The 55823-nt window shown below is 40.7% G+C and overlaps 4 protein-coding genes across 8 annotated transcripts; all 4 read right to left on the reverse strand.

Moving 5' to 3' along the window:
• Positions 1–9044: 9044 nt before the first annotated feature.
• LOC131132560 (ependymin-like) lies at positions 9045–13426 on the reverse strand. The gene is made up of 6 exons (XM_058078307.2): positions 13277–13426; positions 12862–12896; positions 11216–11350; positions 10797–10980; positions 10180–10267; positions 9045–9228 (listed from the first exon to the last, which is right to left on the reverse strand). The coding sequence occupies exons 1-6, from the start codon at positions 13350–13352 to the stop codon at positions 9078–9080; spliced, it is 669 nt and encodes a 222-aa protein (XP_057934290.2). The 5' UTR covers positions 13353–13426; the 3' UTR covers positions 9045–9077.
• Positions 13427–14880: 1454 nt separating this feature from the next.
• pnpla6 (patatin-like phospholipase domain containing 6) lies at positions 14881–37300 on the reverse strand. Of its 5 annotated transcripts, none has more exons than XM_058078889.2 (36): positions 37161–37300; positions 33754–33842; positions 32948–33001; positions 32774–32861; positions 32620–32702; positions 32443–32534; positions 32221–32361; positions 31912–32071; positions 31766–31846; positions 31019–31147; positions 30761–30841; positions 30521–30656; positions 30374–30436; positions 29743–29843; positions 29485–29664; positions 29051–29128; positions 28711–28916; positions 28488–28619; positions 28241–28364; positions 27866–27979; positions 27727–27802; positions 27459–27608; positions 27319–27382; positions 27053–27221; positions 26797–26979; positions 26599–26717; positions 26352–26508; positions 25895–26011; positions 25743–25812; positions 21881–21997; positions 19233–19381; positions 18955–19107; positions 18196–18312; positions 17677–17764; positions 17324–17478; positions 14881–16157 (listed from the first exon to the last, which is right to left on the reverse strand). In XM_058078889.2, the coding sequence occupies exons 2-36, from the start codon at positions 33799–33801 to the stop codon at positions 16089–16091; spliced, it is 4044 nt and encodes a 1347-aa protein (XP_057934872.2). In that variant the 5' UTR covers positions 33802–33842; positions 37161–37300; the 3' UTR covers positions 14881–16088. The 5 variants fall into 5 exon arrangements, with proteins under 5 accessions (XP_057934872.2, XP_057934858.2, XP_057934849.2 ...); XM_058078875.2 differs by having other exon boundaries at positions 17671–17764; XM_058078866.2 differs by lacking the exon at positions 21881–21997 and adding an exon at positions 23873–23989 and having other exon boundaries at positions 17671–17764.
• A 469-nt stretch (positions 37301–37769) lies between these two features.
• atp5pd (ATP synthase peripheral stalk subunit d) lies at positions 37770–39803 on the reverse strand. Its single transcript, XM_058078665.2, has 6 exons — positions 39681–39803; positions 38914–39044; positions 38489–38585; positions 38335–38406; positions 38054–38116; positions 37770–37952 (listed from the first exon to the last, which is right to left on the reverse strand). Exons 2-6 carry the CDS (start codon positions 39033–39035, stop codon positions 37821–37823), a joined length of 486 nt encoding a protein of 161 aa, XP_057934648.2. The 5' UTR covers positions 39036–39044; positions 39681–39803; the 3' UTR covers positions 37770–37820.
• Positions 39804–40482: 679 nt separating this feature from the next.
• LOC131133928 (homeobox protein MSX-2-like) lies at positions 40483–42091 on the reverse strand. Its single transcript, XM_058078973.2, has 2 exons — positions 41622–42091; positions 40483–41386 (listed from the first exon to the last, which is right to left on the reverse strand). Exons 1-2 carry the CDS (start codon positions 41992–41994, stop codon positions 40971–40973), a joined length of 789 nt encoding a protein of 262 aa, XP_057934956.2. The 5' UTR covers positions 41995–42091; the 3' UTR covers positions 40483–40970.
• Positions 42092–55823: the final 13732 nt, after the last annotated feature.

Raw genomic sequence — 55823 nt, forward strand, 5'->3', positions numbered from 1 at the left:
TTATTGTGTTGAAATATGGGGTAATAACTATAAAAGCAATCGTCACTCGCTAAATGTACTGCAAAAAAAAGGTCAGTAAGGATAATTCATAATGCCGCCTACAGAGAACATACTAACTCCTTATTTCTAAAATCACAAATACTTAAACTTGCTGATATAGTTCATCTTCAAACAGCTAAAATAATGCATAAGGCTAAAAAATAACCAATTACCTAAAAATGTCATCCAATACTTCTCTACAAGAGAGGAGAAATATGATCTCAGGGAAGAACTACATTTGAAACACTTATATGCTAGGACTACGTTAAAAAGCCATAACATTTCAGTATGTGGAATCAAACTATGGAATGGATTGAGTAAGGAACTCAAACAATGCACAACGATGAGCCAATTCAAGAAACAATACAAGCAGTTGATGTTTGCTAAATACAAGGATGAAGAGTCTTGAACCAGTCATGATGTGCTATATATATCACTATATTGACACTTACTATGGTACCCATTATGTCATTGGATGGTCATATCATCTTGTACTTTGGTACGAGGTGCATTATTTAAAAAAAAAAAAAATTATGGAAAGCAGGAAGTGAACAAATGTAACAGTTACTGATTGTAAAAGTACCAGATGGAGGGGTAGGATTTAATAAGCTTTGCTTCTTCCTACTCCTTTTGGACATGTGGAACTGTGAACTGATTATGGGATGCATTCAATTGTAATCTGATGCATGTTCAAATAAAATTACCATTACCATAATCATATTTCAACTTTTGCTAACAGTCACTTTCTCTAAGAAGGCAGTTGTTGGACCCGTACTAAGGGATCCTCATGAATGAACAATAAAGAGTCTTGTTCTCTGAAAGTGTCTGGACCTTTTGTTGTTTTTGTTCCAGTAAGAGAAGAAAAAAAATCACAGTCCCACAAAGACAAATCATAGGTTTCCTATTTTTACAGTCTTGCAATTTCCACCTGCAGCTTTCACACCTCCTTTCCACTCGTGGTTTCTATTGTAGTAATGTACAAATACATGCCATGTATACAGCCATACCGTTCATATGTCCTGCATCTTCTTGTTAAAAGTGACACAATGTATGAGCGATATTCCACAGAGAATGTAGCGACTGCACAGCAAGATAAAATTTGCATTATTTTCTGTCCACCTGCTGTCGGATAGTCACTTTCATTTTAACTCAGGATTGGCTCTCCTGACATTGACACTTGAGCTGCTAAATCCTCAGCTGTGGACCACAGCTGCAGTCTGTCACTGGAGATGATGAGCAGGTAGTTAACGGGGCATTTTCACCCAAGCTGAGAAAAATTGTCTACGTGTGTTGACTTTGCTAATGAGATACGATCGAAGTAAAGTCGCCGGATGGTCAGCTGTCAAAAATTGCGCTGAAGAATAAAATATAGCCTCCTGGGGGCCTGAGGTGAGCTGCTGAGTTTTTATATGGAAAAACTTTCCCTTGACATACGATTGTGATGATTTACTGCTGAGCAACATTAACACAAAATAAATGACATCGTCTACATTTTTTAAGCTTTTTTTGCTAATTAAGTTTATTGATCTCACTAAATTGACACTTTGGATGTCGGTGGACCTTGCGGACACGGAAATTAACACCAGACATCAATTTTCTAGATCAGTGGTCTCAAACACGCGGCCCGCGGGCCAAATGTGGCCCGCAGGACCACTAGTTTGAGGCCCCCGCCTTGATATGAAAGTTTAATGTCAGTGCGGCCCGCGCAAGTTTGATATGGATGCTGTATGGTATCATGTACCCAGAAAAAATTATTACGTTTGATTAATGTTCATGTTAAAGGTTAAATAACTGTTAATAGTTATCCTCCCTATCCGTGTGGAAGTGGTAGGTTTTTGGCTGTCCGCTAGTAATGCATTCTTATTGATACATTTGTCTAACCTGTAAGCTTTTCAATCATTTTTGAAAATTGTGGTAAAAGGGTAATTGGTTCATACTTAGTGAATGAATGTTTGTTTTCCATTTTTAAATATTGGAACTACTTTGACTGTTTTCTTTTTGGAGGGAATTGTATTCATTGCAAATGTATTTTGCAATGAAAGCATTGCTGATGTGAGGGGGGAGTAAGAAGTCTTGTGGATGCTGAGTGGCAGCGAGTACTTTCAGTAGTTTCTCAATAGTATTTCAAATCGGGGGACGTGAATACATTTCGGTCCTGACTGCCAAGATGGAGGATTATATGCCCAAATTCACCAGAAGGTGATCAGACTTTTACAACCAAGTATCAGAACTTTTCCTGGAGAAGGGTGGAAATAAAAATAAGAACATAAATATAATATTTTTTAAAGTAATCATAGTCTTCTATTTTTCATTCAATAAGAACATTTCTCATTGTTGTTTTTGCTGCTTCTCCTATCTTAAATCCAGAATGCAACAGACGAAAACCCTGAACGATACATTGTCAGTCCGCCTCCCATGCTCAAAATGGATGAACACATTTCACAAAGGCGAGAGAAACAAGAAGACAATGAGAGGAGGAGGAGGACCATAAAGAGGAGGGACAGCTTCTCTCATTAGTGTAAAGAGGATAATTGTCACCCGACCCCTGACGTCTGACATCCTCTGCACGACAGCATGTGATGCTGACTAATACTGGTCCAGCACATATGAAAAAAAAAAAAAAAAAGCATCACGTGCATGCATACACAAGCACTCATGTAACCACACAATTTCTGCCCGCTTTTCACACATATTAAAATATAATATTAAATACTATCTTATGTGTGGCACATATTCAGGAGTTGTCACACATTAATGTGTTCAGTCAGGGTGCTGGCACTCTCGGCCATTTGCCGTGTGTGTTATGGTGGAAGAACAGATTTGAATACGCATTAGGTGCACCTGAACTTTCTGGCAAATACTCTGTCAGTACTCACTTTTGAATACGCAATAAATTGTACTGTAAAGAAAGAATTTTACTTAGATTTTGCTTGAAATTCTCAAGTCCGGGCGGCACGGCGGTCGAGTGGTTAGCGCGCAGACCTCACAGCTAGGAGACCAGGGTTCAATTTCACCCTCAGCCATCTCTGTGTGGAGTTTGCATGTTCTCCCCGTGCATGTGTGTTTTTTTTCCGGGTACTCCGTTTTCCTCCCACATTCCAAAAACATGCTAGGTTAATTGGCGACTCCAAATTGTCCATAGGTATGAATGTGAGTGTGAATGGTTGTTTGTCTATATGTGCCCTGTGATTGGCTGGTGACCGGTCCAGGGTGTACCCCGCCTCTCGCCCGAAGACAGCTGGGATAGGCTCCAGCACCCCCTGCGACCCTTGTGAGGAAAAAGCGGTAGAAAATGAATGAATGATTCTCAAGTCCTGTTCTGGGCATATGGAGGAGGTCTGATTATAGGGAACGTTTTTGTTTTGAGGATTGAGAAATTCTCTGAGGAAGTGGGTGACATGTTCATGGAAACACTGATGTGTGAGGAGGGAAAACTTGTACTTTGTAATAATCCTGCGGAAACCGGAAGCCCGGTGGAGTGATGGGGGCGATGTACTCATGTTTGCACATTCCCATCAGGATCCTAACTGCAGACTTTTGGATGTATTTGAGCCTCTGCAAGCTTTTGCTAGAGATCCCGATGAGCAGTGCATTACAATAATCCAGCCTGGGGGGGTGAGGGTGGGGGGGTGGAGATAAAGGAAAGGAACAGCTTTTCAGCATCTGAGAAGGAGATAATAAGGCAGAGTTTGGAAATGTAACACAGGCAATAGAAGGCCTTGCAGAGGTCCTTGATGGGATTCAAAAGAAAGTTGTGGGGTCCATTGTTATGCCAAGGTTTGTGACGACAAATGAGAGAGGGATGTTGGAGCTTAAAGAAGATGTTTTGGTCTGGTGACGGGTGGCAACAGGATGGCTTCAGTTTTGGAGCTGTTGAATTGGAGAAAGTTGTGCTCCATTCATACGTTTATCTCCTCCAGACAGGTGGTGAGTTTTGACGTGAAAGTGAGGCCCCTCGCCATGTATTGACATATACGTAATAATGTGACTGGAATGAAAGTTCATGGTTGTTGATGGTCGGACCAAGTAGGATGAAGTTGAGGAATTCCCTCTTGTGGGACTAATAAAGACATTCATTCATTCATTCATTCATTTTCTACCACTTTTCCTCACAAGGGTCGCAGGGGGTGCTGGAGCCTATCCCAGCTGTCTTCGGGTGAGAGGCGGGGTACACCCTGGACTGGTCGCCAGCCAATCACAGGGCACATATAGACAAACAACCATTCACACTCACATTCATACCTATGGACAATTTGGAGTCGCCAATTAACCTAGCATGTTTTTTTTGGAATGTGGGAGGAAACCGGAATACCCGGAGAAAACCCACGCATGCACGGGGAGAACATGCAAACTCCACACAGAGATGGCCGAGGGTGGAATTGAACCCTGGTCTCCTAGCTGCACTAACCACTCGACCGCCGTGCCGCCCTAATAAAGACGTATCTTATCATAAAAAGGATGGGGCTAAGGACTAATCCAGGGGGGACATTGCAAGTGTTTGACTCCAAATTGTCCATAGGTATGAATGTGAGTGTGAATGGTTGTTTGTCTATATGTGCCCTGTGATTGGCTGGCGACCAGTCAGCTGGGATAGGCTCCAGCACGCCTGCGACCCTCGTGAGGATAGGCGGTAGAAAATTAATGAATGAATGATGAAGGGGAGATTGGAGATGGGTCTGTAGTTGGGTAGGACTTTTGGGTCAAGGGTGTGTTTTTTGAGTAGTGTTGTGATTATGGCTTTCTTTATGGGGGGTGGGGGGTGTGACGGGTTTGGAGAGAGTGATTTATAACAGAGATGATCAGGGGACCGGGGTTGCATTTTAAGCATGCGTTGGTGACTCCAATAAGCAAGAGAACTATGACTTCCTGTAGCATTACTATGCAACCTTCACACCACCTTGCCACTGCTGGCTTGGAAGGCCATGTTTTATAGACCTGATTATGGGGGGGTCAGCTAGGGCAACTCCCATCTCCCATCAGAGACGTCTGTCACTGATTTAGACACCCCAACCCCAAATCCAACTGTCATGGGCTCGTCCATCTGAAAGATGTCCACAAAGGTGGACTCTGGGAATTACTCCCCAAGGTGAGGACTGGGTTTGCACACTTTGGGTTTGCCCCAACTTGCAGGGCTCAACCAACCCAGGCTTTGTGCTCAACATGCAGCTCAACCAAACCTAAGTTCCCCTTAAATACTAAAGCATTGGTTACTTATATTATTCTACATTGTTGATGTGTTTTGTGGTCAACTTTTAGTTATCATAAAGAAGTGTTTTCATCCAGTTGATTGATGCCTCAGAGGGTTTATTACTCCAGCAAGATAAGATAAGATATGCCTTTATTCATCCCTCAGTGGGGAAATGTGCAAATTGCAAATGATGTATTATACGAAGACTAACAGGCTGAGCACTCATGCAAGAACTACAGTAAAGTCTCGTTATATCGATATTCTCGGGAGTTGGAAAAAATACCGATATAACCGGACTATCCATATATCCGATCCTGCGCCGAACTGCATTAAAAGTGGGCGGATCTTTGATATGGCATGTAATTTTCTCCTTGAGTTCATGGATTGCGTATCTAGCATGCTTTTGTACTACAATAAATTTTGTGAAAAATTGTGTGAAAAGTGTGAAAAATAAAGTTGACTGGAAGCAGCCGTTCGCCGTGTTCTTTTTTGGTATTGAAATCCTTAAGCAAAGATTGATTTAAGCTGCTTTTGTATCGATATAAGCAGACCAAATTGGCTGGCGGGAGATGAAAAGGGCATCCTAGTAACCGGATTATCATAATAACCGTGTATCGTACTAACGGAGCTAATTATATCATAAAAGACTAGAAATTTGCCGGGAAATGAAAATAGTATCGTAATAAGTAGTAATTCGTTATAACCGATATCGATATAACGAGACTTTACTGTATGTATAGAAAGAGTAGATGCCCACCAAGTGACTAAACTTCATCAGATAATAGCAGGCACTTGGCACAAACAGCATGCAAATGTTCATTTGTGGTGAAGCATCTACCACGGATGAGGAATCCCCGAATCACCACAACAGATTGCATTTCCAATCACACACTACGCCAACACAAGAACATGGCTGGTCGACTAATGTATTACTGAATTGTAAAAATTGTGTGTGTGTGTGAGACGCAGAGACTTCTTGCTGATATTTACAGTATTTGCATAAATACATACTGTACTGTTGTTGTGATCTACTCGAAACACGCCTGCAGGGAATGTGCCTGCTGTTTTTCTATCAAATTAAGAGTACACATGCAAATACGTCTCTCCGCGACTGAAGACCGTAAACAGGTTCAAACATGTGCAGCTTGGTTTTTGCTCTTGTGTTTTCAATTATTTCCATCAAGTGAGCTTCATTTTAGCCACATTCCCACGACACCATGGACAAATTTAAGACGTCAGAGTTTTAAATTGCTTCGTCTCTCTGCTGACTTTGTCACTGACGTGCAATCGAGCACAAAATGAACAAATCTGCATGCAGCTTCTCTTAACAGTTCAGCTCAGTGGCGTGTCGAAGTGAGTGTAGGGATGTAATTTCTTTGTCACAGCTGTATAAGCCAAGACTATTCCTGTGAAGACGTAAGCATGCTTTCATTAGGCTGACTAACAAGGCTGTGATTGCTGCTAATGCAGGCACGGCAGACATACTGTACCATATCACAATGGCGAAGAGGAATTCACAAGTGAATGCATTTCTAGGAATCAAACCCGGGTCTCCTAGCTGTGTGGCACGCTTATCCTCACAAGGGTTGCGGGGCATGCTGGAGCCTATCCCAGCTTAGTCTTAGGGCGAGAGGCTGGGTACACACTGAACTGGTCGCCAGCCAATCACAGGGCACATATAGACAAACAACCATTCACACTCACATTCATACCTTTTGGAGATCAATTAACCTAGCATGTTTTTGGAATGTGGGAGGAAACCGGAGTACCCGGAGAAAACCCACGCATGCACGGGGAGAACATGCAAACTCCACACAGAGGTGGCCGAGGAATTGAACTCGGGTCTTCTAGCTGTGTGGCCTGCTCACTAACGACCATCATGCAGCCTTAATTATACATTCAGTCATTCATTCATTTTCTACCGCTTTTCCTCACAGGGGTCGCGGGGGTGCTGGAGCCTATCCCGACTGTCTTCAGGCAAGAGGGCGGGGTACACCCTGGATTGGTCACCAGCCAATCACAGGGCACATATAGACAAACAACCATTCACACTCACATTCATACCTATGCACAATTTGGAGTCACCAATTAACCTAGCATGTTTTTGGAATGTGGGAGGAAACCGGAGTACCCGGAGAAAACCCACGCATGCACAGGGAGAACATGCAAACTCCACACAGAGATGCCCGAGGGGGGACTCGAACCCCAGTCTGGTCTGGCCCGGGGTTCGCGCTAACCACTTTTCCCACAGCCTACTTAATTTCTTATTTTCAGACAATTGTATGTAAATATGTATAAAAAATGGCTCTTTGAGCCATTATAACATGTTTTTCCGATGCACTGACTTACTGTATTTTTGTATTATTCATAATGTGTCATTTTACAATATACATCAGTATTCCTAATGTTCCAAATCAGCATTTAAATGAGATTCAATAACATTTCCTTATGTAAGAAGTCTTTTGACATCAAGTGGCAGGAAACTTATTTACAGGAAGAAGAAAAAAAACATCAATAATGCTCATCATTATGTGCTGAAAAAAGAAAGCTGCTTCCCTCTGCTGGAAGACAGTGGGAACTGCAGTTTTATATACACACTACAGTATATACTGGCACATCTGAATGAATTAGAATTATTAGTTATTTCAGTTCATTTCAAAAGGTTAGATAGTTATGAGTATTGTTATGAGTATTATTTTAACTGGTCCGATTACTTTATGCATGTTTGCTGCATTGCTCCACTTGTGATAGTTTTATTTTATTTCTGCAGTGACACCATGTTCCACCAATGGCTCCTGCACCACACTTTGCACACCACTGGTTAATTTCACCAGAAAGGTCAGGTGTTGCTAGGCGATGGAGGGGTATGTTCAAGTTCTATCTTCTTGTCACTTCTTGTTATCAATATATCTCAATTGTAACACATTGTGATACGTATATGGTATTTTAATTTGGTTTCTATTTCCACATTGGTAAATTGTACATGTTGAATACAGGAAGTGCACAAACAAATGTATTAGCAATTGATGTGAAACGGAAAGTGGGTGGGATTATAACTAACCATCTTCAGTTTTTATGTCAGACATACAGGATGAATGATTTTCATTATGTCCGCCATGTCATAATAATTTTTTTTTCTAAATAATTTTGCAGAATTTGATATTTTGAACACAAAACATATTCAAGAATACCGTATAGTTGGTTGTTTAGCAAGGTGTATACTGTTTCATATATATATATATATATATATATATATATATATGTAACATAACAGTAACAAACATATTATTGTGATGTACAATAAGTGACATCATGTGTTATATATATTGCGTTATATAAACACTAGAAAATGTAGAACCGATTCGTCTCATATATATATATATTTTTTCTAGTGTTTATACTATAGTGTTGATTAAAATGTTCTAGATTACACTAGAATGTGTCAAATATTGCCTACCCTGAAAATTGCCATCCATGTCTCTCATCACGTCCTATACAATCACATACCAGTTATATAGCATCTCCAGATAAAAGAGTATATTTTTTGTGTGTTTTATTGTGAAAGAACATCCTTGAAACAACAACTGTCTATGTGGGTTCCCACTTTTATGAGGAGTGGTCATGCATTTTATTTAAAAGCTCCATGTTTGCGGCCCTTTAAAGATGCTTCTGCTTATCCCATCTGATTAAAGACATGTCATGAATGAAATATCAATTCTTGTGATGAAGCAACTCTGCATATAAAGTGTTTTTTCCCGGCATAAAAGCACGCTGATGTGAAAGAAAGGCTTGTATTTTTGTGTGTTGTTTTCCACTCAAATGAGGAGCTGATTGAAAACAAGCCTGATGTTTACTCCATGTTCTTGGTCTTTCTGGCCAGAGACTCCAAGGCAGTAAACATGGTGTCAGGTGTTTCAGACTCCTCCAGCTCGGACTTGGCACAAATGACAGGTGGGAAAAAGTCCATGGGATTGGTGAGGCCAAGTACCCAGTTGAAGGTGCTGGAAAATAAAGATGTTTCTTTAAACTCAAATCAGATACCGTACCTTACAGGGTTTTATGTTTTCTCCCCATTCCATCTCGTAGGGTTGTGGGTGAGCTGGAGCCTATCCTAGTTAACTTTCATTCATTCATTCATTTTCTACCGCTTTTCCTCACTAGGGTCGCGGGGGTGCTGGAGCCTATCCCTGTCTTTGGGCGAGAGGCAGGGTACACCCTGGACTGGTCGCCAGCCAATCACAGGGCCCATATAGACAAACAACCATTCACACTCACATTCATACCTATGGACAATTTGGAGTCACCAATTAACCTAGCATGTTTTTGGAATGTGGGAGGAAACCGGAGTACCCGGAGAAAACCCACGCATGCACAGGGAGAACATGCAAACTCCACACAGAGATGGCCGAGGGTGGAATTGAACCCTGGTCTCCTAGCTGTGAGGTCTGCGCGCTAACCACTAGACCGCCGTGCCGCCCCCAGTTAACTTTGGGGATTCTAATTCATTTACATGCTGATACACAAATTAAAGTCTCAGAAAATGGGTGGCATGGTGGTCTAGTGGTTAGCGCGCAGACCTCACAGCTAGGAGACCAGGGTTCAATTCCACCCTCGGCCATCTCTGTGTGGAGTTTGCATGTTCTCCCCGTGCATGTGTGGGTTTTCTCCGGGTACTCCGGTTTCCTCCCACATTCCAAAAACATGCTAGGTTAATTGGTGACTCCAAATTGTCCATAGGTATGAATGTGAGTGTGAATGGTTGTTTGTCTATATGTGCCCTGTGATTGGCTGGCCACCAGTCCAGGGTGTACCCCGCCTCTCGCCCAAAGACAGCTGGGATAGGCTCCAGCTCCCCACCGCGACCCTCATGAGGAAAAGCGATAGAAAATAAATGAATGCACCACCCTTGAGGTGCTAACCATGTTAGTTCATTTTGTCATCTCAGGTCCTACCTGACCAGGGTCCATCCTGATGATGGTGTGTAGCCAGCGAAGGTCATGGGGATGCAGCCAATCTCTGTGAAGACGCTCATGTAGAAACCTGCGGTCATGAAAGTACACGTGAAGGAACAGGCCAGACAGTAACTATAACTTGTCATAAAGGCAGCCATCACCTTCTATGTATATTAGCAGACAATAAGGAAGTATTTATTGATTTATAGCGACTCATTTTTCCAGACCCCATTCACTGTGCAATATCTGATCAACCTCCATGTGCAATATTAAGGGCTCTAAATGCAATATACTAAGTTCTATGGGAAGTATTTCCATAATGCCTCATATTAACTCACTAGCAAGATCTCAGTGTATAGACTGGTCATATATCTCATCGCGTTTCATATTATCTACATACTGTATTGTATATAACTCTGGGAAAAACTGTTGATTTTGTTAATACTTGGGTTGTTTATATTGTTTATTTTTCTATATTGTGTATTTTGTACTGCTTAACTGATTCTGTATTTCCCCACTGAGGGACGAATAAAGGCATATCTTATCTTATCTCTTATGTTACATAACATTTGCCTTTGTTAAGCTTCATCACAGCTCTATTAAGTGATCATTCTCACCGTTGTTTGGAAGAGTTCCCTGCCAGTTGTTGACCAGCACACCCATTCCCCAAGAAGAGGAGGAGCCCAAAATAACCTGACCTGCCATTTCAGCGTTTTTGGGCACTTGCATGGGAACGAAATCTGTATTTAGACGCTTCTTCTTGCAAGTATAATTTTTCCAGTCAATCTCATAGTAGATTTTCTAGGAGAAAAAAAATAAACATGCAGAATTGTCGTCTATGAATGTATGTAGAAATTGTACAGAAAGATATTTGCTCAAAAATGGGGAAAAAGCATCTAATACAAGAGTCATAATGATTTTCGATACCACATGTACTCGTTATGGGTGAGCTGATTGGTTACCAGTCAATCACAGGACATAGAGACTATTACCCACCCCAAATTATTCAAATGAGACGTGCCCACACATACTGTACCTTGTTGAAGAGCATCAGCTGGTCAATAGAAAAGGTTTCATTTCCAGCAACGGCGTAGTTTTTGAAGCGAATCTTCTCTCCAAAAGCATCATAGCTGATTGTTCCCGAAGACATAAAGACTCCATTAGGTCCCACCTGGAAGATACGTAGTTACACAAAGTGACATATACCGTGGAACCTCACTTAGCGTTTTTTTTTCTTCCATTAACGTCATTAATGTATGCCAAAATGTTGCCTCAGACCAGGGGTGGGCAAATATTTTGACTCGTGGGCCACATTGAGTTAACAAAATTGCCCGGGGGGCCAGAACATATATTTAACACACACACACACACTATTTTATGCTTATAATTTTCCTTGAATTATTTGTCTAATTTTATGTGTAAAAGTGTTATACTATCAGCTGTATGTTCTCATATCCCTTTTTTCAGGAGCACTTTAAACATCAGACCACATCAAACTATGTCATTTCATTTGACAGTTTTGTTTAGTTTTTTTGTTGTTTTTTTTAACTAAATAAGACATTCCACTTGCAAGTCATGTGGCCAGTTTTTATGTTAAAAGTTGAAATACTTAGAAAGCAACTGGCGGGCCGGATTCAAACACTTGGTGGGCCGCATGTGGCCCCCGGGCCGCAGTTTGCCCACCCCTGCCTCAGACCATGTATATTTTCCAGTCTTGTCATGTTATTAATACACTGCATGAGTCCAACTATGTTCTTAATATATAATGATCACAAAATGTCCTCAGCATCTAACAAAGACTACCAGACATCAGCTACAAAGCCCATTTATGATGTCATCAGAGGTTGAAGCTCAAAACACGTTTTTATAGTTGCATAAAATAAATCTAAATATGACGAAAAGGACGAACGAAAGGGCTAAATAAACATTTAAGGTTACTTTAATCTTCGCTAAAGACGTGATTGTTGATGTGAGTGTTCCTTAAAGACACGTTGTAGAGAAAAATAATGTTTTTCAGCTTCCTTATCAAAATACGATATCAAAATATGATCCCGATGGACACGCAAAAGGAACGGATTAATTGGATTTACATTATTTCTTATTTAGCATTCATTTCGGTTAGAGTCCTTCTGGACCGAATTAATGACGCTAACAAAGGTTCTGCTGTACACAACAAAAATATAAGCACAACTCAATGATCTAAAACATCTTTCCCAGATGTTCATTCATTTTTCTACCGCTTATCCTCATAAGAGTCGCTATCCCAGCTGTCTTAGGGCGAGAGGCGGGGTACACCCTGGACTGGTCGCCAGCCAATCACAGGGCACATATAGACAAACAACCATTCACACTCACATTCATACCTATGGACAATTTGGGGTCGCCAATTAACCTAGCATGTTTTTGGAATGTGGGAGGAAACCGGAGTACTCGGAGAAAATCCATGGGAAAACATGCAAACGCCACACAGAGATGTCCGAGGGTGGAATTAAACTCGGGTCTCCTAGCTGAGTGGCCTGCACGCTAACCACTCATCCTCTTTCAAATTAGTCTAAATCTGTGTTAGTTCACGTTCATAATTCATCCAACTCACAAGTGTGGCAAATATGCTAATTTTGTACACAAATGGAAAACAACTAATCAAAGTAATTGATTATTAGAAACGATAAATTGCTGACTCACCATACTGACACCTCCAGTCATCAAGGGAGGAGATTCTGTCACACAGGAAATATAGAAAAATAAATCAATTAATCAAGTCTAAGCTCAAATATTGTTAGAAATGATGTAAAAACAGATTCATTGTGTGAGGAGTATAAAATGCATACAGACAACATTGGGTGTTCTTCCACTTCCTCCTTGCCGTCATCATGTAGTTATTTCTTACATTGAATCTCACATGCCAAGCTTTTATCAAATGCACTTCTGCCACCTTGTGGCCATTTTCATGGCTTCAAATTTCTCTAAAAGTGCCATCCATTAGTGTGACGTGACATCATCTCTTTTTGCCTCTCTTGCAGAAAACATAAAAGTTTTTTTGTATATTCCTCACACAATAAATGAGATACACAAAAGTCACTAAGTTATGAGCACTCACCACATTGTTTAGGTTTCTGGGCACTAGCAGCTGCAAGCAGCAGGCCGAGGACGGACAAAGCGCTGATGATGTTCATGTTGAGAGGTTGCAAACACCTTCACTTCAGGGGACTAAACAAGCCCCTCCTTAAATATACCTGCACACAGCTGCACAAATCACACCGTGGTTCCACTCCCACAGTTTACTTTTAGCTCACATGAAGAGGAAAATATTAACTGAAAGGTAGAATGGCGTATGTAAAAATATACCAATGATAGCATTACAGGAAGTTGGGTAATGATTAAAAAGGTACGGTATATTTAAAATAAATAATTGACTGAGTCGGGAGGGTGGCGGATAATCACGCACCGCTGATACTCAACTCTTTTATCAGGAATAGTTTTCTTGCAACACGGTATTGTTGGATGTTTATCCCAACCCAAAAAATGATCGACTTTAAATGGGTTTTAACTCAACTCATAAGTATGAATGTGAGTGTGAATGGTTGTTTGTCGATATGTGTCCTATGATTGGCTGGCGACCAGTCCGGCGTGTGACCCTAGTGAGGACAAGCGGCATAGATAATGGACGGATGGATGGATAAAAGTGATGTAATATGAACCGGAGTGAGAGCCCAGTTAAGTTTTACATTCTAGCACTAGTAATGCAATTTAATGGACACATGATCAATCACAAGTTCTTTAAATCACAAAATCAATACTTGGATATTTTAATTTATATTACTACTTAGTCGTTGCTTGATGTTCCAATATTTTTTTTCTCCTCGAATAGAAGGAATTGACAGATATTGTTGTTAAGACGTTTTCTTTGCACTTACAAAAATTGACCGATGAGTGTCAAGAGTATGGCACAACACACTAGTGTCCACTGTCGTGACTGATGCACAACCGTGACATTAAGACTCGTTCATGTAGGAGAATACAGCTTTTAAATAGCTGTCCACTGTAGTGACCACTGTCCCTGAAAGGGTTAATTAATATCTCCATGATTTGTGTGACGCCACTACTTTTTACTGAATATAGATGAATACGTGACAGCGTTTAGTAAAGAGTTCACGAGTAGAGACGATAAAAGTGGTCATTGCAGATGACAGAACTCCCACATTGTTTTGACCTCCGCCACCACCTGTTATTTTCTCACTCTGTTGTTTTTGGCAAAATGTCTTACATTATCTGATCCAAATGATTAGCACTCAGCATATTCAACTTTTCACCAGTCCATTAAAAAAAACAAGTTTGTCTTTTCTTTTGTTTCCATCTATTTTCTATGCCCCTTATCCTCACAAGGGTCGCGGGTATGCAACAATTTGGAGTCGCCAATTAACCTAGCATGTTTTTTGGAATGTGGGAGGAAACCGGAGAGGTTTGGTGTTTGTGCCAAGCCCAGATTAAGTATGGAGGTCCTTAAATGTATATTTTTGTTTTAATTATAAGTCATTTGTGCAGACATTTTTTTAAAATATTGAGTAAAATGTTTGAGTAAAATTGCTGATGACAGAGCTTCTTATGTTCGTATGTAAATAAAAGTACGATATCTCTGCAGCTGACTAAGTAACTTCTAATTCCAACATAATTTAACATTTCAAAAACAATAAGAGGTTAAAATTCATTGTGGCATGATGCATATATTTATTAGTGTGCATATTAAATTAATGATCTTATTGTGTTCTTTCATTATAAATTAGCTTTTTATGAGCAAGTAGTACTTGCAATATTTCCGTACAGACCAGATTTAAGTAAAATAAACAAAAATAAACACCACAAATTAAGAAAATATACATGCACATAAAAATTAATAAAAAAAATAAGTAGTGAAAAATGTAAGACCTGGCAAAAAAAAAAAAAAAAAAGAAAACAGTACAATTAAAGTTAAAGACCACTTTTGTTTTCGATGAAGATTCCTTTGTTGTGTACCACGTCGTATAAAAAGGTCCATATATTCATTCGGGTACTTAAAGTGACCTTTACTCAGGGTGTTTGTGAGTCTGTGAGCTCATAACGTTAACATGTGGCTGTGTTACTGTACAACATGAGCATCTCCATGTGAAGGAATCTTTCTCATCTTCTTGTACCGTCAGGAAACCCTGTGTACCGGCTCTTCAGTGTAGCAAAGGGGGATGGAATCAAACACTGGCCACAGTTTGACACCAACATGGATCACTAGAACCAGCTCATTCTTTCCAAAAGTCCATCCCACATTCACTCCGTCTGCCTATCATTACTGACTCCCTACAGTATCACAATCTGCTATTGTGCGTTACTTTGAATTAAATTAAATTAAAATGACAACTTCCTGGTCCATTTCCTCTCTTTTAACTCATTTAAAAACATTCTAAAGTCCCTTTCCCAACGTCTAATAGCTCCGCATTTTGATGAGTCATCCTGATTTCCAAAACAGCTTCTTGATGTGCCTTCCATTAGCATTCATTCCTCCTCAAGCCTCAATCTTGCAGTGTCCTGGCTGCTATATTTCAACATTCAGTCATTATAGAGGCACGCACACATACACACACATACACACACACACAGTGTTTCTTAGGAGGCATGCATTGAAGTGTCTGCAAAGCCAAAAACTGCAGTGACATGCAAGTTCCTCCTCTGATGAGTAAATGAGGTGAGAGGGCACAGGATGGGAATCCACCGTGTGGGAGAGAAAGCCACTTCCTGTTTACTCACAGATGTTGAGACAGCTTAGATGATGGATTCAATTTTTTTAAAAAAAACAGCATTTCCAGAAACATCTGGAATGGAACATGTTGTCCATGTTGTTCTTTTTTTTTGGGCCCTTAATGATCCACTTGAAAATCTTGCTGTCAGCAGTCAGAGACTTCAGAAGTGTCACTGGTGAGCTTTCGACGTTGCCTCACAGATTTCTCCTCGTCCTGCAGAGTAAAAAACCACGTTTAATGTCAAAGCCAAGGACAGAGGCTGAAGTGTAGTACTTTGCCACAACCAGCAGAGGCACTGATGATTCAGTCTTAAGGAGTTGGGGATATAGGGAGTTGCTGTATATCTCTACTAGGGGTGTCCAAAGTGTGGCTCAGTGACCATTTGCAGCATTCAAGTGTTTTTTTTTATTGGCCCGCAATACATTGGATAAATAAAATTTTAGAAGAAAATTAGGAAAAAAACAACAAACAAGAGCAAAAACTGAAAAATGTGCATAGATTTACACAGATAAAGTCAAAATATCAAGAGTTGTAATCTGAGAAAAAAGTCATAATTTCACAATAATCATAGAATTAAGAAAAAAAATAACAATCTTAGTACCATAAACTTGAAATATTAAACAAAAAGGATCTTTTTTATTTAAAAAAAAAAAGTTGTAATATGAAAGACAAAATAACATTTTGTAATCTTTTGAACATTACACTCGGTTGGGGGAAAAATTATAATCTTATGGTAGTATGGTCATAACATTATGAGAAGACATTTTACAAAAAGAAAGAAAGCAGCTGAAATTTTACACGATTGAACGTCAAAATATAAAGAGAAAATATGTCTCAATTCTATGAGAATAAACTTGTGATATGAGGAAAAACAGGCAAGAGTTGAAATATTGAAGACAAGAAATACATATTTTTTTGAAGTTGTAATATTATGAAAAACCGACACAACAAATTACGTTGTATTTTTTTTTTTTTTTTTAATTAGGTTTGGACAAACTGAATGAATTTACTAGAAAATACTATTTTCTCAGTACTGGACAAAAGAAATGAAGTTCTCTAAATCATGCACACAGGGAGCAACTGCGGTACTTAGTATGATCATAAATGGTAACTTTTTTTGGTGAGGTCAAACTGGCAATAATTCCTAATAATAATATTCTAACTATTCCATGTCAACATTTTGAGGTGCTTTGTTTTTTTACGTTGAGTATATATTTTTTCTTACACACAGTCTATAGGGGTCACTATTAGTAAACAATTTACTGACTTGACTTCCAGACAAAAAATAAAATAAATATATGATAACATGTTCTTTCAGTTTTTGAAAACATGACGTGTTTAATTCATTTTTCTCAAGGCAGACCCAAAATGATACTCACAGTCTGGAAGACTCCATTCTGCCCCCACTCTCCAGGGGAATGGTCGTCTGGGTCGTCTGGGTCCTCTGGCTCTTCTTCCTCCTCCTGTCCTTCCTCCTCTCTCACAGTGTCCATCCCATCCTCTTCGTACTCCGTCAGACAGTCTGACTCTTCCGCTAAAGGGGAAAGAGATATTACAAAGAGAATTTATGAGTTCGCTGAACCCAGCAACATCCATCAACTACCAAGGATATGTGGCTGCTTTATTCCAATTAAACTGGTGTGGGCTTTACTATAGGAAATCGGTTACCAGTGTAGTACTGTCCAAAACACATTTTAATAAGGAAAAACTGCAATAAAGAATGGAACTTCACCCTCAGCAGAAACGTAGTTTTGGACTGGCTCTATCCTCGATACAATCTCTGCAAGGTCGGTGAAATCAGCTCCTTGACATGTGCATGACTGAGAAGAAATTATTAATTAGGCATTAATACAAGAGTTTCGACATTGAATATTGATGCAGCTTGATGTAACATAACTATTCCAATGTTAGGTATTTCAATTTGTTTTTCTGATGTAAAAATGTAAATATTGTCTGATTTAGCCACTCAAGTGTGATTGATGAAGGCACACATATTATCTTTGTGTTTAAGGCAAAACAAGTTATTATACATATCATCTTTGACTTAAAACAACAGTGATCGACATTTTAGCCTCTTTTCTGACCAAATCACAAACTGTTTGAAGTTCATATTGATTTGGTCCGTCTGGGGCCTAGCTGATTAGTTGATTAATCAAAACAACAAGCTTCAGATTAAACGACTAGGTAAATAATCATAGTTGCAGTTCTATACTACAGTTTAATAGTAGTTTGGTAAGTGTGTGGCTCTCACATCAACTCTTTTGCTGTCGTTGTAGTCAGCCGATCTGTGGTCCTTCAGCATGTTATCGATGATGTCACCTCGAGCCCAGCCAGTGAACAAAAGCTTGCCGTGCTGGAAGCCCACATCCTGCAACAGCATAGTGCATAGTGCAGCACGCATGGCCTGTGTTGCTCATAATGCTAGTAATTAGGGATGTCCAATAATTATTAGAACCGACAATTATCAATATACATTTTTTATTCCTCCCCCAGGTCATGAAAACCATCGGTGGTTGAGTGGTTAGCACGCAGGTCACATAGCTAGCAGGATCGGGTTCGATTCCCCCATCCCTGTGTGGAGTTTGCATGTTCTCCCCGTGCATGCGTGTGTTTTCTCCGGGTACTCCGGTTTCCTCCCACATTCCAAAAACATGCTAGGTTAATTGGTGACTCCAAATTGTCCATAGGTATGAATGTGAGTGTGAATGGTTGTTTGTCTATATGTGCGACCAGTCCAGGGTGTACCCCGCCTCTTGATCAAAGACAGCTGGAATAGGCTCCAGCATGCCTGCGACCCTCGTGAGGATAAGTAAAGAAAGAAAATGAATATTCGTTCCACCGCAGGAGATATGTCATATTACAGATATAGGTATCGGCTGATATCGGTATCAGAAATTGAGAGTTGGACAATATCGGACATCCTTAAAAGTAACCGAAGCCTTTTGTAAACATACAAAATGGCCAGGACAAGTGTCTATACATCACATATATATGTCATGAAGTAACTCACATAAATTTCGTCAAACTTGCCGAAGTCCATGGTCTTGAAACGATCAATGGGTGGTCGAATGTACTCGCAATAAGCACTCTTCTTGACCACCTCTAATTGCCGCACGCAAGACACGTAAGCCAGTCGAGACTGGATCTCCGCCATATCTGGCACCTGGAAAAAGGGGAAACAATGAATAATGTACTGCCTCTGTGAGAATGCACCTTGAACAATGGTCATCCCAGCGACAGGGTGGAGAGAAAGTACATTTATCATGGAGGTGTCAAAGTTGGACGCACCTTGACTTTTTCCGCCCAGGGATTGATTCGTTTCCACAGCAACCACCAGCCAGACAGGCAGTCGCCATAGTTACAGAGGTCTGTTTCATCCTGGCTGCCCACGTCAATGGCAATGACCGTTTTGGCGCCCATGTTCCTTGCAATGTCCGCTGTGGTAGATATTAAGCACATAGCACAAACGAGCAGTGGGTGTGGTAAGAAAATGACTCTTCAATATTTGCGACGTTATCAAGTTCATTACACAGCAACATTTTAAACAGACTGACACCACCATATTATTTGTACAGTGACTGATAATGTAGCTTTGGGACAGAGCGCTAATTTGGGAGCTAGTACTGTGGTGGTGTTGAGTCTATTTAAAGTCAAATAGAAATATGACCAAAGTCCAAAGCTCTGATCTGGAGTGTCAAAAGGGCCATAAATGAAGTTTTTAGACATAAGGCATCTGAAAAAAGTTAATCACTACAAGTGGGCATATTTTATAAGTCCCCTGGCAAGTCTCATTAGCGTCAACCGGGATAGGCTTCAGCTCACACGTAATTTGAAACTAGGTAGAAATGATTTTTCAAGGCACTATCAGATCAATCTTTGGACCCAAAGAACGTCATATTTCACCAGATTTTGAGATGAGAATCGACGGAAGATGAGACCCAATCCAAACATAGAAATGCAGTGTGTAGCTTTGTGAAATGCGGCTACTCTGTTTGAATCATTACAGTAACATCATAGAAGTATAATCGCTCTACCACGTTACACATCACAAACATCTGACGCACATGTTTACAATATGGGGAACTCCTTATCAGATTCAACCTAAGATTTCTTTGGTTGGAATGGGGCTCATTTTTGAGTAGAGCAAGACAAGCAGAACAAGTAGAGCTGGGTAATGATTTACAAACATAAACATGTGAGGTTCCAATGAAGCAGTTTTATAAATGAAGGGCACACTACCCATGTTGCTCTGTTCTAAAGACAACAGATTGTTTTTGATGTGTCTAAATACCAAAGCTAGAAAAATGTACCATATAAATCCTCCCAACCTTTACCTGCAAGTCTACAGTCGTGGGCAAATGTTTTGAGAAAGACAAGTTTTGGTTTTCACAAAGTCTACTGCTTCAGTGTTTTTAGATATTGTCAAATATCTTATTGGTATAGACACTTGTGGGCCACAGCCTCACTTATGACAGCCCATTATTGCATAATAATGATTGGATTTTGTCAGAATTTGCAGGTTTTGTTTTGTCCACCAGGATTGACCACAAGTTCTCAAAGGGAGTGAAGTTTGCAGAGTTGTGTGTATGTTTTTTTCTGGAACCCCCCCAAAAAAAGAAAAATTACAAAAGAGATTCATTAAAAAAGGTTTGACCCCAGTCTTCAGGATTCCAATACCTGTAGGTTTTTCCTGCAGAAAAGTGGCTTCGTAGTGCCTTCTTCACAACAACTGAACCTCTTGAACTTCTTGATGATGCAATAAATGGTTGATTGAGGTGCAATCACACTAGCAGCAATATCCTTGCCTGTGAAACCCTTTCTCTGCTAAGCAATGATGACAACATGCGCTTCCTTAACAGAGGAATAACAAAGATACCAAACACTAGTCTCCCTTTAAAAGGTACCTGTCTGTTATTGTCACTCAATCAGGACTGCAAAGTCCTCTCCAGCTTTTGTCCATGTAAACACTCCCCTGTGTTAACCTGAGAATCACTACTGTGTCAGGTGGTCATTTTGTGGCAGGGCTTTGGGAGGAAGGAATTATAAGTTCATATTCATGAGAAAAGGGGACAATGAATTGCCATTCATCTTATCACTGTTTCTAACATTCTGGATTATATGCAAATTTCCATCACAAACACCGAAGAAGACGCTGTGAAAATTAACATTTGTGCCAATCTCAAAACTTTTGGCCAGGACTGTACAGGTCTGAAAACGAGTCCATTGTAATGTAGTACTTTTACATTGGACTGGCTGTCAGTCTTACCACGATACAACTTATTTCAATCAGTTTGTACAGTGCATACTTACCGTTCTCATTTAGCAGGTGTGACAAAGGCCTTTTCTGATTCTTTCTTAAATTGAGATCATAAAAGGGTGCATTCAATCACAGCAGCCTTGCATCATCTACTGGAAATTCGGTTTGATTAACTCTTAATTGATCCTGGAAATAGGATAATTAAAGATAGGGTAAGGAGCTCGGTCAGCCGGGAGCCACTGCTCCTTCACATGGAGAGGAGCCAGTTGAGGTGGCTCAGGCATCTAGTCTGGATGCCTCCCTGGTGAGGTGTTATGGGTATGCCCAGCTGGGAGAAGGCCCACGGGCAGACCAAAGACACGCTGGAGGAATAATGTCTCAGAACAAGTACAAGTACCAAGTACCAATAGAAGTTTGGAATGAAAAAAACAACAACTTTTTAGGTTAATAAAACAGGTCTGTAAATGTGAATGCACCCTTATACTCTCATTGGGATCAAATAACCAAAGTAATCTAAGCTGTTAATGGTTCCTTACATAAGGGAATATTACTCACCAATACTGCATACATTATTGATTTCATCAAACCACCAAACTAGCTTCCGTCAAAGTCCACTTTAACCCCCTTTTTGGGATCAGGACATTGGTGGAGACTGGGAGAAGGCACCACCTTTACTTGCCTGGCAGGTTGTTGATGTAGCCACCATCCATAAGCAAGTTCCCATCTTTAGGGTCGCAGAGAGGCGGCAGGTACCCGGATAGGGTCATGCTCGCCCGCACATAGCGCCATAGAGAGCCTGGCACACCGGGGGCGGAAGGAGGAAGGGAGGGGGGGGATAACATCTCAATGTTTGCTAAGTGATTTATGTTAGTGTTGGTGCAGACCACAATCCCAAACACCAGACACAGATTACCCCAGGATGGGGAGCCGATCCCTGCCAAGTGTGGGACTGTAGTTCTGCCCGCCTTTACACTCTGCTGTACACCAAAGCAAACCTTGCATTACCTTGCAGAGATCCAATGGGAGTTGTGCAGCAGGTAAAAGGCAAAAGGCAGCCATCGCAGAGCACCAAGGCTGTGCAAATTTCCAAATTCTGTCTCAACAACAGCACGTTTTTGTCACAGTTTATGGGTAATAAATTGAGCTCAAGTGAATTTAATGTGCTGCATGGCAAAGAAGCAGCTGCTGTTGAGACAAGTTTGAGTTAAGAAGCAACCAGCCTGCTCGATTCTGCAGTACATATGAATGCCAGCAGAGGCAGATGCAGACAGAGAGCTGCATGGGTTGGAAGGACAAGTAGCACCACAGAAAAACATGGGGGTGTACTGGTGCATGGAGTATTTGAGAATTGAGACTAGTGGTCTTTGCAGGGACCTTTTCTTCTGATTTAATGGTTCTTTTCAGCTTGTACATGGATATAAATTGGCAGAATCCAGAACACTTATTCCCAAACACTTAAGTAAACAGCAAAAGAGAAAGAAGCAAGCCACAAATGTGTATTGCATATTTGTTGTATCAATGTGTCCAACAACTGGCATGCACACAGAAGCATGCAAGCAAAGCCGGGGGAAGGAGACAGGTGTGCTGGAAGAGAGACTCAACATCTTTCTTTAGGTGAGGATGAACCGAGGGGTGGATTAAAATGAAACAGTGATATATTTCTTAATAACTAATCAATAAAAACTTCCTTAAGAGAGAAAAGGTGAATACGCTGCACTCATGTCCCAAGGACAAGTGCTATGACAAGCACAACTTTGTACACTAAAAGAAATGTGTGATGCCTACAGGAAAGCATGTTTCCTTTAGGACAGGGGTGTCTGAAGGGCGGGCAATTGCCACTTTTTGGGGGGTTGTTTGTTTTGGTCCGCTGCATTTTGTTAAACTAAAATTAAGCTAAAAAAAAAAAAAAAGCAAAAATGGAGAAAATGGGACAAAAAGGCATAATGTAAACAGAAAATGTTGAAATATTGATAGTAGTAACACATTACTTTGTATTTAATTTTTTTTTGCTACATTAAAAAATAAAATAAATAATAAACTAAAATAAATAATATTCCTTTGAATCTAGACAAATGGTTGATGACAATGGTATTCAGTGTGATGAAGAAAAGCTTCCAACTCTATTTAATGAAATAATTGTATTGTAAGACAACATTACATTATTGTATAGCCATTACGATATTGGTGTTGTACTATTGTATGCAGTTGTGTCCACTGAAACAAAAAAGACTCCCGTGCAGTCCTCTGGCGCCCCCATGGGGAGGAATACTATGTGACACTGGGCTGGATAACTAATGTATCAAAGTATCACTAACAAGTGAATTCCAGGAATTATATTTTTAAGAGGCCAGAATCAGCCATAAGATCATGCAACTCAGTAACCCACACATGCAGGAGTATTTAGCCAAAAGACTAATTGCAATTCTGAAAGCAAATTGAAAAGGACGAGATGTTCGTTTTTGCTATTAGAGATGCTCTATCAAAATGATTGGTGGCCCCGATCGAGAAAACATAATAAACTTTGTCTTTCCTTCCAAACCATGGGCTCCCCAAGTCTAGCTGGTCGGGGCGGGGTTAGTTAGGAACGGGAGGGAGACGATAGCCGAGTGACTGATTGCGGACTTTGAGGATGAGGGAAGAGGTTTCGTACGCGGCCGCGTTAAAATCTGACCTGGGACATTGTTAACATAGCAACCATCCACAAGCAAGTGGCCATCCTTGGGGTCACACAGGGGAGGTAAATAGGGGGTGTAGGAGGCGCTGGCTCTAACATACCGCCAGACGCAACCTGTCAGGAAATTGAGATGGAGAAGGAGGATCACATTAAATATGGGCTGGACTTTAAGTCACAGGTGGAAAAGAGAAGGAGAGAAGGAGAGAGAGTGCAGGAAGACAGAGAAAGATGACAACAACAGAGAGGGAGACCACAAGAAGTTGCCGCTGGAATGAATGAGATGTCAAAAGAACCACAATATTTGCAAAAGTATCACCCTAATAAAAATGCAAATGGTGTTTCAAAGTCAATCGAATGTATCTACGTTTACCTAAATTAAAAAAAAGTAAAGTTTTCCTCTGAGAGCACATACACATGAACAGGAATACATTCAGCAACTACTAAAATGGAATTAAAACATGGCCAAGACAGCCAGTCCGTTATATAGCTGGCAACAAATATTAGCACTGTTAGATAACAAGCAAGGAAAGAGGAAGTCAAGTAGTAGGTGAGAGAGAAACCCGGAAGAATTAAGATAAAAGTAAAGAAACAGGAAGTCCACCGCTTCAAAAAAATACACTGTTAGACCTCAAACTACAACCTGCAAGTTCTAAAATGTGGAGCAAACTTTGTTGGTGTTTCTATCTGCATAGGAACATACAAAGAAACATATATCCATTTAAATTTAAATGTACAACTACTAGAAAAATACTCGAACTTAGAGGAAGCAGAGAATGGAGGTGAATGAAACATGATGATGTCATTTTAAAGCAAGGAAGGAAACAGCGGGATGGAGTGTTCTGGATCCTACATGTTGACATGGACATGGGAACGTTAAAAGCGTTTAGACGGATCATTTTGTCTGCTCCAGAACTCCGATGAGCATCTCTATTATGTCTCTTTGTTCTGACTTCAGCACACATGGCTGTTTGTTGACAAAGTAGCAGCTTTTGATATTTTAGTAGATGAAATGTCAGTAAATAAGGAGGAAAATTAAGATGTAAAAAAGAATGTGGAAAAAGTGAGCACTGGTCAAGTCAACGTAACAGGAAAGAGTGAGAGACAGAAAGGAAGGCTTTGCTCCAGCTGTTAAAAAACATGCCACGATGCAAACATCTATATTCAAGATTTTTCAGCAGAACTGAAAAACCCTCAAATCCAGCATTTTTAAATACAAACGAGTTTTGCAAATCACCAATTTGTTATGTGATGTAGCAGAATGTAACTACATCAATCAGGGAATACTGTACTGGATTTGTGGGGTGCAGAGGACTGGTATCTACTTTAGCTCATGTTAGTCATGATGCAGATTAGCAAAAACACAAGCATATAAAATACATCCAAACATTGAAATTACAGTGCATTGATTCCGAAATCGTTGGTTGTGGCATCCTCCAAACTAGCACTGTCATTACTGTATTTTGTTGGCACGCCACAGAAAGAGAATTTCTGCTTTATTTTTATTATAATATTTTACACCTTATCTCAATTTCCACATTGAAGTGTCATTTTAGATTGGAGTGTGCCACAATAAACCATTTATCTGAAAGCATGCCAAAAGCCACACCATGATTTGTCATAAAAAGAATATCAGGTGTTACAGTATAATGTGTCTGACTAAGTACACCACAATTATAGTCTATGTTATTTTCTTTCTGACAGACCAAGCATTAATCACTATTTATTGCAAGTTGTGTTAGTGTAGATTTATTTATTGTATTAAACACTGACCAGATCTAGTATACTGTATGTGTATGTTGTCTTAAGCTTAATGACAAAATATAATAAAAGGTAGGTTGTCCCTCCCATCAAATTAGTTGTCACTTACCATCCTGGTGAACACGCATGGCTGACGCTGTGATGTCAGTAGTGACGTTGAAGTACGGCAACCACAGGTCCTGAGGACACATTTGGTACCATGATCATTATCCCCTGTTCTTATATGAAAGTGGGCATATTACACACACTGCAACATTTCACCTCAGCTTGTTTGTCCTGAAAGACTTTGTAGATGCTTGTGTTGAAGGCAGAACCAGAGAACATGGAGGTGATGGGATAGGTCAGGTCAAGGACAGTTTTGAATACGGAGTTCATTGCCTATTAAACAACGAAACACACATTTTCCGACATTAGAAGACCTAGTCAATAAATGATAAATAAAAATTGAAGAATGTACAATGTGGATGACCACAGCATATGTGAGTCCAATTCATCAGCCATTCTTTTATTGCACTATGAATAAAAAATATCAAAAATTGTGCATAATGGATGGCAAAACCGATGTAATAAAATAATCAAATCAAATGTATCCCAGAGAGCTACAATTTCGGAATGCCCTTTGGCACGAGTCTAAAGTTTAAACACACCTTCTCAATGAAAAGCATGAGGAAGTGTGCCCAAACGTTTGATTGGTATTGTATTAACACGAGTGCTGCACCTTGGACCACTCTCTGGCTCTCTGCTTGGTTCTGACGGCACTTCTCTCTTCAGCATACAGTGCCCCAATGAATGAACCAATGGAGGTTCCGCCTACAATGTCAATGGGAATCCCCGCTTCCTCCATCGCCTTAATTACACCCACATGAGAACAACCTCTGTAGAGGACAAACACATGGACATCAGCATGTTACACATTCACAGATGGTATCAACATTATTTGATCAAATTGGATCAAAGCAGCTCACCTCGCGCCACCTCCTCCCAACACCAGAGCTATACTGTTTCCAGTCAACACTCGCGCCAGCCGAGAGAAGTCACTGTGCCTATCTGCGGTTTTCTCAAAAACCTTTTCATAAACTTCCCTCTACAAAACATTGAAGATAAGTGCAAAACCTGCAAAGCTCACACTTGAGCTATATAAGAGTCTATATAGCTCCTCATACCAGTTTGCTGGGGCTGCGTCTGGAGAAGACCCTGCGAGGACACTTTAGGTGGAGATGCCCTGAGCACCAGCTACGCATGTTGAGCCACTCTACAGTCCTGGAAGGGCCTGGACCATCTTCTCTGTGTAGAAGGATCAGCTGTTTCAGTGCCCGGACTGCTGTGTTCTCCAGCATCTGCTCCAACTGGTGGCACAGATCAGAAGATATTAGTATTATCACCTTGCCTTTCACTTCTTTGTCGACAAATGACACAAACCTCTCCCAAGGTAGGTTCCTGGTCTCCCAGGCCAACGATAAGAATGCAATCTGCCTGACGAATACAGCGCTGAGTCCATGGAGTCATGCTGTTGTCAGTCTGGTACAAGACTATTCGATTTATATCCTCTTGCTGTGCCAACCAGCCTGACAGACGGTACTCATGGATGCTGGTGAATATAAGTAGAGTGTCCAAAGCTACAAAACCATACACAGTACATGCAATATAAAATAACAATAATGAGATAACAACGGGAAGACGCTGACCTGTCCAAAGCAGATGCACCAAGTCGCTCTCTGATGATGTCACTGGTCAGTAACAGGGTGGGCCCTTGATGTTAAACAAAAGACATAATAAACCATACAAAGCAAGGAAGAATAACAATTATGACACCAATGAGGCTTACCAATGGCACTGAGTGCATGGCTGAGCTCCAGGTTGAATGCATTGATTGGCACCTCATCACATACGGGTAACACAGCCACAGTAGAGAGGTTGCTGGCGGGGTTTGTTACATCAGCACTGGTGGTCATATTCGGCAGACTGAGAGTTGAACCTGCAAGGCAGGTGTGTGATATTAAGATGAACAAACACTTGAGATTAGACATGATTTAACTGTTGAATTATGCACTCCAATTTGCATCGTGACTGGTTTCTGATCATGAACACTTTACCTGAGAATGGCCCTCGACCCTGCTGGAGGTTGCCCAGAATTTTCTGGCCCAATAAGTGGATCAACCTCGTCACCACCTGAACACACACAACAGTTAGTCTGTGCACCACCCGAGTCTGCAGAAAGAACTCTATTTTTACCTGAGGATATCTTCTCTTGATGTTGTTGAGTGTCCCCTCAGGCAACTTCACCAGTTCAGTGTCTCTTACAGCATGCACAGTGGTGGCTCTCGGCTGTTTGGTCAGTGCCTCCACCTTAATTACATTGGCCAATGTCAAATATCAAAAATATAAAGCTAACATTCTGTCATTATGTGAAAACTCATTATATAGTGTCACGCTTTTTGTCAAGCTATTAAGTTATATTCTATTTGGTTTCAATTTATCTGCCTAAATTCCATTTAGATATTTGACTGAGTGAAAAGAAAGTAACAAAACTGTATTATGACACAGCACAGTCTAAGCAATTAAAAGGAACATCTTGTTTGTTTTATTTAGACATTCACAATGTCTCACCACTCCAATGAGATCGCCTCGTCCATATTCCCCGACGAGTTCTTTCTTGCCATTGGCCTTGCGAATGACTGAGCGCAGACGTCCGTTCAGGACAATGTAGGTGCAGTCTGACTGGTCATCTTGTCTGTATAAGTGTGGAGAGAAGACACAGATGGTACATTGTATCTACTAATAATAATATTTCACTGTAATTTAATACACAATGAGTAACAAGTACAAGTACACCAGTAGATGGACTGACGTATACCTGTACAGGGCTCTCCCTGCCTCTACAGCCATCCAGTCAATAGCAAAGTCCATCTGCCGAACAAATGGTGACATCCTGATGGCCACAGTGTGAGCTGCACTCAACACCACGCTGGGCTGTTCTCTCATAATCCTGCACAGTACAGTAAAATATTGGATTTTTTTTATTTACAGTGATGGCAAATGAAATAAAAGCCCAAGTGAATTCATTCCAAAATACTCACTCATAGAAATCAGATTTTGATATCTTGAGGTAAGTGCAGTCTCGTATGGCCTTGATGGTGAAAATGAGGGGTTCTCCTGTGAGCACAGCGAGCTGTCCAACCATCTCCCCTGGGTGGGTCACAAACAGGCAAACGGCTTCTTGCTTGTTTATCATCCGCTGGTACACATGCAGGCAACCCGACAGCACAAAGTGCAGACTCACGTCCTTGAAGACAGAAAGCGGGGTCACGTAATTGATTTTGTACGAGTCATCATTTTACCATATTATCATTTTTAAAATAAAGAGACAATATTTGGTCTCTTATCCATTTATAAATATATTTCTTCTATTATCATTACCTGGTCTCCTTGCCTTGCCAGGACTGCCCCGGCTTTGGCATGATGTAAAGTAACTCTTCCATTTAATAGAGAAGGGTCCTGCAATTAAGAAGACAGTCGGAGAGAATGAGTCAACCAGGAAATGCTATGTTCCACCTTTAGATGAACAATCTACAATACTGATAGGTGACGAGGGGTTAGTATGTAGGCCACACAGTCAGGAGATCAGGAAGACCTGGGTTCGATTCTCCGCTTTGGCATCCATGTGTGGAGTTTGCATGTTCTCCCTGTGCATGCATAGGTTTTCTCCCAGGTACTTTGGTTCCCTCCCACATTCCAAACAAACATGCATGTTGGCTGGCGACCACTCCAGGGTGTACCCCACCTCTTGCCCAAAGACAGCTGGGATAGGCTCCAGCATACCCGAGCGATGGCTAGATAATATTGATACTTACCTCAATTTTCATGAGCTTTAGGACCTCTTTCTGAGCTTCCTCAAACAATGCTGAACTAGAGCGACAGGATACAGTTGTGAAAATATTATCCACTCCCGCCTCTTCCTCTGGATACAGGTAAATCCCTGAGGGAACCTCATCCACTGTCACCTTCCGCTCCCTTTGATCCTGGGAAACAGACTAACGATGTAGACGAATAAAATATGAATATAGTCAGTGCTATACCACCGGTCATCAAACAGTATGCCCTGAACTGACCCGAGTAAAGGTAGGTGGAGTGCTGCCGTCTTCTGCAGAAACAGAGATCCGTCCCCTTTCATATGCCATGTCGAAGTCTGATTTCAGACTTTTCTGCATACCTGCAAAGAAATAAATAAAAATTTTGATTATGATTATGAACTACAGTATGATGTTGATGGAGATAGCTGCTGATCATCAGGTCGTTACACCATTTAAAATTGCATGGCATGTCCACTCAAAACATTTTCACAATATACGTATACAGGGCAGTACTTTAAGTCTCACAATGGCGTGAGCTGAAACATGAGCGCTGAGGGAACACTCAACACTCACGGCACAAATATGCGCTGCCAAGCATGCAGATCAGCTAGCTGACATAGAGGCAGCACTGAAACGGAGTTTGAGGGCATCAGGGAAGGGTCAGCATGAGATGTGTAATGCATTGGACATTTACTCAGCAGGGAAGGGGTGCAGAGTGCTGTGTTGCCTTCTGGGGCTTGTGCATGAAAATATGGTTGGCATGGTTACAGCCAATGATTATTGTTTATTTCTCATATCCATGTCATATCCAAATCAGTGTACGTAAATTAACCCCCAAACCTGTTTTGTCATATGTCTTTCTACTTAGGCATTCCGTGTTCGGCCTCACCAGCAATATCCACAGGCATGGAGATGGTCCTACTGAGAGTTGCTCCATCTTTCCCTTGATCTCCTGAATGGAATTTGAAATTCAAGAACTGTCTCCATATTTCACATTCTGATATACTTCAAAGCTTCAAGTCATTTTTTTCCTTACCTGCCATATCACCTTTTATGGCAGCTTCTCGATGCTCCTCAGGCACTGTCAGGCTGCCAAAGCGCTTGCCGTGGCGGATGGGACTGGTGCGCGTTGGGTGGGGAGAAGGAGGCGGCTGACGTGAGGGATGCAATTCCTGTCCAAAAGTGAAGTGTGTATGACAAAAAGATTTAATACATACAGGAAGTTCGTACCTACATTTCATGTGTACACTGCCACTGTGTGTGTTTGTCAACTCACATGACTGAAGAGCTCATTTGTAAGGCCCAGGTAGTTATGCAGGGCTAAGACTGTTACTCTTTGGAGACGAACCATAATAATCTGGAAGGCAGAAGTTTGACAGATGATTTTATCCAAACCACATCTGCTCTATGAAGTCATACAAAAGATCTCAAATGGGATCCATAACAAACCTGCATAAAATATGTGAATTAAGCACAGCTAAAAAAAAACAGGAACTCGAACCAAAAGAAATGACAACGACAGAACAAAACTAACCTGTACTACCCGCACCAGGCTCTCAGGGTACTTTTCAAATATAGAGAGGAAGGCCTCTACTGGCAAACGCAGAACAGTAGAAACCTCAGCAGCTCGTGCTGACACTGTTCTATAAGGCTTCTGGTGGCCCTGGACACACAAACATGGAAAGGAAATTAAGAAAAAGAAAAATATAATTAACAACCCTATTTCATAATGAAGGCGGCACGGCGGCCGAGTGGTTTGCGCGCAGACCTCAAAGCTAGGAGACCAGGGTTCAATTCCACCCTCGGCCATCTACGTGAGAAGTTTGCATGTTCTCCCCGTGAATGCGTGGGTTTTCTCCGGGTACTCCGGTTTCCTCCCACATTCCAAAAACATGCTAGGTTAATTGGTGACTCCAAATTGTCCATAGGTATGAATGTGAGTGTGAATGGTTGTTTGTCTATATGTGCCCTGTGATTGGCTGGCGACCAGTCCAGGGTGTACCCCACCTCTCGCCCGAAGACAGCTGGGATAGGCTCCAGCACCCCCAAGACCCTCATTAAGAGAAGCGGTAGAAAATGAATGAATTTCATGATGAATCCATACAGGATGTCAAGAAGGATTTCATTACAACTGCTGAAAAAAATGACTAACAGAGAATCATTTAGCAAATGATGCAATTTGAAAGGAATTCCAAGCAGGAAGATGGTGAAACCTTTATGGATGATTGCATCTGTGTGCATGCCTCTACACGTGCATGTCAGACAAATGTGAACAACTTACTGTGATGACATCCAGGATGCTGAGGAGGCTGTGGACACTGTCCCCTGGGAAAACCTCCTTCACCACACTTTCTTTGCCATCCTGAGGGACAAACATGAGCAACAGACTTAGAGACTCACCACGGATGAAAGACAAACATTTCTTACCGCTCCTGTAAGGCACAATTCTAGTTTTCCATCTTGAACTACGTAGATGCTGCTGTCCGGCAGGCCTGGCCTGAAGACGTACTCCCCTTGTTGGAACTGCACAAACACCATGTGCTTGCACAACTCCAGGAAGAGGGGCTTCTCAAAGTGGCCCAGCACTCTGCAATGAATGACAGAGTTCACTTACATCCAAATACATTTCTTCTGCGAAGCTACAACGGCTTTAGATCAATCCATTCAAAAAGACATGACTCTCAAAGCTTAAGCATAATAATGCAGAGGAGACATAACTTCTTGTGTGCAACCTACCGGACATTTTTGAGCATGTAGAGCACCTCAGATGGAAGGTGAGAGTTGGCCACATCAAACTCTGTAAGGTCTGCCTCCAGTACAGAGGGAGGGGGTTCTTTAGCCTGCAGAGTAGGCACTTCCTTCTTAAAGCGCAGAATCCTGCAAAGAGGACATTACAGGTTGAGAAGATGAGAAGATGAGCGGTGTAGGGGCTGCTGAGACTGATCTTTATTGATATACTTTTTGGCAATGTTGAGCATCTTCTGCTTCTTTTTCAGGCGTGGCCTTGAAGAGGAGGATGTACCCACCAGGGAAGAGGTAGACTGGGAGACCTGTAGAGAAAAATTCATGTGACAAAGACAAAGGGGAAGCAAAAACTTTTCAACAGTGGCTTGAATTCCTGAGAGCTATGCTTACTTTGCGCATGATCTTTCGCCCGTAGAACATGACTTTGTCCCTCTTACGAAAGCGGTACTTGGGAGCCTCCTGTGCTTCTAGCTCTGTCAACAACAAAACAACAATTTTAAAACAACAGAAACACCTACGAGTTTGCGAAGACCAAATCACTGACTTCGAAGTTGGATCCTTCGCAGGACGAAGAAGATGAGAATGGCAATGAGGACTATGGCGACACCAGCACCAATTAAAATCCCCATCATCTACAGAAATAGAAACACTTGAGAATTAAAGTCTGCTACATATATGTCATTTATAACATACCAAGCGCTGAGATGTCATAACTTACCATGCTGGTCTGAAGTTCCTCCTCCACAAATGTCTTGATGTCATCAAACTTGACCTCAAGTAATAAATAAAATGAGGAATATTACTAAAAATAACACAGGAGTCACACATATTAGTTTTATAATGAATGATGTGCCATTTTTATGAAATAAGTGCCCAAAAAGCTAGAATTTTGATCAAAGAGGACGTCTGGGAAACTTAACTATGAATAAAGTAGTATCATCCTTGCTGCCAGACTTCTGCTCTGAAGAGTATGAATATTGTCTACATTCCATTCAAAGGGAATATATTCACACCAACATATATTCTTAATACGTTAAGCTTGACTTTTGGTGCCACATCAACAGAAGAGCTTAAATGAAGCCTACTATATTTGAAAGCATTATTTTCTCTCTCTTAAGAGATAAATGTATCCTTAAAAGTATGCCATATCAAACAAAGCACATCTTAATTGAAAAAGCAGCAGCACAGGGAGTTGGCACATCTAGCTGCTGAGATAGACTTGTTTGTTTTGGGATTTGCTATCAGATCCTTGGAAGGAGGAATAATTGGTTTTTCGTATTCCAGTCAATGAGTCTACATGTTATCAGAGAATATCGATAAGTGTGTGACAAGCACAGGAGCAGCAAATGCTGGACTCGGGGGATATATTGAGAGTGGTGTGGGCAGATGGTGAGAGTACAAAGGCAGCATGCGCACCCTAAAAATATATTTGGCATGGAGAGAATAGTCTTCCGTTCAATAGCTCTGCAGTTCCCCGGACAAAAGTAACGGTAACTCTGTCTATTATCCAAATGACAAACCCACCTCGGGGCCATCTGTTTGGACCTCTTGTTCCGAGGTACTCTGTCCCATTGTAACCTTGTTTCTTCATAGGGATGGTCCATAAACGGCCACTGGGGAAAAAAACATAAGAACAAACAGTTTCAGTGCATGTAAACTGTACTGCTACCATATTGTGGAAACTCAAAATTCAACTTAAAAGAAAGGCCATATGATTTTCAAGTAATTTGCCTAGCTCATACTTGTGGATGAACTCTGGTTAAGTGTGTTTTGCTTTATCTTTGGCTTTTTATGACACAGAATGGTACCAGGGAAGGCAAAGCGGATGATGATAAATAGAAACATGAAAGTGTCACACACGCTTTTGTGCTTGTTGCTTGGTACAGCATGGACAGAGGGGTAACAAACAATACAAGTAAAAGAAAACAGGGATGCACAGATTACAAATTTCTGGCCGATCACTGATCCCATTTTTTAAAATAACTGACAGCATACATCTTCAATGTTCAAATCTTAGTTTCATGAAAAACATTGAACAATACTGTGAAACAATACAAACTTGTTTAACTCCACAGGAGGTAGTTCTCACAAATATAAATGAAAGGTTTAGAAAATTGCTGTCCAAACTACTAAGGCTCAATTTCTAGCTGCCAGTCTGGCAGAGCAAAAGGAGACAGTGTCTTTCGGACCTATGCAGAGGCAGATTAGGTTTCATATGTAAGGATCGGCCAATCGCTGATATGCCAAAATTTCAGAAATTGCGGCCAATCGTTGCTTAATTGCCCCCCAGCTCCAATTCCCCACTATGTCATCAACAGTTGACTATGGAGTTCATTGCTAACAAACACACCTTGTTACACCACAAGTCTCTGCTTTTTGAGCGAGTGTGGCTGCAAAATAACCCATCACAGGGGCCAAAGAAAGTTGCAAGTGCCAGCACTTTGATAAAGAAAATGAGAAACCATGTGGCTCTCTCCTCCTCATTCTCCAGTCCTCCCCACAGGCTTCAATCACAACAAAAGTGACATTAAATGTTTATTTATCCCTTTAATTCATGGAGTATTTTGTATTATTTTCTGGAAACCATGCTATGGACAATCAAGAGAAGGAAAAGTGTTTCAGAGCTGTTGACAAGACTGTATTCCTATCAAGATGCTATAAAAAAACAAGTTAATCCCTGGTTCAAATCCGTTCAATGAGAGCAAGGAACATAGAAGAGTCAAATGATTGCGTCCTGCAGCACCAGCATGAGCAAGAGGACCCTGAGCCAGTCTTTTGTCCCACACATTACACACAGACACCATTTTAGATAACAGATGATAAACCCGTCCAGATGGTAGCCAACTCTATTCACTTCCCTATGGCATGATCTACTTACTCACCAGAATAAAGGTACTCTATTAATCATAATGGCTTGATTCTTTGATGGCAACAAAAACGTAAATAAGACACTGGTGTCTGTGTTTAGAAATAACCTTTCCCCCTTTGTACTGCAATGGACCTTTCCTGGGAATAGCCAATAAACTCTGTTACTGTTCATGTAAGCAATTATTATAGCAGTTATTATTCCAGCCTGCTACATACTGTACCAACACCCTGAGTAATCTGATGCAGGCATATGTGGTATGTGTGAGACAATAAGCTTGTGTCTGTGGACAAATAAAAGCTAAATTGCTATCTTAGGTCAGAGTCATATCGAATTGACATTGCTTCCCACTGGAACAATGTTGCAGCTCAAATGCAGCCCAGGGTTAGGCTTGTCAACACTGACGTCAGATACATGATGGCTACTTGATCTTTATCATCAGCGGATGGCTGACATGTCACTGAACGGCTGTATACAGATGAAATTGAATTAACAGGCTGCAAGGGAAGTCATGTTGCATGAAGTAAGACGCCGTGACAAAACAACAGAACAGGATGCTGCTGCAATAGAGAGAGCAAGAAGGGAGAGGCTTCATCTGCCATTATATCTAATTATCTGTCAGCTTTAAAGCAAATGTCTACGATATCCATACGGTAATTGACCCTTCCTGTCATTAGTATACTTATTGTGCTATATCTGTATGTGATATAAGCTGACTTGTTTGGTCGAGAAATCTAAGTGAGCTTTTGCTGGATGCAAATGACAACAAAGGTCAGTCAGTGAAAGTCAACAATCCCCATTTTGTGGAAATTGATCCGGCATGATCCAGAGAGACTTTCTATTTTATTTTAAAAAGATGTTTACTTTTGGCTTTAGTCTTCTCTTCTGACTCTGGTGCTCTACAACTGTGAGCATCCGGATAACAGTACTAGTTATGCTTTGCAGTGTATTGTATGTACTAACAGCATTGCAAGAAAGACATGGGTGTATTGCCCCCAAGTGATGAGGTAAGAGCCAGCCTCTGGCCTCCAAGCAATGCCTCCCTCCACAAAGGCCAACATCTATTGTTCTCTGTGAACAACAAACTGTGTGTTGAGAAGACCCCAACACAAACAGTGCTGTATAATATGATACAAGCTCAGGGAAATGAGATTGGTAATGTTGTGTTAGTAGGTTGGATGAAGTGTTTGAATCACCTGTATGTGATTGGGCCTCATCTGGGACACTGCCTGGTGCAAACTTGTAAAAACAGATACATACCACCATGTCTACATGTCACGACACGTTACAGGTAAATTGTCTTATGGCGTGATCAGATGGAAGCAAAAGGTGAATACACTCAGTGTGCGCTAGACGAGCAAAGATCACAAGAAAAGGTGTTAGCTCATATTTCCTCACGCCAAAATACTTTTGAATAATTTGCATCCCCGCTCTTACTCGCCGTTGTTTTTTTAGGAAAAGCAGAACTAATACAACAAATGCACTCCACAGAAATTGCTAGTATGACAAAAACAAGTCATGCTATATTTAGCAACTGCAAATTAGCAATGTTAGCTTCTTGCTAACATCTCAAAAATACGTTAGTGACACCGAATGTGCTCAGGTCAGAAGGTTGAGACACAAAGTGTCAGTGCTTCGATCGTTCTCTTGTGATATTCGTGCGTTTGAAAAATCCAAACACCGGTCAACACCTTGCTACATTTAGGGCAGAGGGCACCTGACTGTTCCATTTATAAGGGCAGCTGACAACATACTGTAAGCTAGCGGTCGATGCTACCGATAGCGGTCCTCTGTTGATATAAGGCTTCCATAGACAGGACGTATATAGAACGCCGCATATAGATGCTACCACGTTATTGCAAAACAGTATCGCATTTCCTTTCAACACGCATTAGGTATTCAGGTATAACACCACCGTTATTCACACTTAGCGGTGTGAGTTACTTTGCACCGTTCCTTTCTCGTTAACACTCGTGGAAAACTCTACGTCATTTGTATGCCTCTGATTAAAAATGTCAATTCGAAATGGATTTAGAACGTTATGTTATTAACACAGTGTGTTTACCTGAGCTGATGGACTCCGGTTTTCCTTCAATGACTGTCAAACAACCCAACGCACATTTGACGAAACTCCTCCCTTAGTCTTCCGCAAAACGTTAAGCCAATCAACAATCGAGAGGCAAGACTAATAGGACCAGTCACAACGCGTGGATAGGGAAGGGGTAGGACATCGCAACCTTAACTATGTAAATATAACCTTATTGTCCAATCACGTTTGAGGGATAAGTTCTGTCGTTTGGCAAATGGGTAAAAAAAAAGAGCATAATTGACAGCTACTTTGGCCTATTACACGAGAGAACGCTTCCTGCAGTGTTACAGTAGTTCGATAAAACCTGACGTTTTGGGTTTTTATCAATCATGACATGAATGGCTTGTTACTTTAGCATAACTCCAATTGGGAAATCGAAACTATTAATTGAATTAGGAAATGTATTCACATCATCATCATTTAACCAAAAATGGGATAACATTATTACAAAAGGTATCTTTAAGACATCAGACAACACCGTTTTAATACTGCCAACTATGAAAGTCAAGGTCACATCTTTACTCTATTTGACTTATATTTCCTATATACAAATTATACACAAGCACACACAAACAATAATACTCATTTTGTTTCATTTAAAATATGTTTTTAATGTGAGGTGAGTATCTTATAGAATTACAGGTCAGCAATGGGCTTGTGGGGCCAATATGGATATTTGACCATGTCCAACTTAGTCTCAGGGAAGACTTTATTGAGATCTTCAATCGTCATCTGGTCGAAGGGGATCATATTGTTAAACTTTTCCAACTGTGAGCACATGAGAGACATGAAGAATAGTTGGATTAGATCCGAAGGATTTATTCATGACACTATTTATGGATTTTGGCAGGAAAGCCAACTATTCTCACCTCTTTCTCATACTCAGCGACACGGGCCTTTGAGCTTTCCACATATGCTGTGGCATCTGCATTCTGGCAGAGTCAAATAATTGGAAATGATGAGAAAACAAGAGCATGTCACATAACTTGGAACAATCTTGGAACATTAATCAAACTCGATGCTTTTAGTTGTACAGTTTTCTCAATTGTAGGAACCCGCAACTCACACTTTTATCGTAATTACTAAAAACACCTTTTCTAATAGAGTAAGTAGATTTTTAGTGCATGCATCTTTTGATGTAAAAACTTACAGCTTTGACCTCCTGGGCATTGATAGCGCTTGTCTCTGTATCAACAGGTGCAGGGATCTGCAAAGCTTTGAACTGTTTAAAAAATAGCACAATGAACTGTTATAATAACACAGCTAGGTTCAATGGTTGCAGACAAGAAAACAAGTCCTTGTACCTTCTTTTCAAACTCATCAACCAGCCCCGCTTTGGCCACAGTGCTCCTGTAGTAGCTCCAGTCAACGGCAGGTGGAGACTCTGGCAGTGAGGACAGTCTGGGAATAAATTCAAATGACAATATCAATGTGGGCATTTTTACAAACATATGTGTTTGTTGTCAAGGAGAGGCATGGGAATTAGTCATAAGATTCATGGTAAAAATATTTGTGAGGAGTGTTTGCACAAACATAAAAACTATCTATGCTTAGAAGTAATGCAAACAATCATTGTGTGTATGCATCACATACAGTCCAAGTTACCCGATTAGTTAGTTAACAACATTTACATAAGTTGTAATTTAAACCTTTACAAGAAACGAAAGCCATGTTCATCTGCCTATCATGATGAGGTGTATGCCAAGGTTTTTGTTGGTGTATAGCTAACTTTGCTGCAATGGCATCACTGCGGGTCTTCAAGGCATTGAACATGCCCCTCTGGTTGGGTGGGATACGCTCAGCAAATGCCGCCCAGTCAAGGGCCTTCACAGCAAAACGGCGGCTTGCCATCCTGAAAATCTGAAAAGATACAAGAAATGTCAAAAGCCTTTCAGGCCAGTTACAGTGAATGTACATATATGTACATATAATTGTGTGATGTACATTGTGGGATTTCTTTTGAGGGGGGTTGCTTGCCTTTGTTCATTGCTGTGTTTTTTTCTTTCAAAAATGTGACAATATTGTTAAAAAGTATAAATTTGACCATCACGCTTAGAGTTTAACGCTCACAATGTGCACTTTACGATGCTCCATTCAGAGTTGCAGTGGTTCAGCACAAGTGTGTTCGTCAAAATACTACGCCAACGAGCTATTATATATTAGCATGCCAGAATAGCGACAGATGCGGTCCTATAGCATTTTGGAAACCTACGATTCTAAATAAACAATTAGTACATTTACATCCATACCACATTTCAAACGTCGTCCTTGACGTGAAATTGAAATTCGGTGCAAAACTAACTGGAAGCTAGCTAGCACTGTTAGCTTACAAGCCAAGGTCAGAGAAGACCTTTTCTAAAGTCTAGGATTCCGCCAAGAACAACTCACTATGACCTCAGGTTTATCACCTACGAGAATTCAACAGTTACATTTACAGACACACTCTCTGTTTAAATGAAATATCACTATTCCATTCATTAGATGTTGTGCACTTACCTCGCTTCGCCCAAGAGTCTGACAACCGAAAAGCGGAAGTGCTTCTTCTAATAACGAAGCAGGTCTACAATGAATGAGCTATCGGCCTCTGCTGGCCAGATGGAGCAACTACAACACAGCGTTCTCACCAACACACAGCAAGAAGACCTTGCAGATGATGTGTTTTTGCAAATTTAAACTCGAGTTTATGAACCAGAATAAGCATTACATGAATCGGTATATTACAGTACTTTGTTATGAATTACTGTGTATATTAAAATGTTAATACCACTGGGCAATGCCAATTCCATATTCAGATATTGTTTATGCTGTTGAATATTGTCAATTGCACTACGACATGGACGTATCAGTTTTATTGCTACGTGTGATTTTCTTGCGGTGTTTCTAACAAGTGTGGGAAAATATATAGAATTATTGCAATACAATTATAAGTATGAATGATATACGTACATTTTAAAAATATATTCTGGTCTTAAAAAATCTGTTTTTATATAATTTCAACATCATCTTGCTCTAATTTATGTGTCTAAAGATTTTGTCTATGAGAAAGATGCACATTTTTAAAGGCAAAGTGTGCAAATACTGTAGCTAATAGATGATTTGCATACAATTTATAATTTACTAATGGTTCAAAAGCTGACATGTGTTGTCTATTGCTTTGAAAATCAATTTAAGGCGAATCAAAGTCCAGCCCCTGAACAGGAATATATATGATAAAATTATGCAATAATATTAAAACACAAAACAGATTCAGATTTATACGTTTATTTACACATTACTATAGATTTCATAGAGAGGTGTACACAGTACAAATAGAAATGATATTCAATAAATACACATTTCCTGCTGTGAAATTGCAGGACTTTACGCTACCCTTTTTACTTACTTACAAAACCCCTTAAAACTTTATTTATCGTCCCAATAAAAGGCCACAATGTGAAAGTCACGAGTCTGATTTATATGATAGAAATTTGCTGGCAAGAAAACTGTTGCTGGTGAGAAGAAACACTTTAAGACACGATACTTGCTTTTTATTGCAGCTGATAAATAACCTGACTTTAATATTCGTATTTCAAGATTGTGAATCCAAAGTAAAACAAGTATGACTTTTTTTTTAATCCTGCAGAATGCTATAAGATATTATTTTCTGTTTTCGAGGTAAGAACATTCATCATACTTCAAAGTATAAAAATAACAAGTCTTTTCCAATTTGGAAAGGACTTATTGTGCATTTAAGTGTTTTGCAACCACGTCCAGAAAACATGTTTCTTATGAATGCACACAGTAATACTAAGACAAATAGTACATCCCGTAAGTGACAGGTCCACCAAATAGTCCTGGGACCGGCAGACTGGGCCTGGGGAAGGGGTTTGAGGGTGCCCATGCCGGAGAGCCCTGCATGTGCGCATTGAGGGGGAAAGGCAAGGCGAAGGCGGACAGGACTGGCTTGGAGGCCAGTTTAAACTTTTCCAGCTCGGCTTCCTGCAGTCTCTTGGCCTTGGCTCTGCGGTTCTGGAACCAGATCTTCACCTGGGTCTCCGTCAGGTTGAGGGAGCTGGAGAACTCGGCTCTCTCGGCGATGGAGAGGTACTGCTTCTGACGGAACTTACGCTCCAGGGCCAGCAGCTGAGAGGTAGTGAAGGGCGTGCGAGGTTTCCTGTTGTTTTTGTGTTTCCGTAAAGTACACTGAGTTGGACTTGAGCTACCTTTGAAACAAAGGCAATTATTTCATGATTTAATGTGAAAATACAGTCAATTCAAAACAATGAGCCTATATGTGTTTGTATACATTTTGAGAGCAAGTGAATAAATGTGTGTTTTGCTGAAACGCAACACCAAAGTGCGTTATAAGTGTTGGAGCCATTTTGGGGGCTATATGCGTATTTGTACCAACGTGTCGTTGTTATTATTGACAGTATTGTAGTATTGGCATTCACTTACGAGAGTTAGTTGAGAAGGAGTTCGTCTGGAACCAAGTGCTCTGCTCTTTATCGCCAAAGTTTGGACTACTGTCCTCCGTGGAGCTAGAGCTGCTGCTGCAAACGGACTCTGCGTAAAAAGTCTTTGGAGAGAAGTGCGCGCTCTTCCCCGCGACGGGATTGTGCGTAAGCGCAGCCGAGTCGCAAGCGGGCAAAGAAGTCCGACAGGTGCTCTTCTTGGAAATCAAAGACTCGACGCTGAACGGGAGGAAGCGTCTGTGGTGATCGTGTGCCTTCTCCGTCGTCGGCACGTCCCCATGTGCCTCGGTTTCCGTCTCCTCCTTTGGATGAAACACTTTAGCGTCTTTGGACGGCGAGTCCTGTGCTTGATTCATTGTAGAAAGTATAGCGATTTGGCCATGCACCTCCTGGTGGCCCGCGACGAGGAATGGAGTGGGATGATACGCTCGCTGACCGATGCGTATCTCACACTTTAACTTTTACGCACAGGACAGCGTCTATAAGAGGAAGGGGTGTGTTCCCACTCCTCGGCCCCACCAATCAGCTTGGTAATTTGGGGGGGTCAAAGCGCGGTTTTGATTGGCCCACAGCCTTCTAAGGAAACATCAAGAGGCCTTTGAAAGGAAGGAGTAGTTCATCATACAGACCCCATGCTGCGAGAGGCCATTCATACCCCTCACAAAGTAGCTTGAACCAATTTTAGCGTAATTAACCAGTGGGCAGGACTCTCTAGAACAGAGGTGACCAAAGTGCAGCCCGGGGGATATTTTTTGGCAGACAGCTCATTTTTTATTGGCCCTGGCATATTCAAAAAAAGCAATGTATTTATTATTATCGAGATATATTATTAGATATTACAGTGATCTGCTTAGTCAGCAAAACACAAAGCTAAGATGTTGATGTTTTTTGTTTAAATAGCTAAGCATGACCTACACTGGATTGGTTTTAGCATCTTTAAAATGTATCAAAGTGGCCTCATCATCCTTAATTCTTTCTATATGCGGCTCTCGCTGGAAAAAATTTGCACGCATTAGTGCGACTCTTAAGGTGTCACACAGCTACACAGACTGGCACTTGTTACATAATTTATCTATGCTATAACTAACATATACATGGGTTGATTTTAGCCTGTTTAAAACATGTAAAATCTCACTGTGATGGCCCCTCAGTGGAAAAGTTTTGGAGCCCCCATCAGCACCACTGTTCTATTGTAAGCTGAGTAACAACTGAACACAATCATGTCTAGCGTCTATATCAAAGCCATCAAAAAAACTGCATAAGTGAATAGCATCAGGTGCCCACTGTGGCAATAAAATGTTTTGGTTTGGTCAAGTTGAGTAAATAAAGCTCCCTTTTAAAGTGAAAACCAACTTAAACGCGTCTGTGAGAGTGATGAGGTGCACCGATTGGGTCAAACACGCAGCATCACAGCAATTAAAGGCCTGTCACCATCCTTTCTGCCTTCACAATGGCCTCGGCTGAGAAGCAACAGGCCCTTTCTTTTTCTCCCAGCTCCGACTATTTAATAAGCCAGACAAGTTGTGTTATGCAGGCGCCAGGCTCGGCTGGGTCTCAAAGGAAGAGATACCTCAGGGAGGGAAAAAAAAAAAACTATATACGTGCAGCTCCACTTCAACAATTGTCCTCCAAGTATAGCATTGGGCACTGCATGGAGACTGGATATACGGATAGTCAGTGTTGAAACTATTGATTTAGTTAGTCATTCATTTCAGAACCTTAATGGCGGTAACTATTGTTCCAGAAATACATTTTGTGAAGATAACATGAAATAGTAACACGGCTGAATTTATATCATTATGTCACAGATTATTGCTAAATGACACTATATCCTGCACATGTATTTATAAATAATGTATGTTTCTGTCAGTTTTTACTTTTGTATTTATTTATTGACATATTCCTTTCTTTATCTTTGATCTCTTTATTTATGCAACATTAAAAAAAACTCGGGAAGTGGGAAAACTCATACTCAGACCTGAAGAAAGGGCAATGTTCAAGCATGAGTCAGTTAAAAACAGCATAAACACGTTTTTATACAGTGAAGGGAGGTAGAAAGGGCTGCAAAACATTGGGGGCTTTCATACTTTGTTTTGTTTTTTTGTTTTTTATATGTATATACATATATAATAGAAAGTGAAGCGATAATCAGCAGAGATGGAGAAGGGTTGGGAATATGTTTGAGTTGTTTCTTTGCAGAATATCTGTTTTCCTATTTGCATAATGCATTGTAATACTCTCACATGTCTGCAATAGAAACACTCATTTTTTTTTCAAGGGCTGGCATAAATAAGCTGTGCTTCTCTATACTCATTTTCAGAGTGTCGAATTGTGCAGGTGTAGTCATAGATTTAATTTAACTTTTTGAGTTAAATCACCCCACCTGCCCCCCCAAAAATGTGCAAAGACACAATAATATTAACATGACTCACAATAACGTAAAATATAAAATTAGTCAAATTGGCAATATTGTCTTTGCAAACTCTCTTTTTTATTATATTTCCGAGTCTTATAATTTGTAAACTGCAAATTCAAAAAAGGTAGAACAATAAAAGTAGCTTGTTGTGTTTAGTAAGTACATTTTTAAAACTGACTGCAGAATTCTTTTATGTCCGGATTGTTCCACTTGTAAACAATACAAGAGCCCAATAACAACAGATTACTGCCACACTTTGGACTCATACTGTAAATGCTGTGTTTGTTTAGAAACTGCTTCAAAGAATACGGCGATCATACAAAGAACTTAAAGTGCCCCCCCCCCCCCCCCCCCACGGTGACATATACCTCTTATCAAGCAAAGTGAATATAGCTTTTAGATGCTGACTCAACATGAGTAAATCCTGATGCTAAGTCGCTTTGCTTCATTTCCTCTCTGAGAAAAAAAAAGTCAGCCTCCTTGTCTCCTCGCATATACCGGGGGCCTCTTGTTACCCACATGGTTTGGGTTTACATCCCATGTAGGCGCCCCTCTATCTGCGAGAAGACTCATACAGAGTTTCATCTGATGCTGGTACACCTAATAATACAATTTCTTCCTCCTCCCCTATAGTTTAGTCGCTTGCCTTCAGCTGTAGCTTCACTCCCAAAATACATTTCCAAAACAGCGAGCTGCCAAGGGAATGTCATGTCAGAAGATGTTAGTGAGTTTGAAAGCAGATTTATCCTGCAAGGTCAGTTCAAGCATGATGGGAAGCATGTTCCCTTCAGCTGGCACCATGAATGCAAATGCTTTCAAGTGCATGACATACAAAGGCCTTTTACAATAAACACTCACCGGTCACCACCTTAGGTAATCTAATGTTATCCTATACAAGATACGATTAGAAACGGCCTTTACACAAATAACAATGTGGCTATTAATATCATTGAAAGGCATATATATATAAGGCACAATATATTCTTTGAAAATGTATTAATTACTGTGATTGTGTAACTTTGCATAGCATGTATTAGCGTGATTTAGTGCAGTTACACCACAGCAAAGATAATAATCGTCATATATTAAGTTTTCATACCAAAAATGTCAAATTTTATTGAAATGTTTGGTCCCCACCTCATCACAATGAGGCAAAAATGAGCTTAAATGAAGCGTGGTATTTATCATTAATATTACACTTGGGAAATGTAAGTTTTCATGTTATAAATGTCTCATTTCATTGAAATTTTTGGTCTCCACCTTTTCACAAGAGGAGGAAAAGGAGCTCAAATTCGGTTGCACAAGAGTGTGGTATTTATCTTGACCTTACATGAGAATGTATTCAAGTCAGTCTGGTTCTGACATTTTCTGCCAAAGCCACTTCCTCAGAAATGTGAAATATTTTTGCCTGTCTTCATCAGGGCCTCTTTTTCCTGGGCTGTAGCAATTTAGCTTAATCTTAATGTGGGAGAATGCACTTTTAATTGTAATAAGGAATTGCGCCTGTCGAGTTGAGCCTCAGCAAAATAGTTTTTTTTTTTTTGCAAATGGTTTCTCCCGAAGTCAACATACATTGTTGATTTGTATTCCATTCTCTGCTCTCTTCCTCAGAAACAATGAGAGGGGGCCAATTAGGTTGAGGATTGCAGGTTTTACTGCGGTCATATTCACAAACCGAGGAATGTCGGCACAATTTTCATTTGCTCCCCGGGTCCAAGCCTACGATGTCATATGTCTGTGAGAGAAACAAAAATGGCAGCAGCATCAATTTTCATTTTTGCAGCTAAAATCTCAACACGGTCAAAACCAACAACCAAATAACTGTGGTCTGATAACCAATTTGGTAGACGCTAGCTCTTATTGTTTCGGTTGTTACACAATAAAATCAGAATGGCCAGCTAATGTTCAACTAATATAACTCTTTTTTTCTTACTTCATTAATTCATGATTTGACAGGAGGAAGTTACATAAATATATCAACTTCATCTGGTTTAAATGAAGCATTTATTGCTGATATTCCTTCTTTGGCTCTGGAGAAGGAAGTCAAATATGAATCACAATAATCCCAACATCATGTCATACACTCACTACTTGAGATCAAACTTGGATGGCCCGTTATCATATTAAAAAAAAATCTTTGACATCAAAGCTGGTTTTAAACTATGGTAAATCTTGAACTACAAAAATGGTTCCAGAAGTTTTCCAAGAGAAAAATTTTGCACTTTCTGGTAAGATACAGTTTGACAATCTGAATCATCTAAGTGAAATCGGTGGCATGTGTTGGAAGATAAAGGGTTAAGTGAGTGAAGTATTGCCATGTATTGTCAGGCTGAAAGCTGCATAAACCCCTCTACTGTGCAGCCCAACCCCTGACCAGCGCCAGAGCCAAGACAACAGAACTTGGACACATTCCTTGCCTTCCAGGTGAAAAACAAAAAAAGCATTTTGCTGTAGCCTAACCCAGCTGTCTTTGGGCGAGAGGCGGGGTACACCCTGGACTGGTCGCCAGCCAATCACAGGGCACATATAGACAAACAACCATTCACACTCACATTCATACCTATGGACAATTTGGAGTCGCCAATTAACCTAGCATGTTTTTGGAATGTGGGAGGAAACCAGAGGACTTGGAGAAAACCCACACATGCACGGGGAGAACATGCAAACTCCACACAAAGATGGCCAAGGGTGGAATCAAACTCGGATGTCCTAGCTGTGTGGCCTGCGCACTAACCACTCGGACGCATTTAGAATTGTTTTAAGTAAAAGTAGAATTACAAAACTATAAAAAAAAACATGTTTTGTGTGATAATTTTTTCGAGTCTTCTGTTGATGACATCATAGACCGGCAACACAACTTCCCGTTCCTGTTGCCATTTTGTTTACTAGCTAATAAGATGCAAACAAGAGTTTTATGATTATAAAATGTAAAATTGTGAAATTTTCAACTTTAACCAAAAGAGTTTCCACTGTATATACTGATATGAGCGTTTGTCTTATAGCAACAATGTTGCAGACCCCAAAAAAGTCAAAACAAATGTGTGCGTTTGAGATTCTTGAGATTACAATTTCAAAGTGTTCTCCATGTGAAGGGGAACAATGGGGAGGGTGGGAAGTTAAAAAGTGGAGTCTCTTTCAAATAAACAAGCACGGGTTGATCCTGAATGGGACTCTTAGACTACGGAGCAGCGTATTGGTTCCCCCGAAAACTGGGAGTAGCCACCCTCCTCCTCCTCCTCCTCCTCCTCTGCAACAGTAAACACAAACAACCCGGTGTAGCCTCCAAAGCATAATTTAGCTCCATTTCTTTAACTCCTCGATATCCTCCACACTCCCCTTCCTTTCCTGCTGAACAAGGCATGGACGGGAAAGTAGATGGGGGGTAAGAGCTTCTCTTTTTTGTGCTATTGCTTAATGAGCCTGAAAATACAATTGCACTGTTCTGGCTGTGAAGGTAGCCTGCAGGCTGGTGTAAATTAGCAGTGTGAGGAAGCCCAGAGGGCTGAGTCTTGCTGAGCGTGCAGAATAGAAGATGTGGTAAGAGAAGAAAATCCTGTTAGGACACACTGACACGGAGGAATCACGGTGCGTTTTGGACCTGGAGGGTCCACTTGTTACACTTCCCTGAACCTGCATCCTCGGCAATATCTCCACTCATGCCTGACGCTTTGGAACGTGGTCCATTATCTCAGGCGTAAGATGTCGTTGAAGACATAACTCTTGTGTTCTGCAGTTTCTTGCAAGTGTTGCGGTGAGAGTCTCCCACATAGCATATGTCCTCTCATGAGCTCTGGGTGCTCTTTTGACCGCTCCGCTTGGCATCTGCTGCCCATGGCCTGCCTATATCTGCATTCTAATGCACATATCCTGCTGGGATGTTAACTTTAGGCCTTCAATAATTGATGGCTTCCACACTTCAGCCGGGACCCCCCTTTTCTCACTACCCCACCGATTGTTGGTATATCTCTGTGGTTCGGGGGTCTTTCAGTCATCCATTGTTCTTTTATGGAGGAATTATAATAGAGTAAAGTAGGGGGGAGCGAAGAGAAAGAGCGGAGGAAGGAGATAAAAAGAGAGTCACTGCTGATATTTAGTGAACTCTGAAGGGGGAGTTTGCATTCTCATTCTGCAAGTTTGGCACATGCCTTCTGTTACTAAGTGGCAGTGCATTGAAAGAGGGCCTTGCATTTCCCATTCTGTGGCTCTGCTAGGTGCCTAGACTTACAACCCTGGCAGCTGTTGAGCCTTCCATGCAGCTATAGACTCCTCTCTGCAGGTGAGCTCCCCTAACCAACTCCCAGTCTCCACTCCACTCAATAAAGCCCTTTTTCAAGTCTGACATTGTGTGTGTGTGTGTGTGTGTGTGTGTGCCTCACACAAGCTGTAGATAGAGCGTCGGCTCTCAACATCTCAACAAGTAATGTTTTTCATGGTGTTATAACCGAGAAGACGATGATTTATATCTTGTGTCATGGTCACTGACGCATGACTTCTTCTGGTCTTTTCCAGGTTGAAGCATCCATAACGAAACAAGTGTCCTAAACACAATCTGATGCAACTAACAGGAAGTTTTTGCACAGGGGCACAGACACTCAAAATCTGTAAATTCCACCAACTTACTGCTCCAACACACATAAGCACATTATCCATGTAAAGCAATAATATTGAGAGAAATAAGTTGTAATCTAACAAAATATCAGAATTTTAAGAGGATAATATTATGAGGAACAATATCAGCATGTTAGTAGCATTAAGTTGAAATGTTGGGGAAAAAAGTCATATTATGAGAAACAAATAAAATAAAATAAAGTTTTAATTGTTAAAAAAAGATATAAAATAAATAAAAAATTAAAAATATTATGGGAATGAACTCGTAAAGAAAGTTTAAATATTTGAAAAATTAAAAAACAATAATTGCAGAAATGTAAAAAAAAAACAGTTGTAAGTTCCAGAGCATTAAGTCAAAATATTAAAATGTTATTCTAGTGAGAAAAATTGCTTTTTTATGAGAATAAATTTGTAATATTATGAGAAAATATAATCTAATTTTAACACCATCAAGTTAAAACATCAAAGAAAAAAAATCACAATATGAGTCATCCTATGAGAAACAAAAGCAGGTTGTATTAAAGAAAATAGGTTGGGGGAAGTTCTATGAATAAAGTCCAAACATTATGGGAATAAATTCATAATATTACAAGCAGAAAATCAATGAAGATTATTTAAGAAGGTACAATAATATAATAAAATAATATTTAATATGATGTTCTTGTGTTTTTCGCTTGAAGAAAATCGTAGTTTGGAGCGAAAGCGGAAGAGAACTTGTCAGGATTAAATGTCACTTCAAACATAAATGGTTTATGATGGTGACAATGAACCCCACCCCTTACTAAAAATTGTTTCCAAAGCACAAGTAGTTGAAGGTTTCACTTTTTGTGCATGAGACACTGGTTGATTTTATTAGTGACTGTGTTTCAATTCCTGCACTTCCACTCTTAAGGCTTTGAGTGCACTCACACTAGTACGCACTCACTCCAGTCAAAGTACGAACTGTAGCAGTCAGTGTATAAGTGCGGAAGTCCTTGTCTGGGTCGATGTCAGCACCTCTTTTCGGTCCTCTGAAATGAGGGGCTTAATATTGTCTTGTTTATTTTCTTCTGTTTTTCTCAACGTGTATGCGAGCTGTTACATATTACCGCTGAGGTGTGGTGCCTCTCCCCTCAAAGGCCTCCACTGTTTCCCCCAAACTGCTGCCAAGCTGGGCTATCTATTCATTTGGTTACTTAAGTGTAATTGCTCCCCTTTGAAGCCTCAGAGAGGCAAATCATTTGCTTTGGCCCCGGGGCAGTAATGGTCACTGAGCCAGCGACCCCCTCCTGGTCCGAGAGCGTCGGAGAGACCGCGAGAGGCCAGAACCCATACAGAGAAGAAATAATACAGCCAGGGCCGCTCAATTTCACCTCCCTTTTCATCCCATTCTTTGAAAACTTTTTATTAACAACAGCTTTCTCTCTCAAACCAGGGCGCCAGGAGAAGGGAGGAGAGGAGGCACAGGGAGGGGTGGCGGTGGTGGCATGAGAGGATATCGGCGTCAGTTGTGGAGGGGGGGGTGGCGGTCCCCCTGTTGATGTCTGCCGGATTCTCACACACTCTCGTGCTCACTCACATGCACACATCATCAATAGTGACAGGTCAAGGAGCCCCCCAACCCCATTCAGTCTCCCCCATGGTTCACACTGCTAAACATGGACTCATGTTTCATATATGCCACAGAACTACACACACACAGCATATATGATTTTATTTGTCTCCGTGCTTCCGCTTTCAAACTATGACAAGCCATAGAAATATCCCGCAACATGGTACACAAAGAACCCTTTTACAGCTGAAAGGTACTCCACTACTTACTGTAATTGTCACAATTCTAAACGCATTGACACAGTAATCTCATAATAACGTAATAGCCACTGAAACTGTGTACAGGAGGACAATTAGAACAGTGTAGCCCAGAAGACAAAAACTGGCTTATGATATGAAGAACATTTTTTTTCCCCATCTTGTCCGAGTGTTTGTTTGTTTTTTATAGTGCTTAACCAGGGAAATGTAGTATACACTTGTAGCCAAACATTTTGGATGTAACTCAAGTTGTGAGTCATGTTGCTTCTAAGTCGATGTAATGAGCCATTGGGAATATTTTTTTCTCAATTCCAAACATGCAAAATGCACAAATTTAGTTAATTTCCCAATTTTTAGAAAAGACAAACACGTGAAATATATTTTTTAAATGCTAAAGTAGCAATGTTAGTCATACACAACATTCCTCCTTTCATCTGATAGCAAATTAAGGAGCTGCATACAACAGGAAGCCGTAAAGTCCCCAAAATGCTGTGATCAAATGTCTGATCAATGAATGTGAACTTTTATTTCCTCTAAATAGCGAGATTTATCGTCAAGATGGGCATCCATTAAAAGCATACCTCGTTATGAACGCTGCATTTCGCTTGTATCATTCCGTCTTTGAGGTTTTTTTTTTTTAATAGAGGAGCATTCCCTGCAGTCAAGCCAGATGGTAACAATTCTTGGACATATTACGAGCTGCTCTCCGCCAAATGGCATACGTTTGGGCTATGTTTTCACTGGGCTATAAAAGTCAATGTAATTTTGATCTATTTTATCAGACATCACCCTGCCCTGGATACGTTTACATTGGACAAGAATTTGATCTGTTTTGCTTTTTACACCCTCATTGCACACTTTCAATATGTGACCTGCTGTGTGGCTTTGTTTGGATGACTTTTGCAGCGGGATCAAATGCGGGGAGAGTCACTGCCATGTTGACACACATAAAGAAGATTTAAAGTAATGGTTTGATACTAAAAAGGTCGCGATCTACAAATACATTTGGGGGGGGGGGGGGGGGGGGGGTTCTTGCGGAAGCTTTTAAAAAGTCTGACCTTGACATCCCGATGTAATGATGACACAGTAGCAAACTATTCCAGCACAGACCAAGTGGTCTGCATTCAACTTCATGACTCACCACTGACCTTGCAGGAAAGCGCTTTCCAGACTCATTTAGCAACCTTAAGGGACAGCACAGCAAGGCCCAGCATCCCATATGAGAGGCTGTGATACTAAACACACCTGAAGACCTAGGATTCTGCATAAACACGCACATTGCAATAAAGACAACTAAATACTATGCGTAAGGAATGCGCTATAATCACAGAAACAACCACAACAAAGTCAGACAATTAAAAGACATTAGCTCAGGTTTTCCATTGTGAAGGTTGTTTTCTTCCCGGGCCGATCAACTGGAGGCCTGCTGTGTGGAATTACTTGCGCTAATGGCACTACACACTTTTGTAGCAGGAAACGGGACAGCCAACGTCGTAACTGCTAAAACGGTGATTAAAAAAACTCAAATTGCATCATGATGTGGCGGAGAAAAATAAGCCCTGCGAGTGAAGTGACTGACCAGCTATGGGATGTGTAAACTTAGCAGTGGAAAGTCAATGAAAAAAAATGGGTGACTAGTAAAGTCTAATTAAAGATCACACTATTAAGTCTGTAATTTGCTTGTCTGAAGGGTCATTAGGCGTCTCCTAGGCTGGCTTTAATGAGATACAAAGTGGAGTTAATGAGACAAATAGTTAGTAAAGTTATGCCTGGATAAATGCTAGTTCTTTCTACACTGGAGTCAACACCTACATGATGTGTTTTATATCACTTGTGCTTTGATTCAAATTAAAAACAGTTTATTAATCATGTAGTGCAAGCAGCCACTCGTGTAGTTTGTGGTATCTTTTCTTATGAAGTCGTTTGAGATAAAAAGAAATACAAATTCCCTGAGATAAACTGGAGTAGACAGACAAACTTAACTGAGAACTCTCTACAAAACTGTCTTTGTCTCTCATCTCCAGCGGTCGCTTACAAAAGACGGGCTTCCGCACCCAGGGAACTCTGCCTTAGCCAAACATTTTTCCTCTTTATTCACCGTTTTCACTGTGAATTTGTGGTTATGCGCAGCCCCTTTAATGAGCTCCATCTTTGACCTGGCTTGTACGTTTCCAGAGATGTCATGTCTCGAAGTCAAGGAACGACTTACATCTTCTCATGATTGAACTTTAAAGGGAAGAATGTTTAAAAACAAAAACAGGCAAAAAGGTAAAAATATCCTTGTCAAAAATGAAAATGCTAAATACATCCAGATCATGAGAGAACGACATCACCGCGATGGAGGAGGATGCAGTATTGAATAAATAAAACACCACATTTAATGTCACTCATATTTGGGTAACAGAGAGGATGCCGTCACTTCAAGGGGCATGGCATACAAACTACAGTGAAATTCAGACAATAACAAAAGTGACACTAATCCATCCATTTTCTTTACCGCTTAGCCTCACTAGGGTCGCCGACATGCTGTAGCCTATCCCAGCTGTCTTCGGGCGAGAGGCGGGGTACACCCTGGACTGGTCGCCAGCCGATCACAGGACATATAGACAAACAACCACATTCATACCTATGGATAATTTGGAGTGTTTTTGGAATGTGGGATGAAACCGGAGTACCCAGAGAAAACCCACGCACGTACGGGGTATCGAACCCGCCAACCACTCCTCAACCGTGCAGACTGACACTAATCCAAAACCAGAAATACGGCATAATTACAGTTTTCTACCGATCATTTTTTCTACACAAGACGCTTTGAGGAACTATTGCTTTACATCGTGTTTGCATTACAAAATGTCAAAATTGTTTGACATAAAAATCATTTATTTACTTGGTAAACTGTGCCCTACTGTCATAAAATATACCAAAATGTGACAGTTTTTCTTCATAAAGTGAAATAAATGGCCATTTTTTGTGTAGTTGTATGCACAAATGCCGAAAATGGTCCTATTTTGCAATGTTAAAGAATGTTGAATAATCTCTAAAACATAACCTACATAACGTTCACTTGGCAGAGGTAACAATCATTAAAGGGGACCTATTATGCTATTAGGCATTACCCTTTGTATTGAGTTGTGGTCTCCTATAGAGCAGTTACACACAATAACTCACTCCGGTTTCCTCCCACATTCCAAAAACATGCTAGGTTAATTGGCGACTCCAAATTGTCCATAGGTATGAATGTGAGTGTGAATGGTTGTTTGTCTATATGTGCCCTGTGATTGGCTGGCAACAGCTGGGATAGGCTCCAGCATACCCTGCGACCCTGAAGATAAGTGGTACTGAAAATGGATGGATATTTCCTCTTCCATTGTGTGTAAACGTGATGTTGTTTAATGTAACTTTGTTAAGCATGTTTGAAATAAAATAAACAATTTAGCGTTTTGTCATCTTTTAACTAAAGTATGTTGGCCATTTGTGTTTAATCACGTAACGTAATTCATAATTTTAGACCGCAATGACAAAAACAAGGTGGAAGAAGGATGACTGCTTGCCGCTCTATTGTTTATGGTTTTTGCTGACATATAATTAAATTTGGCAACGTTTGGAAAGCAATTGTCATGGTGCACTTTCTTAAGCTGAACATATCCACTTTAAAAGCTCTGCGAAACATGACAGAAAGTCTTTTCTACAAAAAACAGAAAAGCAACATCCCCCAGGGAAATAACTTCCATGCAACATAAAAATCTTTCCTATTACATTATACAGTTGTTATGTCCTCAAATCAGTTTGTTTTGTCATGTTGCTGTAAGCTTCTTTGTGTGTGTGTGTGTAGACAAACCCTGCTTCAATTAAGTGTGATGGAACACATGTGTCTCTTATCAAGAGCCAGCATCTTCTACTGTTGGCCTTTGAAATGACACTGGCTCCATGGGATAATTTGGCTTAAAAGGGGGCTTCTCCAGGGGTGCCTCCTCATGTGCCCGTCAGCGTGGATCAGCTGATCTTGTCTTAAGGCTTGTTAGGTGTGATCATAAGTGGACATGCATGTTGGTACAAGAGTGTGGGGTTGGGAAGAACCAGATCACTGATCACAATGCATTTAGTATAAACAGCATGGATGGGAACGGCTCTTTCTTTATATTGTGGTTTTGATGATTAAACTCAAAGAGAAATCCCGGAGCTCAATCTTGTCTTCTGTACTTACTCTCCACACACACACACACACACACACACACGTCAGCTCATGACGCTGCTGGTCTCAAAGAGTCTGGTGATTCCCCATGCAGCGTCCCACAACGGAGTAGTTTTTGCCTTCACGGTCTGTTCATATCACATCATCAAATCAACAATCCACAAGCTGAACAATAAAAAATTGTGACAGCAAGCATGATTTTGATTGGTGCTAAGAAGAAAAGAAGAAAGGATGGAAAATGCATTCCCGGAAATCATCTTGTGTCATCTTTCATCTGCACTCAGCCCCACTCATGTCGGTGGGTACCTTCACTTTGCAAATGGCTCCTAATTTACAATACTTTGACGTTGTATACATGTTTTGTATCCTACAACTAAAAAAAAATCCCAGATTTAGCACACAATAACTCCCAAAGAGTTCTCTTAGTAAATAGCAGGAGATTATCGTTTTACAGCAACAAAGCAGCTGCCCGTGGCTCTCACCGAAGTGACTGCATGATCCGTCAACAGGAAGAGCGGACGGCGTTACTTGGGGCCAACAGCTTTAATTGGCTGTCTGCAGGAATTTCTGCTGTGGCAAACTAATTGACCCACAACTCCCCGGTGCTTCATCAACACGGGTGAAATGCCACTCGGCCGATAAGCAGCCAGCCTTGTAAAGCAATCTATAACCATTGGCCAATTTGAAACATGTGTTATTGGCTATTTTACGACTGATCCCTTCTTCTACTTGACTAAAATGTTAATGTCTAACAAGGACTGTTTAAGATTTTGTAACTAGTAACAGCTCAACAAATACAGAGGTGGCAGAAGCAGTTAAAGCAACTGGAAAGGATAAACAAAATACAAAAATGTATTGATAGTAGGAGTGGAACGAGGACACCATAATCCTGGTCCGGTGCATACAGACGTGATTGGCCCATTGGAAAATATAGGCAAATGATAAGGGTACCGGCTGCACGGCTCAATTCAAAGTTCAATTCCACCCTCGGCCATCTCTGTGTGGAGTTTGCATGTTCTCCCAGTGCATGCGTGGGTTTTCTCCGGCTACTCCGGTTTCCTCCCACATTCTAAAAACATGCTAGGTTAATTGGCGACTCCAAATTGTTCATAGGTATGAATGTGAGTGTGAATGGTTGTTTGTCTATATGTGCCCTGTGATTGGCTGGCCACCAGTCCAGG

This window comes from Doryrhamphus excisus, linkage group LG9 (assembly GCF_037039965.1).
Source record: "Doryrhamphus excisus strain RoL-2023G ecotype Guam linkage group LG9, RoL_Dexc_Guam_v1.1, whole genome shotgun sequence".
Taxonomy (NCBI): Eukaryota; Metazoa; Chordata; class Actinopteri; order Syngnathiformes; family Syngnathidae; genus Doryrhamphus; species Doryrhamphus excisus.

What these genes read in the sequence shown, in the direction of transcription:
- atp5pd (XM_058078665.2), bottom strand. Translation starts at nt 39,035, where the DNA reads ATGGCAAGCCGCCGTTTTGCTGTGAAGGCCCTTGACTGGGCGGCATTT. An exon ending in TTGATGAGTTTGAAAAGAAG is followed by an intron (nt 38,407 to 38,488) that starts GTACAAGGACTT and finishes TTTTTTAAACAG; the next exon opens with TTCAAAGCTTTGCAGATCCC. An exon ending in TCGCTGAGTATGAGAAAGAG is followed by an intron (nt 37,953 to 38,053) that starts GTGAGAATAGTT and finishes ATGTGCTCACAG; the next exon opens with TTGGAAAAGTTTAACAATAT.
- pnpla6 (XM_058078875.2), bottom strand. Translation starts at nt 33,801, where the DNA reads ATGGGACAGAGTACCTCGGAACAAGAGGTCCAAACAGATGGCCCCGAG. An exon ending in TCCAAACAGATGGCCCCGAG is followed by an intron (nt 33,002 to 33,753) that starts GTGGGTTTGTCA and finishes TTATTACTTGAG; the next exon opens with GTCAAGTTTGATGACATCAA. An exon ending in TCAAGAGAAGATATCCTCAG is followed by an intron (nt 27,803 to 27,865) that starts GTAAAAATAGAG and finishes GTGTGTGTTCAG; the next exon opens with GTGGTGACGAGGTTGATCCA.
- LOC131133928 (XM_058078973.2), bottom strand. Translation starts at nt 41,994, where the DNA reads ATGAATCAAGCACAGGACTCGCCGTCCAAAGACGCTAAAGTGTTTCAT. An exon ending in CTCCTTCTCAACTAACTCTC is followed by an intron (nt 41,387 to 41,621) that starts GTAAGTGAATGC and finishes TTTGTTTCAAAG; the next exon opens with GTAGCTCAAGTCCAACTCAG.
- LOC131132560 (XM_058078307.2), bottom strand. Translation starts at nt 13,352, where the DNA reads ATGAACATCATCAGCGCTTTGTCCGTCCTCGGCCTGCTGCTTGCAGCT. An exon ending in TGACTGGAGGTGTCAGTATG is followed by an intron (nt 11,351 to 12,861) that starts GTGAGTCAGCAA and finishes CGTATCTTCCAG; the next exon opens with GTGGGACCTAATGGAGTCTT. An exon ending in AGCTGATGCTCTTCAACAAG is followed by an intron (nt 10,981 to 11,215) that starts GTACAGTATGTG and finishes TTTTTCTCCTAG; the next exon opens with AAAATCTACTATGAGATTGA.